Below are 71,874 nucleotides of genomic sequence, written 5' to 3'. Positions count from 1 at the left end.
CCCAAGATCTTAAACTCGTCTTAGAATCTTAAACCCCATAACAAACACTCCATTAACCTTTGGCGATGTCTAGGGAATGTTTGGTTGGTCCCTTTGTGGTGCCCATCATACACAACAACACATTTTGCAGGAATCATCGCTCTTGGAGGACAAATCATAATGTTGAAGTATCCATGTTGATGTGACCATAAGAAGGTGGCAACATGCCAAATATATTGTGTTAGAAAAATAATTACAATACAATAATAAACTAATAACACCTGAGGCGTGCAAACAAGATACTGTCTTTAAGGATTTACAAAGTAAACTCCCAGGATTCAACAGGTCTTCTGATTACAATGAAAGAACCAGGAAAACAGAAATAGCAAAAACAATATAATACCCAGCCAAGAATAATTATATATATATATAATATATAATGTATATATATGTTGTATATATGCAATACTGTATATATATGAAAACTCTTTTACGATGTATCTCTTATTGTTCTCTTAAGTGCCTATATATATATATATGTATAAAGCACTAACGTTCATAAAGAACATTGCTCTCAATTTTGAGATAAAAGTGGATCAAGTGGCATATTAAAATGAATGATATATATATATATGGCCAAGTCAACAAATAGAATCTGCCATAATATATACTACCAAGTCAATAAAACTAAATAGGCCACGTTTTCCTTTTGAAATATATTTATAATTAGTTATATAATTTACAACAATCCCCCACATATTTCAAAAGGAATTTTAATAAAATAAATAAATTTTGCTGGGTAAATATATATATATATATATGAGTGTAAGATGCTTTGAATCTGGTGTCTTTTGGACTATGAACCAGTTCTAGAAAGATAAGACATAATAAATAGAATATTGGTGAAACTTGTAGCTTCTATGAACCAATACTCTTTGGTATAAATTATAATCTTATCAGTCACATTACACCCTCACAATTTTTGCTGTTTGACGCGGGGTTGCGCAAATAGGCCTTGCGCGTGCCTGGTTATTTATGAGTGCTTTAGAAATTATGCCACAATTTCATAGGAGCGGCCCCACTCCACACTCATATAGGTGATTTCATCAAGTATATACTGCATTTAATACACCACCCATAATGGATATGAAATTCATTAAGAGCACAATAGCTCATCCTCACAATTATGCAGTCTAGCACTTCTCACACATAGGAAGGGACAAAATTAGTGCTAGCAGTATTAGCAAACAACTTGTTGTTACCCATATGAACCTTATTCATGGGATCTCCAATAGAAAAGGTTGGGTTACTATCACTGCTAATATCTTAAATAGGCTTAAGTCCCATTTCCTTCGATGTTTCATTAATTAATTTTCTACCCAATGGTTTAGTCAGAGGATCGGCGAAATTCACTTCTGACTTCACATAATCAATGGATATAGATCCATCTTTTAGCAGCTGCTTGATTACTTCATGACTTAGACGAATATGTCTATTCTTACCATTGAAGGTTTTATTCTTTGCAATAGCAATTGCTGCTTGGCAATCGCAGTGCAAAGACACAGAAGGTGTTGGTTTTATATCCAATGGAATATTGGCTAAGAAGTTTCTCAACCACTCAGCTTCATTTCCAGCCGACTCTAGAGCTACAAATTCAGACTCCATAGTAGATTTTGCAATAATAGTTTGTTTGGTTGATTTCCAAGAAACTGCACCTCCACCTAGAGTGAATATGTAACCACTAGTGGATTTTATCTCATCTGAATCTGAGATCCAGTTAGCATCACTGTAGCCTTCTAATACAGCGGGAAATCCACTATACAGGATACCATAATTCATGGTTCCTCTTAAATATTTCATCAGTCTGACTATTGCAGCCCAATGATCACGATTGGGATTGTGTGTATATCTACTCAATCTGCATACTGCATAAACTATGTCAGGTCGAGAGAAATTCATTAAATGCATCAAACTCCCAATAATTTGTGCATATTCAGATTGAGCAATAGGCTCTCCCAAGTTTTTCTTTAATTGAGTATTAGCATCATAAGGGGTACTCACAGGTGTGACATCAAAATGTCCAAACTTCTTAAGAAGTTTCTCAACGTAATGCTCTTGTGATAGCATTATACTATCACCTTTCCTTATGATTTTGACACCCAATATCACACTTGCTTCACCCATATCTTTCATATCAAATTTGGAAGCAAGAAAAGCTTTGGTATTAAGTATAATGTCAATATTAGTACCAAAAATAAGCATATCATCCACATAAAGGCTAATTATTACACACTCGTTATCAACAACTTTAGTATATATGCATTTATCAACCTCTAAAGAAGAAAATGCATCACATATTAACACATGATCCAACTTCTCATACCATTGTTTAGGAGCTTGTTTTAGGCCATAAAGAGATTTTAACAATTTGCACATTTTATTCTCTTCACCATAAACAACACATCCTTCAGGTTGTACCATATAAATTTCTTCTTCTAAATCACCATTCAAGAAAGCAGTTTTAACATCCATTTGATGAATCAAAAGTTTATGGATAGAAGCTAAAGCAATTAAAACTCGAATTGAAGCAATTCTAGCAACAGGAGCAAAAGTGTCAAAATAATCAACATTTTCTTTTTGAGTAAAACCTTTTGCAACCAATCTAGCTTTAAATTTATCAATAGACCCATCTGGATTATATTTTTTCCTGAAAATCCACTTACAACCAATAGGTTTAACTCCAGGAGGTAAGCCAACCAAAATCCAAGTTTTATTTTTAATAAGGGAATCAATTTCAGTATTAATTGCTGCATTCCAAAATGATGAATCAGATGAAGAAATAGCTTCAAGAAAGGTTAAAGGATCACTTTCAATAAGATATGTATAAAAATCATTTCCAAAAGAAGTTTCTTTCCTTTGCCTTTTACTCTTTCTAAGCTCTTCAGAAGAATTTTCAAAATTATTTCCAGCAGGCACATGAGAAATTGACTCATTTTTCAAAGGAAAAATATTTTCAAAAAATTCAGCATTCTTTGTTTCAATAATAGTATTACAATCAAGCACATCACTTTTCACAACAAGGAATCTATAAGCAACGCTATGATTAGCATAACCAATGAGCATGCAATCAAAAGTTTTAGAGCCTAATTTTCTTTTCTTAGGATTAGGTAACAAGACCTTTGCAAGACACCCCCACACTTTTAAATATTTTAAGTTAGGCTTGTATCCCTTCCATAGCTCATAAGGAGACATACCTGTTTTCTTATAGGGGATTCTATTTTGTAGATGACAAGCAGACAAAATAGCTTCACCCCAAAGATTATTAGGTGCACAAGAACTAATAAGCATTGCATTCATCATTTCTTTTAAGGTTCTATTTTTCCGTTCTGCAACTCCATTGGATTCAGGAGAATACAGAGGAGTTACTTCATGAATTATGCCTTCTTTTTCACACAAATCATTTATTGATAGATATTCACCTCCACGATCAGATCTAACTCTCTTAATCTTTTTATTTAATTGATTTTCTACTTCAGCTTTATAAGATAAAAACATATTAAATGCTTCATCTTTATTTCTAAGTAAATATACCTTAGCATATCTAGAAAAGTCATCTAAAAAAATCACATAATATTTTTTACCACCTCTTGTCATAGTTTGTTTTAAATCTCCCAAGTCAATGTGAATTAAACTTAACAATTCAGATTCTCTTTGAACAGATTTACAAGATTTCTTAGTTAATTTAGCTTCAACACAAATTTCACATTTATTTAGACTAGAATTATTAACTCCAGAAATCAGACCAAGAGATTGCATTTTATTTATATAACTAACACTAACATGTCCTAATCTAGCATGTCATAAATCAATAGAATCAACCAAGTAAGCAGAAGAAGATGCATTCTTATTAATAACATCAGAAACATTCAATACAAAAAGACCCTGATTACAGTAGCCTTTCCCCACAAATATATTATTTTTGGTCATTACAATCTTGTCAGATTCAAATGACACCTTTACTCCAACCTTTCCTAATAGAGCCACAGAAATTAAATTTGCTCTTATATTAGGAACATGAAGTACATCATTTAGAGCCAAAGTCTTGCCAGATGTGAGTTTAAGAACAACTTTTCCTTTACCAAGAACTTGAGCAGTTCGAGAATCACCAAGATAAACATGTTCTTCACCATCCCCTACTAGTTTGTAGGAGGAAAAGACATCTTTGTTAGCACAAATATGTCTGGTAGCACCAGAGTCTACCACCCATCCTTTCACATTGGCCACAAGATAAGCTTGAGAAATGACAGCAGCAATAATATCATCTCCTTCTACCAAATTTGCATTTGGTTTAAGAGGATTGTCATTTCTCACTCTTTTTCTACACTGAGGTGCATGATGACCTGGCTTTCCACAAACAAAACAACTCCCTTTTTTCTTAAAGGTAGTGGTGTTATTAGCTTTAGGCTTGTAAACAGAGTTATTTGAATGATTGGGTTTGTTGACATACCTTTTATTTTTGTTTTGTGTTTGTACGAGATTCGCCTTTGCTGCCATTTCTCTCGCTTTGGTAGCTTGGAGTTCCTTGCGGTTAGTATCTTCAATAATGATGTGGGTAATCATATCTGCAAGGGACAGCTGCTTATGCTTGTGCTTTAGGTGACTCTTATATTCTTTCCACGATTCAGGAAGCCTCTTAACTAATAATCCAGTCAAAAAAATTTCTGGTAGGATAATGCTCTCTGCCTTGAGATCTTCATTGAGTTTGTGATACTCATTAATCTGAGCCTTCATGTCTTTGTTATCCTCCATCCTCCAACGATCAAGATTGCCATCCACGAACTTTTGTTTTCCAGCATCTTCAGCAGTGTACTTTGCAATCATAGAGTTCCATATCTCCTTGGATTCCTTATAAGAGCAGTAGACATCAAACAAATCATTAGAAAGTGTATTCAAAATTGTGTGTCTACATACCTTATTGGCATGAGTCCAAGCATCAGCATTAGTGTTTGTTTTCTCTTCAGAAAGAGCCCATGCAACAGCATGTATATCAAGGAGTGAGAAGACTCTTTCTTGCCATCTTTTGAAAATTGACCATCAAACATTTCTATTTTCGAAATGTCAGGGAATGGCTTGGAGTACGGAACAACAGCAGCAGATGAAGAAGGAGCAGAAAGATTGATTGGTCCAATGCCAATAGATATATCTCCATTAATGGCAGCGGTGACAGAAGGAGTACCACCAATAGGAAGAGAACCTAAGGTGTTATCAACAGCAGCAGCAGTAGTAGCATTGGGATCCATAAATCCTTAAGATTGTTAGAAAAATAATTACAATACAATAATAAACTGATAACACCTGAGGCGTGCAAACAAGACACTGTCCTTAAGGATTTACAAAGTAATCCCCCAGGATTCAACATGTCTTCTGATTACAATGAAAGAACCAGGAAAACAGAAACAGCAAAAACAATATAATACCCAGCCAAGAATAATTATACATATATAATATATAATGTATATATATGTTGTATATATGCGATACTGTATATATATATATATGAAAACTCTTTTACGATGTATCTCTTATTGTTCTCTTAAGTGCCTATATATATGTATAAAGCACTAACGTTCATGAAGAACGTTGCTCTCAATTTTGAGATAAAAGTGGATCAAGTGGCATATTAAAAAGAATGATATATATATATGGCCAAGTCAACAAATGGAATCTGCCATAATATATACTACCAAGTCAATAAAATTAAATAGGCCACGTTTTCCTTTTGATTTTATTTTTTGTTGGACGCGTTGGAGGTTTTCTTTTAGCAAAACTAGAATGGCATCACGAGCTTGGAGTTGCTGATCCCCTTTCAACACTTTGGTATTGGCTGGTTCAAAGCAAATAAGTGGCGGGGGATCTCGATTGTATTTAGCTTTGAATGGTGTCGCTGAAACATGGTAGGATTATTGTACCAATATTTCGCCCATGCCAACCACTTAACCCACTTGGTAGGCTTCACCCCTAGAAAATAGCGGAGATATATTTCCAAGTAACGGTTAACCACTTCTGTTTGACCATCCGATTAGGGATGATAGGCGGTACTATGCTTCAAGTGAGTGCCTTGCAAACGGAACAACTCTTTTCAAAACAAGCTCAAAAGGATTTTGTCACGGTCTGACACGATTGAGTGAGGGAAATCGTGGTGTTTGACCACCTCAGGCACGAACACCTCAGCCACGGTAGTGGGTGAATAAGGATGTCTCGAGGGAATTAAATGGCCATACTTAGTTAAGCAGTCCACAACCACCATAATTGAATCAAATTCGTGGGATATAGGTAGCCCTTCCATGAAGTCCATAGAAATATCTTCCCAAACTTGTTCTGGAATGGGTAGAGGATTTAATAAACTAGCAGGAGACTGAGCCACATACTTATTTTGCTGGCAAAACACACATTCAACAATATACTTTTGAATATCCTTCCTCATACCTGGCCAATACAGATCGGCACCCACCCATTGGAAGGTTTTGAACACTCCGGAATGTCTCCCAACCGAGCTGCTATGGTACTCTTGTAAAAGAAGCAGAATGAAAGGCGGCTTAGATGACAATACCAACTGGCCTCGAAAATGAACCAAGGTATAGCTGCCCCCATCATGTCCCTTTGTCAGCTCACTTAAAACCTTGGACAACATCAGATCCGCTTGCACTTATGATTGTAAGTCCGGAATTGAAATCACATGAGGCATAGATAAAGCAGCCAAAGAATCAAGTTGAACCCAAGAGAGAGAGGGCATCAACTGCCTTGTTCTCCAGCTCAAAAGATATTGAATCTCAAAGTCATAACCCAACAGTTTGGTTAACCATTTTTTATGCTCATCCACCATTAATCTTTGCTCCAAAAAAATATTTAAGGCTACGCTAATCCGTTCAGACTATGAATCGGTGCCCTAAAAGATACGGGCGCCATTTTTGAATAGCAAGCACAATAGCCATCAATTCTCATTCATACACAAACTTGGCGTGAGATCGAGAAGACAAAGCCTGGCTAAAATAAGCAATGGGGCACTTATTTTGCATATTCTTCGGCATCAACTAATTCTGTATAGTTGTATTCATCGTAGTTTTCATATTCTTCTTAGTTTGAATATATTGGATCATTAGTGTCTCCTTCTCCTTCAGCATCCACCCAAGAAGCCACCTGTTCTTCATCTGGATCCTTTGGGTCATCTAGTTGTTCTGGACATGAAGTGTTTCTTGTCTTTAACATTATGCCACGAGGTTATTTATGACTTCCTCTTTTGGTAAGCTTCCTACAGCTCTCAATGAAAGCACTAAAATATTCACCGAGATTATTTTTCCAACTAATAATTAGAGTTGTATGACGTAATTAATGAATGTTACAAGTGAAAATTTTTACGTGGTTGGGGCATTAATGAGCATTAGTCCACGAGTCACTTTATTTATGAGAGTAGTTATTACAGAGAGTTTTTTCGACCCATCCCCCTTACTTTACATCATTTTGGGTATTTATAGGCTCATAATGGTGATAAAATGTCACAATTGTCGTGTTTGTTTGCACTATACTTTGCACAATTTTTAAAATCAGATTTTTAGGGCATAATTGCCTATTATTATGATGAATTTTGGACTGTGTATCGGTATTGGGTGGGATTTTTCTTATTCTTTATTTATGACTTGACGACTCATTTATCTTATCCTTTATTTATGACTTGACGACTCATTTATGCAGTCATCGATTGATGTATGGGATCTCGTGAAATCAAGGAGTGATGGGTGTAAATCCTTAAACACGTCTGTCATCGTAAGGTGTCAAATGTTCTTCTCCATGTCGCATTAAATGCGTATACATCATTTTGATCCTCGAACAACGTGTTATACTTCATCAGTCCTCTCGTACCCTTCTCTGAGAAGACTTCACTCATGAAGAGGAAAAGACAAGAGATACTCGCTGTCCAGCTGGACCCTCCCAGGAATGACTAATCTATCATCTCCTTTGAACTAATAGACTTCAGGAGTGATTAAGGGGGTGTGCCTTGTAACGTGGGTCCCATTGCCACCTGGCTTGCTCCTGATCTGCTACGTGTTTTAGGAGAAATTCTATGCAACACTAAACTAGATACGTTGGCTTAGTCCTAAGGATGATAGGAGACCATCCATAAAAATAAGAAGTTTTACCTCGGGGAGCCTTATATGTGGTCTCGCTGACTTCTCGAATAGCAAGGGTGTTCAAATAATGGGTGCGAGCAACAAAACCGTGATCTTCTTTGTCCTTGGGCACTAGAATTCGTTGTCAAGTTAGATACTTGGGATCCATGATGTACTGGTTAGTCCCGAGAAGGCCACAAATTTTTAAATTTTTTTCATGAAGAAGAAAATCTGCCGCACACAAACCATATGGCGATTTCACAAGAATTTCAAGGCACCTTTGGATGGTAGGAGTAGGATCGGTCTTTTTGAAAGAGCTGAAAGAATATCAAAGGAGGAAAAGTCAATGCAAACTCGAACATATATTCAAGACCGAGACCAAAAATTTGAGATGATAAACACTTACGTATAATCTTGAAGGTAGTTGTGTTTATTGGATGAAGGCCAGTCGTCCAAAAAAATCATTCTTAAGCTCCTTTTTGTTAGGAAGCCAAACAATAATCTTGTTGTTGTTAGAGTGGGTGCCTAAGTAATAAAAGCCTGCCGAGCAGTTCTTTCTCGAGGGGCATGCTTTTAAACTATAAAAACATAAATCTCTAACGATGTCAGGCATTCCCATCCCAGGATGTGGTATAGCATCTTCAAACAGGCCAATCCTATATGTGTTTGGGATGAGCTAAGAAGGCGCAACTCCAAGATAATTATAACAATCCTTGAAATACTGATTTAAGGGAAGGATGGCCCTAGCTCTAATATGTTCGACACTCTAAGTGCCTATCGATGAAGAACCACTTGAGCTACAACAATCCTCTTGTTCCTCCATTAAACGAGTTGGTGAAAAGCACCTGAACTCGCTTGGTTCAACCGAATGACTCTGACACCCCTTCTCGCTCTTAATACCGCGGGACTTTAAAAAAGTATCCATGTAGGAAGCAAGTGACCTAGCCCTAGACTCAATCAGTTGAGCTTCGAATAGAACAGTTGGGTTTTGGGGTAACTTAGACTTACGTTCCTTTGAAGACATGATCTCAAAATTTAATTGACTTGAGGAAAAAGTAACAGTAACTTTGGATAAAAATAATGGGCTCGCTACCGGATACACAGTTAAACAAAGGGGTTCTGACCAAGCCACATCTCGCAGGAAATGTCATTTTCCATCAATAATTTCATCAATGAAATGTCTAGAGTGAATAGAAGTATCCTCTCGATCAAGTTTTTTGTTAAACAACTTAACTTTCTCATCATTAATTTCTAAAATTGTTTTCGAATGTTCAGGTCGTGATCTTAAATTGTTTTGGGTTTTTTCATTCAAAAAACTCTGAAAATAGTTAAGTCCGGGGAAGGGAGTTTCTAAAATTTAAACTACCTAATTACTTCAGAACGAGAACATTTAAAAGAAATAATAGAAAATAAAAATAAAAAAGAATGGAAAACGAAGGCTTACCAGCTTCTGAGTTTCTATGATAGCGTTGATAGTTTCTCACAGGAAATCGCTGGTACCATGGGTAGGGGATATAACGAGAGCTTGGTTGAGAAAAAATAACATTAATTACACGAAGAAAATAGGTCAAAGAAAAACCGAGCATGTAAGAACCTTTTGAATAAAATAGGTTTTTTCTCTCTAGTTTTGTGTTTCGAGTGAAGAAAGGAAGAAGGCAATGGTAAAAACTTTTTTTATATTGAAAGATGAAGAACCATTGATCAGGTTTCAAATTTAGATCAAGCGGCTGGGGTTCAATCTTGATAAAATGAAAGGATAGTTGAAAAGCCCATCAGTTGAAAAGATGCACAATTTTATGATGGAATACACTTTCTCAAGAAGATGAAACCGCCAAAGAAAGTACTCATTGTTGAAAGAGAAAAGATCAAAATGTCCATTTGTAGCTTCTGCAAAAAAACCCTTTTATTTTTAGAAAGAATTTTTTAGGGGCAATTGTTATGCCCATATTTTGAGCCATGAATATGGACATGACACGTGGATAATTAGACACAAAAATTATGAAAAACTCATTGTGTAATAAATGAATTGTCTTGGAGGGATAATAAATAAAGAGCAATACTTGTCTCGCATTATGCATTGGCAAACAGATAGCGAGATAAACAACGTATGGTGAGATGATAAAGATAGAAGTCATTTCGAGTATAACAGACCAAAACTGTATCATTGGAAAGGGTAGATAATGAGTCCTTTAAGAGCTTGCAACTCATCGACCCACATACTCGTGAGTATGTTGAAAGATTAAGGAAAATAAGTCAGAAGCAACCACTCTCGGAGTTCTTAAAGGACTGGTCAGTAATTACCGAAAAAGGAAACAGTGAGGAAAATAATCTTAATCAGTGTCTCACAAAATGCGACTAACTATTCCTGAGCATCGATGAAAAAATGCGAGCCATGGATAGAATAAGTTACCTTGACAACAAAAGACTACTTCCAAATTAGATCAAAAGACGGTTATCAGCAGTTTTCATTTTATCCATATATTGTAAACATGAAACGTGGAAATTGACCACGTTTCATGAACAGTTATCTAGATAAGATCGAAAAAGAGTAACTATCATAGTTAAAACCCTATAAATAGGGACAAAACCTAAGGGGAAAGGAATCGATCATTTTGTGAAGGAAATATCCTATAAGATTGAGTGAATATTCGTAGTTATTCTCCTATAATTCAAGTACTTTCTCAAGAAATACTCATAAATAATAATGACTCGTGGAGTATGTAGATTTTAACTACAAAATCACGTAAAAACTCTTAGTGTTTGATATATATTTATTAATTATAAATAGTTAATTTTTATTTATAAGACTTCATTTATTGTTAACGAAAATCTAAGTTAACTGTATATTTTTAGTTGTGTAATTAATTTTTTTTTTTTTTGATGTTATTCAATAAACAATATAACTTTTTTATTATATAATGTTTAATTTAAGTGCTATCTGAAAAAATAAAATATAATAATATTAAAAAAAAATTAATTATAATTCTAATTTAAGAGTAATATTTCTAATTTTATAATACTATTCATTTTTTTTAGAAATATTATACACTTTTTCTACTTTTTTTAATAAAAAAATAATATAAAGATATTTTTATGGCAACTGCAATAATGGCGTCACAATAGTTATTCTTTAATATAAATATTTTTACTATTTTATTGTTTAAAAGGAAAATAATATAGAAAGACATTTTTTTTAGATATGTGGATTAGGTAAAAAAATTATAATAGAAATATTTTTTTTAGATATTATAATGGGTTTAAATTTGAATTGCAATATTAGAAAAATATTTTATGTTATATAGCCACATTTAATATGATTAAAAGATGAGAGAGATATATAAAATGAGTTTAAATTTAAATTGTAATGTTAAAAAAAAATAACATTTTTTTCTATTATATAGCCACATTTAATATAATATAGATTTCTATTTTTTTAAAATAAAAAATAATATATAAAGATATTTTTTTGGTAACTGCAATAAGTAACGGCGTCACAATAAAAATTATTTAAGAAATATAAATATTTATTTTATTTTATTGTTTAAAAAGAAAATAATAATAGAAGAAAAAAAATTAGATATGTGGATTTGGTAAAAAAAAATTATAATAGAAATATATTTTTTTAGATATGTTTTATGAGTTTAAATTTGAATTGCAATATTGAAAAAAAAAATATTTTACATTATATAGCTACATTTAATATAATTAAAAGTTAAGAGAGAGATATGTAGTGAGTTTAAATTTAAATTATAATGTTTAAAAAGAAAATATTTTTTTGTTATATAGCCACATTTAATATAACATAGATACACTTATTTCACATAATATAAAAATTAAAGACAATTTTATTTTCTTATATGTTATAATCATGATATTTAGGGGTTAAGTATGTTTGACCCAAAAATGACACGTTAATAATTATGTTAAACGTGAACACAATTATGACACGAACATTAAATGTCATCTAAATTTATTTATTCGTGTCATTTTTGAATTATGTCGTCATATCATCATATCGTGTCACGAATTGTAACGCTACTACAAAGTGTACTGCACCGCTACAGTAGCATTAAAATCAGTCCAAAATTAATGTCACTACATTGCACAATAGAGTGTGAATTGGGCAGCTTGTGTAGTTGAGCAAATATTTTGCGCAGATGAGGCCCTGTGTAATTTATATCATGGGGATATAAATATACTCTTCAAACTTTCAACGGTGATAGTAAATTATGGCTACCAATATTATCACTACACATTTTAAACAGAACATATTCAAAACATTTGACTATCAACATAACCTAAACAAGTGAATTTAATGAGAGTTTTTTTATTTTTACACTTCAAAACATTTTTTTTTTTTCTATATAAAAACTCCTATTACAACTAGCACTACAACTTAAATCGCAATAAAAAAATCGTATAGAAATTTCTATTACAACTAACACTGCAACCACTTTGGAAACTCTTACCGTAAATTAAAAAAAAAAAGTTAAAAGAAACAGTATATTGAAATAATTCCTCATTTAATAAATTACAAAACATGTAATTAGAAATTTAGGTTCAAAGTTATACAAACAGAATAATCAAGGGTCATTATTAATATCACCGTGTGATTCAAATAATTTCTGTAACAATCCAAGCGAAACAGAATCACTAAACAGGCTTTAATTGTTTGTCCCCGATCGTACAATTGTGCCAATGGTGGCATTTAATCGTTTTTTTCACACTTTGTAAAATTATTTTTTTAGAAATCATGAAATATATATATATGGTTCTATTGTATAATTTGACCAAAAGAATCAGTGTGAGTGTGAGAATCTTCTGCAGGTTAATTCGTATAGCATCTGTGGAAAGCCTTTGGCTTCCTCCTCTGGGAGCTTCAAGAGGCTTGCAACTTTGGAAAATGCAGCATGTTGTCTAGCATATGAATGGTCTTCTTTTACGTCTTTGTAATTCATTTCTTGTTTAGTGATCTTGGGCTTTGTCAAGGCCCATTGCATGGCCCATATGGCCAATGGACGCATGTAGCAGAGAGATCTGTATCGGTCATCTACGTTCCAACTTTCCGGAGTCTGAAATGAGTATCTGCAACCAAAAATCATTTGATAAAATTGGGGTCAACTGACTTGGACAGCATGAACGTGAGTCATATACACAAAATATGGTAGATGTGAAAAAGGGTTCAAGTCCCGGATTGCTGCTTAAAGAGGAAGAAATAAAGTCTCTAGCTGCTTAGCTAAAGAGAAAACTAATAAGATGCAAGCAAATTTGTAAATTGAGATGTGGACTCCTGTGGACTTTGGTATAAATAAATATATGGTAATTCTCCTCATTTTTAAAGTGTCGCTTTCTTAATTTAACACCTAATGAAATTACTAACCCAAGGCCTTGTTGAGACCAGGCTGCTTGGTGAACACCGGCTGCAGTCTTGAATGCCATTTCAACCATTCCCTCCTGAATCATCGTAGCAGCAACAGAATACGTTACGCCAGCCCATATTTCCTTTGATTGCATAGCCGACTTGTCAACTCTTCCGTCAGGCAGCATTCCGTTCACAGCTCCACGTGAACCTCCTTTCATTTTTAGCACATTGAAACTGTAAACTTTCTCAAGTGCAAGCTTCACTTTGTCTTCATCAACAATTGGCGAAAGACCACACACTTCGGCATACCTATACGAGTATAAAACGAGTATCAGCATGAAAAGTGCATATCCAAAATCCATATATATGACACAAAATCTAAGTAAATTTCTGGTTGAAAATAAAAATTGTGAACAGTAAGTGTTCCACCTAATAGTTTACTGATTCTCTTGTGATCAAAATCAAATCAAGAAGTGAAATCATAACAATGCAAACTTAGGGCCGCCATAGTTTTATAATCTTTCCAGAAATTGATACGTATAATTATAAGGTCTTAGGAGGTGGTAAGCAAACACACTTGTCTTTTTTTAACTGAATACTTACCATTGTCCAGCCAACTGATCAGCCTGAATAGACGAACTTGAACTACCATTGCTATTATCATAATTGAAGTAGGAACCATTCCATAAAGTGTCATAGACACCTCTTGCCTTTTGATATCTAATCCAAAAGTAGTTTGCAGATGCTTCATCTCCAACCTCATGAGCCATGGCCGAAGCAGCCTGGAGAGCGGCCACCCACAGGCCACCACAGTATGCACTAACACCAGTAACAGACCATGCATCATATGTCTGATCAGGAAACCCTTCATTCTCAATCATTCCATCTCCATCCTTGTCAAATTGATCCATGAAAGCCATTGCCATGTAGACCGAGGGCCAAACAGCTTTGGCAAAACTTTTGTCACCAGTAGCAACCACATCCCTGTAAACTTGGAGAACAAACTTTGAGTTTAAGTCTTTCCATCTGTCTGTGTTAAACAAATTGTAAGCATTTAACTCAAACCAAGGATCGTTTAATCCTATATCGTGTGGAACAGCACCAATAGCTTTTCGTGGAACCATTTTCCCATCACTCATGATCTTCATACGGCTAGGATCATGCATCATTACAGCTGCTGCAAAGTCTCTCTGGATGGTTAGTTCAAGTTTTGGAAATAGCATTAGTAGAGAAAAAGATGAATAAAAATGGACATCATAGGTATTCCACATTATGTATTCTTGTCCTTCAAGATAAAGGAATTGTCCTATATTTTCTTCTTCATCATTGAGCAAATATGCTCCGAAAGCAGAATTTTTCATAGCAGGACCATGTATTTGCTCAAGGACAGATGTCATCCTTTCAAGGATTTCAACAGCAGTATCATTGTTACGGGACATGTCTATGGTGTCTTTGGCAATTAGTTTGGGACTTCTAAGGGAGAATTTTGTTTCTCCAACAGTTGATATACGTTGCAATGCATGCGATCCATCTGCAAAGAGAAAAGTGTTAGGCCTTAGGATAAATAAAAAGGGTATATGGGTCACTGTAATAAGGGGTATTGGGAGAGTATATATAGGAGACTCTAAGAAGGGTTTTAGGGGGAATGATTTTAGTTAAGTGAGCTCTTAGCTCTTGGGAGAGAGCTGGGTCTCAAATACCCAGCAACATTGTCATCCTCTTTTTCTATATCAATATACAACTCACTATTTTCCTATAATTGCTATTGTTATACTAAATTGATAGAAAATTCCTATCAAAAAGTTGCCGTTTCATAAATAGAGTGGAACCAGATATTTCTCCTCCTAAGAGGTATTTGAATTCCGTAAATACCTGTCCAAATTGTCCCTCCTGCATTGAGATAATAGAGCTCGTTGAAAAGAGTGATTGGATACCTGCGGAGACACTTCTCACCGTTTAAATTTTTTCCAAAAAGCTGCATCTATTTACTTTACTATAATATAAATCATATATTTGATCAAGTACCATTCAGGAACCCTTTTGTCTTCAAGAATAGGTCTTTGCCATTCTTCTATTTGAGATTCCCAATCAGCATGCTCTGTTTTAGAAGTAGAAAATCAATTGTGTGATTTGTCAGTTCACAAGTTACAAACTGCAAAATCTTCTGTTTAGTTCAATGAAAATTGTCAGAAAATTGTCTATCCTATATAAATATGTTCATGTATTATTTTCTTAAATAATAAAACAAAGTTGCGCAAGTAGTACTACCAAGGATGGCATCGCGGGCAATATTGGCAGCTGCATCACCATGAGAACCATAAAATTTTGTGTACCGCCTACCATTTAAGCTTATGTTAGCAAATTTTATAACTAAACACAAGCAATGAGGTATACTCTTTAGTCAGACTGAAGTGACTAGAGATTGAGATATCTACCTATGATAAGTTTTCTCTATGAATCTCACTTCTGGGCAGTCCCATGCCAATGAAAATGTCACAGAGCGTACAGCACCAGATGGGATAGTCAAAGTTGCTGCTATGGCAGCTCCAATAGTTGACCCTGGTTTTGAAGGCACTGAAGTCTCATTGCAGTCAAGGTGATCAAACGTTCCGTACTAAATTATTTAACACATGTATTAAGTTAATAAAAGTGATTAGACCTTGGATAGATGCTTATGAACCAGAGACTAGGCATAGGATGTGTTTAAAGTTATGAAATATTGAAATGTACACTTTCAAAAAAAAAGAAAAGTTATGAAATATTTCATATAAAATTGTCACTACATAACCAATAAGAAAATTATATGTTTGTTCAGTAACGAAAATTTACATGAACATTAAAATAAAGAAAGGAGGATAGTTCAGCAGCTAACCTTTTTTATTTCATTCCACATTTCTTTTGCTGTGATACCCTTGGAACTACCAGATATTAAGAAGTAGGGGCACTTAGAAACATGGACATCATCCATTTCCTCTGCTGCTATGGCAAAAGTAACAGGAGACTGTCCATCTGCAGTTCTGAAAGTTCACGATTGGATGTGGATTAGAGATTCATCAAGATAATAAGTTGTAAAAATTTAATGAGTTACTGTTTCTTGAACTAAATTAAAGATTACTTGTGGTGTAGAAGTACTCCATGCACTCCATTCTCTGTCCTGATAAGAATTAAGCATTGAGGAATGTTTAAGTTTTAGCTTAATTAACAAAATGGGACTGAGAAACAGCATAGATCAAACGATGATGTTAAAGAAAGGCTAAGATAAAGAATGCCTTCATCTTGAAATCTGAATTATCCTTAACTAATGATACTCTTTAGTTATAATATGCCCTTACTTCATTTCTGAGTTATAATGATCACCAGAAGCTCCAGAGATCCCACCAACTGAATTCTGTATTATCAGAAACATAAATTGTTTAAAATTATAAAAGATTATGTGAATCATGCAAGTGTTTGACTCCACTTTGTCACTAAATTATACCACAATGGAAGGGCATACAGCATGAAAGAAATTTTACTCATGGGAACTGGGTTTATTATTTAGTATTCAAAGCCTATTCACAAAAAAAATTATGATGTAGTTAAGAGCTTAGGATTCATGTTCAGATGGGAAAGGAATAAAAAGTTAATGTCAGAAAAAATTGCCTAACAGAGACGAAAAAAGAATTTGATCTTGGAGTATAGTTTTACAATAACCAAGTAACAAACAAAAGCTCCTTGGTATTTAGTGGAAAGGAAACATCTGAATATGCACCATATAATCTTTCTTTACTCACAGCCCAAGTAAACATCAAGGTTACATCCGCAGAGGTCCGCCCTTTGTTAGTTACCTGAAATCATAGATAAAGAAACTTCTTAGGACTTAATTCAAAGAAAATGCTACTTTTTACAAAATTTAATAAATATATATATATATATATATATATATATATATATATAAAATATATTTCCATCCCTACCGTGAAAGTAAATGCTGATACAGGAAAACTGGTTTCTTTGTAATTGTGGGGAATAAATGGTGAAATTTGACGTGAAACAATTACAAGTTCTGGGTCAGGTTCACCTACATTTGAATATGAAGCAAAACATAAGATATTGCAAGCAATATTATAAGTTCTGCCAAACAGAACACTAAAGTCTAATACCATCATAGACTGTCCAAGCTCTGGGAAATAGAGCATGGTATGTACACTTCTCTGCATCCAAATTCCAATCCCATGATTCAATGCCAGAATTTTTGAATTCTCTGGATAACAATCACTAGTCAATTTAGTTGAGATGTCATTTCAAAAACCTTAAAGAGTATAAATCAAGTCCTGCACACCAAATAACTCACTTGGCCACCTCTAGGCTCTTAGGGCATAATACAGTTGAGTATCTCTCACCACTGGGCCGTTTAACAAAAACCTGCGAAGCAAGGGAATTCTGATGGTCAGTTTGTATTAAAACATTTAGGTAAAGCAAAATTAGCTGCTAAAAAAATATGTTACATGTTGATAGTACTTGATAAATCATTTCTCCAGACATGGTGAATCATAAAATGCTAATCTCAAATCAGTGTCCAACACTTCTATAATCTGATTACTGTCTATGTTTTTGGAAGCTATATTTGAACCAATGAAGAAAAACTCACTGAAAACTGATTTGCTAAAACTGGGACTTCCTCATATTTTGTGGGAAATAGTTGAAAACGCTGAAACTCGCCTCTGTAACTTCTTCCAATGCTTCCTGCACTAAAGTTCATGGTTTCAGCCGTAAGAATAAATCAGAGAATGAACTTCAAATCAAAGTTTCGCTATACTTTGACTACTAAGTGAAAAGTGTTGGTTTTCCTTGTGAGAATCATCTTTAATGTTATGTTTTCATCAACTAAGATTTCTCAGTTTCTTGTGAAAACCATCATCAGCTAAAGTCTCCAACAACTAATGTTACTGGACGTGTACTATTCTTAGAGTTGATTTAACAGGATTACTGGAATTTCAACTACATATATGTCACCTATAACTATTTGTGATTACAAATCGGCAGCAACATTAAGTTGTTTTCTGTGGGGAATGAGTACCTACCCAATACCACCTAAAGGAACACCGTGGTTACTTGTAATATGGCGCTTCTTGAACATGTCAAACATTGATATCTGAAATTTGGTAGGAAAAGGTGAATGTGAAGGAAAATATAGCTGAATACAGAATTCTTATCTTCATACAAACGAAAAAGATACCAAATCATTAGTTTCAAATTTCAACTTGAAGTGAGATGATTACTTTTCCTTCTGCTGCTTCTTGTCTAACAAGTCTCAACATCCGAATACCAAGAGGGGCCTTCAGAGTTCATAAAATTACACAAAGTACAGAAACTAGTTATAAAATTGGAGAATAATCTAATAAGAAAAAGAGATCGCTGATCTCAAGTAATTAAATTATAACAAAATATAAACTTCTTCATCCTTTCCTAGAAAAGTCAAGAAAGTCACATATACATTTTCCCTTTACCATCTGAACTGTCTCACTAAAATTGACAGAGAACTCTGAAGGAACTTTTTCAATACTGTCTAATTTCCGTTGCCAAGTCAGGGCAGCAGGTTTCCCAGGATTAACCTAATATTAATGAACACAAAAAAAAAAAAAAAATAATTAGTAAAAGGTACATTACTACAAATACATAAATTTGACTAAAAAAAAGCACTCTTTATAGGTAATACAACTAGACAATCAGTTAAACAAAATAAGATGAACACAAATTTCAATTTGAATATAGAGATATATTGCAAATATACATAAGCAGAATACATATTAGCTTACCTTGTGTGAAGAAAACTGAGAAGGAAGTTCAATTTCGCACTCTTCTTCATAACCATTTTCCATTTTCCTAAAGAATCATATAGAAAAAAGCAACGATTTACACAAAATCTTTCTAAAAGTAAACTATCTCCACACTAGAAGAAACTTAAGAGTAAAAAAATTGATCTAGTAAATATAGAATATTGCACTGTACATTTTATAGCAGTACAAACAAACATTAATTCAATGATATTTCAGGAAGACCCAACTTCATAACAAGAATATATATTTATATATATATGCTCAAGAGATAATGTACTACTAGTACTTGTCTTTACAGGAAATCAAATTCCCATTTTAAGGATCAAACATGTGGTGGTATTAATGGACCACTAGACAATTTGATTTGCCCTTTTATCACTTTCCATTCTCAAAGCTTTAACCCATCATTTTTTGCCATAAAACAGCCATCATAAATACAAATATCCCATTACAATCTTTCTGATTAATCAATCTTATTCAAAGAAACAACGGATTCCCAGATTATTCACTTTGAAGCCGATTTCTGTCAGAACGAACAGATGCCAAATCTAACATAACTGAACTGATAGAAGCAGAAACTGAATAATTCATCGGAGAGAAAATTAATTAATACCTTTTTTGAAAAAAAAAATAAAAAATTGAGGCTATCAATTTGAGCAGACAACCAAGCGAAATGAGGGCAACTAAGAGAAAAGCAGAGATAACATTTAAAATGTATATACAATAATACAAGTGAATAATGTTTTTTTTTTTTTTATATATATATATATATAAAGACTATTTTATATATAAATATATATTGGGAACTAGGGGACGGCCAATGGGAGCGGTTGGGAAGCTGGAACTTGGAACTGGAAGTGGGTCGTACACGAGCTTCGGTTTGTTAGATATTTTTCTTTTGAGGATGGATTTGTTAGATATTAATATTATAACATTTCTTCAATCTTACTCTTCTTTTCTTTTGTTTTTTCTTTTTCTTTTATAAAAAAAAAGTAAAGAATTGATTATTCAATCATCGAATTTTTGTAGAAGAAGTATTACTAGTTCTAACTTTGGCTTCCCTAGAACTTCAAGTCTTCACGTGACATATTCATTATATATATATATACTAGTAAAAAATTACGTGCGAGACACGTATACTAAATTTTATGCTAGGTATTTTTTATTATATTAAAAGGTAATACACTTAAAAATGTTTATCTCATCTTGGTTCAACTCAATTTTATGTTGTTCCCATAGGATTGTGTGTTAGATATGAGCTTAGAAGAATAGTATTCGTTAGAATGGGTGCCAGCAATGGCGGTGCTGATGTGAGTTTTATCTTCTGGGAAAAATCTAGCTACTCCGACATTACAATTACACCTAACCTTTCAAAATGAGCATCATCAAAAATTCAAGGATTATAAATTGAAAAGGATATCTTGTTACTTTTGGTGTGCCCAACAAACTCTCTAACGGATGACATTATATTTCGCATATCCTAAAGCTGTTTAAAAGTAAAGCCAAGGGAATAGAAGACTTACTCAAATAAATAATTACTTGAGCAACAAAGGATAACTCGCTAATAGAACACTGAATATTACACCCAAATAAACAAAAAGTGAGGAATCGCAGCAGAGAGGCCATGAATCACGGCATAGAAGATGAGGCAATAATTCAATAGCAATATAGGGTTTGAGGGTTTGAGATTTAGAAAAAGAAATTATAAATGATTATCCTAAATAATCACGATTGGTTGCTCATCCTTTTGGGGTTAGTTATTTTATTGAGAATTTTCAGAGATTGTGTTTCCGGTTAGGTTTATACGATTAAAATTTAAAAGTAATATTAATGTATTTAAAAATTAATATTAAAATACATTTTCATAAAAAAAATTATTATTTTTGAATAGAAAATTATTTTAAAAAAAAAGTTACCCATAAATTTCTTATAAACCCGATTAAAATTTAAAAGTAATATTAATTTATTTAAAAATTAATATTAAAATACATCTTAATAAAAAAATATATTATTTTTGAATAGAAAATTATTTTAAAAAAAAATTATTCATGAATTTCTCATAAACGCAAGAATTCAGTTATATAGGCACACTTTATATAGAATAGATATTCTATGTAAAGTGTGTCTATATAACTGAAATTTTTGGTTTATGAAAAATTCGTAACTTTTTATTTTTATTTAATAAAATATTAAAATATTATTTATATATAATAAAATAATAATAAAACAAATCTTATTAATATTTGAACTGATATTTAGCATATTTCAACTCTATATATAATCACAACTATAACTCAAAAAATTAAAAAAATATATATATATAAAATAAATTGAACCTTAAACCGCATATACAATTAGTTTGTTGAGAGAGATCAGGAAAAGAACGAATTATATATGGAATTTTTTTTTACCAAATCATTTAGGTTTCCTCTAGCTATTTATCTTCATTTATATATTTTTTTTCAATCGCAGTCCACTCCCACTATTCAATGAACAGAGCAAGCAAATTCTTATTGTCATCTAGATGGATGAGTGAATCTGCAAAAAATGGAGGATCTGTCGCAAATTCGCTGTGAGAAATTCAAAAAAATCGTCCCCCAATTTCAGGTTCTGATCTAATTGGGTCTTCTTTTTATTCGTAAATTATACCCCAATTTTTAAGATTAATTTTTCATTTTCTAACATTTTGGGATTTTTGTCTCCTTATTAAATCTTTTCAAATCTGCATTGTTTCTATCAAAATTAATGAGCTCACATCGTTGTTGTGTTATACGGAGACTAAACTATGCCATTTGTTATGTTTAACCTTCACATCAAAAAACATGTTGTTATATTCTATATTTGGATTATGTTAAAAATTTGATCTTATGAATACGTTTAATTAGCTTAATGTGTTTTACTATGCAGTATATTCATATACAGTCCTTTTTCTTTTCTATCTTCGAAAGGATTAGTTAATAAATATAATATATAGCTTTTTTTTTTTAAATAATATATAGCTTTTTTTCACTCTCTCTAATATGAAATAACAAAAAAAAAAAAAACTGAATTATCCATGCGCGTTGGGTCCACATGAGTCAAAAAAATCATAAAATTATCCTTTACAAAAATATACACTGATATTTTTAAAAAAAAATTTTGATGATCTTAAAAAATATTATAAAAATAATATCAAAACAAAAAAAAAATTACTTACCCTAATTTCGTTTTATCTTAAGAAAAAAGAAAATTAATTTTCTAATTATTTTTTTTTTCACAGGAAAAAATATTTTCGTGTACTGGTGTCCAATTAATGGATTATACTGCAGAGGTGTAGTTTTAAAGAAATAAAATAACTTTACTTGTCTTTCATAAGTAAATTTTTTTAATTAAATTAATTATGCACACCATGTCTAATTATCTTAAATGAAAATAAATAACTATTTGCAGGAACACCGCCATAATAGAAACTTTTCATTTTTTTTTTCTTTTTTTGATCAATTTTTTTTTTCTTTTTGAGTAAAGATAAATATGAAATTTTAATCGCATAGAGTTTTATTTTAATAAAATATATTATTTAAAATAATTTAATAGTATTTTGTTATAGAATACTATCACTTTTTGTTAAACATGGTTTTCACTTTTTGTCGACACTACCATATTCAATTTATCAACGAAAAAATGGACAATCCAGATATATGCGGACCCGGCTAGAATGAAAAGTGCAAAATACAAAAATTACACTATTGTCTCTATCGAAGCAAATGAAGATTGAAATCCACCAATGACTATCATTAGTTTTTTTATCTACAATTTTTAGACAAATGATATCTTCAATTATCAATAATTTAGAGATTGATTTTTAATTTTCTTTTTATCTTACACCCATTTAAGTAATGTTTCTTTAAGTATTGGAACATTAATTTTTAATTTATTTTTGGATTAACTTAAGAACATATTTAAATCATCAAGCTTTCTTAAACACTAATATATTGCATTCGGTATTCACTTTTAATTGACAACATTATAAAATATAATATTTAGATACACATAATAATAATCTCACCTAATAATATAATTAATAATATTTTTTCTTTAATTTTTAATTGTATCACTTTCAAATAACATAGAAAAAAACTAGCATAAATTTAGTATACGTGTCTCGCACGTAGTTTTTTACTAGTATTCATTATATATATATATATACTAGTAAAAAGCTACGTGCGAGGCACGTATACTAAATTTTATGCTAATTTTTTTCTATGTTATTTGAAAGTTATACAATTAAAAATTAAAGAAAAAATATTATTAGTTATTATGTGAGATTATTATTATGTGTATAGGAAGAAATCACAAATTAATTAATCTTATAATCTTAACTTTAATCAAATAGGGTTTTAAATATATGAACAATAAATAATCACATAAAAATAAAAAAATAATTATTTGAATAAAGAATTCAATATACACAGTTATATATATGAATCCCATTATTCAAAAATAATTATTCAATATATGAACAATAATTTGTCACGCTAACTTCAGTTACCATAATCGAAAAAGGTTTAAGTGAACTAAATAATGACTAAGAAGATCTAAATTACAAAATGAAAATAACATGTCTATATGAGTATGATTTTTTTGCTATATAAGCATGATTGATCTAAGAGAAAATAGATAAACCTATAAACATATAAATATATTTAATATTAATTTTGACAAAGAAACAATTCAATTATAAACAATTCTAAATATCAGCTTGACAATTTTAACACACTAATTACTTATTAAATAACCATAATGTATACATCATGATAATTTTGTATTATTTGATATCAAATGATAGAGATTATTGAGGTTTTCAACTATTGAAAATACACTATGATAAAAAAGTAATGCTCATTAATTGTATATTTCAAAGAAACCCTAATTTCCATGAATGTCCCTAATAAGATATAAACAATAAAGTTGTAAATTAAAAAAAAAAAGTAGCAAAATTTCAGTTAATATAAGAAATAGAACAAATTGAAGATTTATACAATACTGGAATTTGAACTCTTAAAGACCATTAGCGAATGGGCAAAACTCGTTAGATCCCCTAGTAGAACACTACCTTAATGGTCTGAACACAAAAATTGTAGAAATCAAAATATGAATAAATTAGTATCATCAACAAAAGGAAAATTAAAGGGAAAGGACTTAATAATTACGTGACAAATAATTATTAATTGAATTAAAAAATTAAAATTATAAGATTAATTCAAATTATTGTTCATATATTGATTCTAGAAAGCGTAAAATTAAGATTATAATATTAATTGAATTAAACTTTTTGATATTAGCAAAATTGTTGCTTTAATTTTTCATCACACTGGAAACATATTGTTTTAGCTCTATTAGACAATCATATTTTCCCTCCTAAAAAGTCATTTTTTTTTATAATTGAAAGATGTGATGTTTGAGTAATTACATGTATCGTGTAATTGAAGATTTGATGTTGAGTCATTTTTTTGTTTTTATTTAATGATGTTTCTTTTTTTTTTTTTGAATTTAATGAGATTTATTTTATTTTTATTTTATTATATATAAATAAAAAGTGACCCATGAATTTCTCATAAACCATTCTATTTTTAATAATAAACTATTTTATTTTTAATATAAATAAGATGTCACCATGAATTTCTCATAAACCAAGAATTCGGTTATATAGGCACACTTTATATAGAATAGATATATTTAGGGAAGAATTTTCATTGTCAACTATAGAGACGAGGATAGTTTGAGTTGGGCAGAGAATTGATGAAAATTTAACAAACCCGCAAAGTACTGTTAAATAAAAAAAATTAACTGCAAGATTAATTTTATATTTCTTAACCACAAACTACACCTTACTTATCTCTCAAAAAAAAAACTACACCGTACCTATGTCCGGTGCAAAATAATGTGATTAACTATAATTAAATTAATAATTTTATATATTAAATAAAAATGTAAAACAAATTCAATAAACATATTAAAGTTTTTTGGCCATACTGCTAGTAATATAAAGAAAGAATTTTTTTAGCTACTGATATTTTTGTGTGAAATTTAATATATTTTTTGTATTTTTATTGAATTTCACACAAAAATTTCAATAACAACTAACGAACCAATTTAAATCATACTCAAAATTCATATAACAATACACTTAAAAATTACCAGAGAAATCAGGAACAACTCAAATTATAAATTTTAAAAAAATAATATATAAAATAATTCTCTTAAAAAAATAAAAAAAATATTGTAATTTATCATCAAGAAATATATATCTATTTTACATTTTTTTTTTTGAACTCATATCTATTTTACATTAAACAACTATAATAATATATAAAATATTAATATTATATATATGGTGTGGTATAAATATTGAGGTTTTTTAATATTTATTTTACTTAATCTCACCGTACCGTAACCATACTACAAATAAAATTAACATACCACATCGTGCAATGCAATGCAAATAATGTGGGTCTGGTGGTTAAGCGAATATTTTACTCACTCCTAATCATCTATTGAATTTTGTAGAAGGTAGAAACAAGTATTTTTTGAACTTCACGTCTTCTTCACGTGACAATGTCATTCTATTATTTTTTATTGTCAAATATTGAAAATTGTACGCCAAATAGTATTTTTCTTCCCTTTCACAAATGTATACGTTCAACTTTGGTGGGCATTGAATAAAAGATAATGACGAGAAAATGTCATTTTACTTTTCCGCTCCAATAAAAAAAAAAAAAAAATCATCAACACTGACCTTAAAATTGGATAGACCTTAAAGAAAAATTATTACTCTTTATTTTAAAAATAGTATTTTTAAAATACTAAAAACATTCGTATATTTTTAAGGAAAAAACAATTTTTTTAGAGGCTTTAGACGAGTGGGCCTTAAACACGGGCTTAATCTGCCTTAGCTCAGGTCTAAATTTCATACCAAATGTCTCATAGAGTAGCCAGTAAGACTGAATATTTTGAGCGGGTTCGATCCGGTCCCGGGCAATCCGCCCGAACCCAACCCGATCAACCCACAAATTTCAAAAACAAAAAAAAAATATTCAGGCAGGTCAATGCAGGTTAGATTTTAAGGACCACCGGGTTTCGAGTTAAACCCGAACCTGCCCGCCAACCCAGTTATATAATATATTATAGAGGAAATTACACTCTATACCTTTTTTATATTGTCCTCTTTTATTTTTACCCTCTTTTTTAAAGTCTATCATTTTTACCTCTTTTTTTAAACATTATACCAATTTTGCCCCTATCACTTCAAGATACTCTCTAGGTAACTCTCTTATGTCAGGGTATTTTAGGTACAATACATATAAAAAGAGGTATGTTTCAAATAAATATAAAATTAGAGGTAAATTTGATTAATTGATTAATAAAAGAGGTATTTTTCAACTTACCCCTATATTATATATATTCTTATTTTTTTATTACATATATTATATATTAATTAAAAAATAAAAAATATTAAAACACCCTAACTTTTCCTTAACTTTTCAGTGGACGTTTGTGGTGGCCATGCTCTGTATGATTCCGGCAAGGGATTCGTTTGTTTTGGGCGTGCTTATGAACACCAAAGGTTTGGTGAAGCTTATTGTTCTCAACATCGGCAAGGAGAAGAAGATAATTATAACATGTTTATTTATTTTTTAAAGAGTTGATCGAGTTGACCAGGTCAACCCAGTAAACCTTTGACCCGCCAACTTGCTAACCCGTCAACTCGATCCCTATTCAGGTTCAGATTCATTCTTTTGGACTCGAAACCCAGCCAGAAGGTAACTAGTTACCTCATATTTTTTTTTCCATATTTTTTTTTTTAACTTTTTTAATAAATTTCATGGATAATTACATAAGACACTATTTTTTGTAAAAAAATTACATTTTTACGTTTAAAGAATATATATATATATATATTTTACATTTTTACGGTTTTTTATACAAACAACACGAAAACAACAAGAAAACTATATAAAAGTAACATGAAAATAACATCAAAAGAACAACAACAAAAAATAACATACAAATTATAAAAAATAAATAACAAATTAACAAGAGTACAACATAAAAAGATCATATTTTCTATAAATAAAATCAAAAAAATTGTAAAACTATTAAACATTCCGTAAAACCGTATTTGTGTTATTTTTGTGTATTTGTGAATCCCTAAATTTTACCATAAAATAACTTTTTTGATAATAAGCTTTAATTTTACAAACTTATACCTTAAAATCCATAAAAATTGAAAATTTCCCTTAAAAATTAGGAAAATTTATATAGTATACTAACTTTTGCTAATTTTTTACAAAAATACTGTCAGGCGGTATTTTTTACTTTTTTACTGTGTTTTTTTTTACAAGTTTTATACTGCAGCATACTGTGTTAAGTTTTCACTGGTATTCTACTGGTGTTTTGTAGTTGTTCTACTGTTGTTTTGAGTTGTTCTGCTTTGTGTTTTACTGGTGTTTTATAAAAACACAGTATTTTTGAAAACTTTTCCGTGTGATAATATTTTTGTAAAAGTTAATTCAAATTACAGTATTTTTGTAAATTTCCCAAAAAATTGTCTATCGAGCCCTTCAATTGATGGATCATCCACTTGGGCCCGGATTTGTGAGAAACCATGAAAGAAGAGCCCATCTGAACAAAGCAGGAAGGGAAAGCCAGGGGTTAAGGCCCGACTACTAGGGACAGTTGAGAACCGGAGGGAATCATCGTGGCGGCTTGGCCGACCTCACACTACATTCTTCACTTCTTCTTAACTCCTCTCTATTACTTTAATGGTGTATGGTGCTCTTGCTCAATGTCACCCTCTATAGCTTAGCAGTTAGCACCATGGCAATGGGAGTCCCAAGCCTGAAAAATGAGTTCAGATACTTGTCAAGGTCTCGTCTTCTCTTTTCTCTCATTTTTCATATTCCACACCCACTCCCACACCCCGCCTCACCTCTGCCCTTTCCAGCTAGCTTCTTCGCTTCAGATCAGTTTGGATCAAATTCTTTGTGTAATCTGCCAAATTCATTGATTTCTTCATCTGGGTCCTTCTCAGTTTCTGCTCCCAAATTCGCAGTATTTGGTCATGGAATGGACTTGGCGACTCCTCGCCACTGTAAGGGTTTCAGGCCATTCTCAGCTTCGTCTAGCAAAGAGCTCCCCAATTCTGGTACGCTGAAAATGTCGAATTCTTCTGAGAATGCGCGCGTTAGGAATCCCGGTCCTGAAAGAACGGGATCGAAAGCATTTTGGAAGAAAGCTTGGGAAGTTGTTGGTTGGATTAAAAGGGGTGAGAATGATTTGGAGTTCAAATTGAATGGGTTCAGTGTAAGTCTATCAAATGCTTTAATCACTCTGATTTTGCAGTTATTGAATTCAGAGAAAATTTCTGCTTTGCGTTTTTATAAATGGATTAAAGATTCAAGACCTGGTCTTGGTCGTAACTATGATATTTGCAGTTTGATAGTTGATAATTGTGGAAGATTAAAAGATTACGAGACAATGACTTGTACTTTGAATGAGTTTAGTAAAAAAGGAATTTGCTTGACTCAAAATTCATTTTTGTTCATACCGGAGTTGGCCACAGATGAGGATTCTCTTAAGAATTACGTTAGTGATGTTGTAATGATATTGAATGGAGTTGGTGGAACATGTCGATCTTCTGGAGTTGGCTCTTTGATTCAGATGTTTAGCAGCTTAGGCTCATTTAAAATGGCCAAGTTTGTAATGGAGATAACAGAGATGAACACGACTTATTACAATATCATGATTAAAGAAACATGTCGCAGATGTGATATTGAAGGTTCAAGAGCTCTAGTTCATGAAATGAGGCAACTGGGTTGTAAACCAAATGTCACAACTTACAATCTTTTTTTTAGTAACTTGTGTAAGAGCGGTGAACGTGCTGAAGAATTACTCAAGGAAATTAAAGGAATGGATTGTTCTCCCAATGAATTAACCTTTGAGATTATTATTTCTCACTTATGTAAAGTTGGCAAGTTCGATTTTGCCATAGAGCTTTTGGATAACATGATGTTGTGGGGACTCAAACCTCGGCTTACAACACATGCTGTCTTTGTCAAGGGTTTCTTTAAGGTGCGTAGATATGAGGAGGCGCATAAGTATGTGGTTGATGCAAGTTTTAAGCATAGTTACTCGAGCAACGCAGTTTACAGCTTGTTCGCAGATCTTTATCTGAAGGAAAAAGATTTGGTCAGCGCCCAAGCCATTATCTCCGAGATGATTGAAAAGGGTCTTAGGCCAAGCATTCGAGTGTGCATGACTCTGTTGAAAGGTCTCCAGAGTATAGGCAGACATGAAGAAGCTAGAGATTTGGAGAAGAGATTCTCTAGTCTTGATTTTGAGGACAGAATAACAGAAATGGGATAATTCTATGTTCGCGGAGTGATTTATACAGACACAGACAGACTTGTAACCTTTACATCTTCAGAGTATTTATATGGGCGGGAACTAATCATTTATGGGATTAACTTATCAAATTTACTATCTTGGAACTTCCTATGGCTGAAACAACAATGTCGAAAGCTTTTTGGTACAAGTTGTACAGATTAGTTTCCAATTCTATATCCTAAAGCAAACAATTCCTTGTGTTCCAGGTAAGTTAGAGAAGGATTAGCTTTTTCTATTGCTTCTTTTGGCTGCATTTTTTTTGCTTTCTGTTTTGTAAAGAGCAATCCTTATGTATCTTTCAGGGATGCGTTTTTGGCAGTCCTACGCGAGTCACCTATAAGTATAACAAGATAAATACTCAACAAAGTAGGAAAAGACAGGAGAAGCCCTTTTTCTGTACTGATCTACACTTGATATCACAATTCTTTAGCGTAAATAGATCTTCATGTTTTTTATCACTAAGAAGAATTAATATCCTTAGATTTGTAATTTTGACGTGCTTGTATTTTTCTGGGATCACTTTTGAGATACTGTGATCTTCCTGGCAATGAATGCATGGAAATTTGACCAATTTCCTTTTAAATTCAGAAGATTTATGAGTCAAACAGCTGCATATAAAACTGTACAACAATCACACGCATCAATTAGATCTCATATTGATTTATCAAGTTTTCTGTATTTTACAATGTGCACCTCGTAGTGGCTATAGATGCTATAGATGCTGGATGTTTTTAACAAAGTTATTCCTACTTGCTTCTAATTCATCTCCTCGTAGCCAATATCAGTTTACCCTATTGAATTTCATCGTATTATTGGTTTTATGTTCATTGCACGCATTTGCATCTCAAATTCTTGAAAAGCTTTCCATTCATGACAGACGTTTGTGGTCTTTCTTGGTCTCGTCCGGATGAGCTTGCGTTGCATACATTTTAGAAACAACTGCAGTTTGTCACCGCCAGCACGGCAGCATCTTGCATCTGCATGGTAACATGGCGCTATGCGCTATGATCAGTATATAAATCCAAATACACGTTGAAGTCCTGGTTCATATAAAATTCATATTAGGAATAGAGGACATTTCATACCTTTCCTTTTGAGCATGTGTCAGACTTGTGGGCTGTGTTACATTCTGGCAAGTGATGATAACATATTGTTTTAGTAGTTTATGCACAATAATAACAATAACAGTAACAATAATAATAATAATAATAATAATAATAATGTAGTTAGAGGAATTGAACACTTGTGGATATAGCTTAGATTCGATATGATGTTTTATTTTTCCCATTGAATATATGATAAAAAAAGAAATGGAAGGAGAAAGAAAATAATAAAAAGAAAAAACCGACGCTGAATCTTGTAAATGAAGTGGAAAAATATTGTCTTCAAGTTTTTGGCCCTCTTAGAATATTTAAGCAGACTAATGAAAAATTAATTAAAGACACACCTTCTGAACTGATGTTAAAGTGTTGCGACTGCTTGATGGCATGGTTGGGGCAAACTTGGAACTTCTTTCAGTTGTGCTCTTACTTTTGTCCTCTCCCTGTCGATTACATCAAATATTACTAATAAGATGACCCATTAATGAAAACCAAAGCTTGTATTCATGTCTACAATTAAAAATAAGAGCGAAACTACAGCTTGGATAATGTTTCCTGGTGTGGACATACTAGGCTACAGCTGGCATTTAAGTACTGCTTTCTCTCTTTGTCGTAACTCCTCTGTGAAGATTCAACTCTGCTACTTTGCTGTGATTTATTCATGTTATGAAGGTTTCTAGGCCTGCATTTCCCCAAACTTGAACAATTAGATTCATTTGCACAAATCTTACAGCATGAAAAAAATCTGTTTGTAAACGCAGAAATATGGCTGCCAATAAAAATTATGTTATTGTTATGAAATGATAATACCTGTTGTCAGAGCCCCTATGTTTCAAATCACCAGAAACTGTAACAGTATCCAGATTGCACTGCATAAAAAAGTTAAGATCTATATGGTCACTTGAGAAGCATTAGCAACACAGCTTATTAAAACCAACTATGAATTTACCAGTAGATTGTCTACCTGGGAAGATTGTCTATGAGCTGGTAGACTTCTCCGAACTGTGTCTGCCAAAGTTGAGTTTGCTTTTGTTTTACTAGTTTTACCACCAGTAGAAAAAGATGACTCCAACCTGTTCCTCACCAAAGAAGCACGCAGACTGGTAGTAGAACGGGAGGACACTAGAATATGTTTACGAGATGAAACAAGGATATTATTCCCCATTGCAGCTTTTGAAATGCTGCATTTTCCTACGACATTCCTGCTCTCTGCATTTGCAATGAATTTGTCACGTGGAGATAGGATTTTCTTCTCAGTTAACTTTGTATTTCTGCTTCCCAAATTTATCATGTCAGAGCCCTTATGTTCCAAATCACCAGAAACAGTATCCAGAGTATCCAGAGAGCACTGCATAAACAAGATAAGATCTATATGGTCACTGGAGAAGCACTAGCAAAACAGCTAATTAAAACTGAATTTGAATCTTAAAAGTAGATTGTCTACCTGAGCAGATTGTCTATGGCCTGGTAGACTTCTCAGAAGTTTGTCTGCCAAAGGTGAGTTTGCTTTTATTTTACCAGTTTTACCACCAGTAGAAGAAGATGACTCCAATCTGTTGCTCACCAAAGAAGCATGCAGACTTGTAGAACGGGAGGATACTTGAGTAAGTTGTTTACGAGATGAAACAAGGATAGAATTATTCCTAAATGCCGCTTTTGAAGTGCTGCACTTTCCTATGAGTTTATCATGTGGAGGTGGTTTTTTCTTCTCAGTTAACTTGATTTCCTTATTTGTATTTATGCTTCCCAAATTTGCTCTATTTTGTGAACAAGCTACATTTGCCTGGAAGAAAAAGGAGGATAAAAATGGGAAAAATTACAGAAGCAACTTCAAAGTAATTTCTTCATCAAAAACTTCAAACTTGAAGATTTTTTCATGTTCAAGGCACATTGTAAAAGCAACACCCACCAATCTACTATTAATATTATCCCATAAAAGAGTTATCATTCCATTTTACTCAAGCACAGAATGTTGCATAAAAGACAAACCTTAATTGAAATTATACACAAGGAAATACATGCAGATTTGTGTTTGTTTGGTGAAATGATGCGGAATTTCCTATTATGGACCTCAACTTTAGGACAATTTTAACTATCTAGTAAATGGATTATATGTGGGCAGGATTGTAGCAATCAAGAGTTTAAGCTTAGTCATATGTCTTATTTTTAAGTTAGTGAAAGAACTGGTAACATTTAGAACAAAGAACCAAGTTACCTGAGTTTTTGGTTTATTTGCTTTAACCTTGACTGAGTTGGCAACAAGGCTTTCAAGCTGGACGATTTCTGAGTTCTTGGTGGTGGGAGCATGTAAATTGGTAGTATGTTTAATTGGTTGCTCTGCTCCAGAAGCACATAAAGATTCATTAGTCTCATCTGGGATGCTATCATTTTCTTTATTCTTACTCAATAGCTCTCTGGTGGCTGCTGTTTGTTTCAGCACAATGCTCTCCATTGACGAATCAGAGTTGGCACCTACATCATCGTCTAGAATCTGAACTTGTCTAGCATAGCTATATTTTCTATCCTCATTTGACTGACTATCGTTAGTACTAGTTTCTAATAGTGTAACAAGCCCAGTGGTGTTTTCCTCCTGCAATTGTGATGCCTTCATTGCTCTAATTCTTTTATAGTATTCTTCAAAATAGGCCTTCTTTTGAGCAACAAATCCAAGAACCTTAAACTTTTCAAGCTCCTCTTTGCATCTGTCGTGAGAAAAAGCTGACCATTTCTCCCATGCTAGTGAATCAGCAGTAAATCTTCCAAATGATATGGAACCACTATCTCGTAGTAGTATTTCGGAGACAGATACTACAGCCTGCTTACAAACAAGAAAAACACCAAATAGTGATCACAAAAGCAAAAAACCAACTACAAACTTGGCCATTATTTTACGGCTATGTTGAAGTAACTTCTCATTCTTCAATGATTAATAACGGTGAAAACTATGAATTCAATATATATTATTAAAAACTGGGACATGTATAGTTTCAACGACTGCTTAGACATTAGATAAAATCTATTCCCTTCCTTCATTGCCAAGAAAAAAAAAACGTAAAAAAATAAAAATAAAATGAAAAAGGCCGTGCCATGGCCTTAGTTACTATTACAGAAAAGGAAAAGATTGATTTACCAAGTAATAAAAAGTTAAAAACTATACAATGTGTGATATATAAATATCTACACACATATCATCAGTACCTTATATAATCCTATTTTTATAATACCCTTTCTACATGATCACACAGGAACCCATATAAATTTGTTAGTTCTGTTAACTATTCGTGGAAACCCAACTTTTGATCTACGATCTAGTTGGCCTTGTGCAATAATTCAACTTCGTAATCACAATTTTTTTCCTCAAGATATTTTCAACACCGCAATAGGCCTAATTATAAGCTAGAATAGCCCCATATCATGATTCGCACTCAAGCATTAAATCAAGCAACACAAACTAATTTTCATCATGGAAAACTTCGAAAGCGCCAATTCTCAAAATTGATCGTAAGGAATAATAACATGAGCAAGAAAATAATAGTTAATGTAGTGGTGTACCTGTGGATTCTGGCTCTGTGATGAGGGTAGTGACAAGCTATGGCAGTGGGAGTTATGATGAAAATCAGTATCGGTAGCCATTTCCAGTAATTGACTCAAAATTCGTCTAACCCTTTTGTACATGCATTCTCATTGTTTGGATAGGTTTCTCTTGACATCCAATCACAATTTTTACCAGCAATGATACTAATGGAAGGTAGTCAAGAAAAGAGGGAAAATAGTGAGTAACTTGCAAAAGTTGGAAGCAAAGAAGAATCGAGAGAGAGAGAGAGAGATCGAGCGAGAGAGAGAGAGAGTAGTGAAAATCAAGAAGCATCAAAGAAGTAGCCAGACAGTTTTAAGTTAGTTCCTTGCTTGAACAGGAGAGCAACTCTCCGGCGCTCTTCTATATTTTCTTTCTTTCTTTTTTTTTTTTTTTTTTGTTTTCTTCGGACGTCGGTGTGGGTGAGGGTGTGGTACTGATGTGTCTTAAAAACTTTCCATGCATCTAGGTCCTACAACAGCCACGTCACCCAACTTCTTTGCACAAAATCCACTCATTGAAATACTAAACCGAGATTGGGTCATAACTATATATTTCTACTCTAAAGACTCATTGGGTACGTTTTATAACTCTATGTCTCGATAGACTTTGTTGTTTGTTAATTATTACAACTATAAGTTTTAATTAAATATGAAGTGATTGTATTATTTAATATATAATAAATGATTTTTATTAAAATAGTTAAAATCTAAAGTTCAGGGTGAGGACTTGTGGTTTGAGGTCGGGGGCAAGATTGAGATCAGGGTCCGAGTTTAGGTCGAGAGTGTGTTTGAGTTCGAGGTCTAGGTTCGAGTCTAAGGTTCGGAGTGTTGGGATTTTATGTCTTAAATAAAACCCATTTTAATATAATATTGTTTGCTATCAATAGAAGATTAGAAGTTATTTCAGTTTATATATTATTTTCATGATTATGGTTTAATATACAATTTTTGATAAATTTAGAACATATAGTTATTCACAATTACAGTAATGTCATCACAGTAAAAAGTAATTGTAATTAAATGCTTCAAAGTATAAGTCCCATGATTTATCAATGCATTGGATTTACACTGACGTGATAATCAACGATAAAGTTTACTTACACTTGGATAAGTAGTATGTCCTTTCCAGGGCATTGGTAAAATATGCTAGTATCGGATGTATGGAGTATACATCGGACTGGACCGATATTGAACTTGGATAAGATATCATAAACTTACCGTTATATATTTCTAAGTCAATATCACTTAGTTGATCTTAGATCAATAGATCTTAATCCTGAGATGGTTAGGTTTGAGCTTAACTGTGTTATTTGTGTTCTTTGACTTGTTCGTTAAAGTTGACCAATTGGATCGGTCCAATACTTACATCTTGGGAACATGGTAGTACAATTGAGTGGGAGCGCTTATCATAGATACAGAATCTATAGCTTCTATAATGACATAGAAGTGAAATGATTATTTCCTTTGAACTTGGCTTAATAGAGATAAATGGAAGAGCTCTTATTTCAATAATTATATTAGTTTACTGAAATATCTCTTATAGGAAGCTAAGTGTTTTAAGGATAAAATACATTGAAAGGTAGAGCGATAAATTTGTCCCCACTCGATGTAAATCATCTATAGAGAATCTTTGATTATTTGGATTATAACAATGGGTAATTAATAGTGTATCTATATTTGGAACATATAGAGCGTTCTATGTAATCAAGAGTGTGATTCCGAATCTATAATGGAGTCAGGAGGAATTAATAAGTTAGGGAATTTACTCGGTAAATTCTAGATCTACTTATTGGGAGCTTGATTATATAGGCTCATGGTCCCCGCACTAGTTGAGATAATATTGACTTGTAGACTCAGTTAATTGGTTTTAATTAACCAATTAGAATTTTAAATTAGACTATGTCTTGTTTATGAATTTTCACTAAGCAAGGGCTTAATTGAGAAGAAAGAAGATTTTAGCATTTATTTGTTAATTAAGAGACTTTATAATGTCTAATTAATAAATAAGTTAAATGACAATTTTATTTGATAATCTAAATGTAAAGATTGTGATGGTAGAATTAGGTGCCCTTATGTAAGATGTGTGAACAATAGGCTTCAAACTTTACCTGTTGTAAAAGCACACATATTCGATTGGGGTTTTTTTACTGGTTACGAGAAATGGACTTACCATAGTGAAGTAGAATCAAGCCCCACTAATGTAGTCAATGACCATGATGACGCTGATGATGACCCTAAAATTGACGAGATGATTCCAATAGTGGATGACTTCCTTTAGCTGTCATTTGAAATGGATGATAATCCTGATACAAATCAATAACACGACGAGTTATTTGAAGAGATTGAGGTCGAGTTGTATCCTGATTGTGATTGGATATCTTCTCTTAACTTTTTGGCAAAGTTATTGTATTTGAAAGTTAGGGGAAAGATTCCTAACAACATATTTGATGATTACTGAAGTTATTAAAACTAGCTTTTCCAAAGGAAAATAAAATTCTATCAAACTACTATGATGCCAAGAAAAGATTAAAGAAATTAGGGTTAGGGTATGAGTCAATTCATGTGTGCAAGCATAATTGCTGTTTATTTTACAATGAACATGCAAATAAAGATTCATGTCCAATTTGTGGCACTAGTAGATAGATAAATTCAGAAAATTCAGGAGCAAAAAAGGTGCCTCATAAGGTGATGCGTTATTTTCCGTTAATTTTGTGATTGAAGAGACTATATAGTTTAAGGCATACGGCAAAAATACATGGTATGGCACCACACTGATAAATCAAAAGATGACGGGGTGATGCGACACCCTGTGGATGGTGCAGCGTGGAAGGACTTTGATGCCAAACATCCTGATTTTGCTAGTGAACCTCAAAATGTTCATCTAGGTTTAGCTGCTGATGGCTTTAATCCATTTGGCAACATGAGCCAAGCTTACAGTATGTGGCCTGTAGTTTTGGCGAACTACAATCTTCCACCTTGGTTATGTATGAAAGATAATAATTTTATGTTGGCCATTCTTATTCTTGGAAAAAAATCACCGGGTATAGACATAGATGTATTTTTAAGACCCTTAGTAGATGAGTTGAAGGACTTGTGGGTTAACAGAGTAGATACGAGAGATAGTTGAACCAACACTGTGTTCAAGCTACGCGCATCTCTTCTGTGGACAGTTAATGATTTTCCAGCTCGTAGTTATTTGTCTGGTTGGAGTGGTTAGGGATACAAAGCTTGTCCCACTTGTAATGAAGATATCTCTTCAATTCGAGTAATTGGTAAGACATCTTATGTAGGTCATAGAAGATTTTTGCCAAATAACTATCGAATGAGAAGGGATACTCAATTTGACAGAAAAATTGAGAGAAGACCTCCGAGACGTTTCACTTATGAGGAAGTATTAGAACAAGTAAACAAACTCCCACCCCAACTCTCGAGAAATCATGAGCTATTTGGTGGTGTGAAGCATAGGCAAGTGGCGAAAAATCAAAATTGGAGGAAAAAAAAGCATCTTCTACGAGCTTGACTATTGGTGTTCAAACATTTTAAAAACAATATTGATGTCATGCATATTGAGAAGAATATTTGTGACAGTTTATTGGGCACAATTTTGGACAATGATAAATCCAAGGATACCACCAATGCAAGACACGATTTGAAGAAGTTATGAGTCAGAGAATGGTTGTAGATTTATGAAGATGAGAGGGGGAAGTTGTAGAAACCGCATGCTCCTTACGTTCTTAAACCTAATGATAGGCTCCAATTTTGTAAATTTATTAGAGATATGAAATTTCTAGATGGCTTTTGTTCGAATTTGAAAAAGAAAGTAAACAAAAAATTATCAAATGTTATTGGGTTAAAATCACACGACTGCCATGTAATAATGCAACAATTACTTTATGTTGGTGTTTGCAAGTTTCTCCCGAAATCTATATCGACCACCATTTCTGAATTGTACAACTTTTTCAGGCAAATTTGTTCTAGGACTATAAATATTAAAGACATGGACGTTGCTCAACAAGACCTTATTTTAATATTGTGTAAAATGGAGTCGATATTTCCTCCAACATTTTTTGACATAATGATTCATTTGGTCCTTCATTTGCCTAAAGAAGCAATTTTGGGTGGACCTGTTTTTATGAGGTGGATGTATCCATTTGAAAGGTACATGAAAATATTGAAGAACTACGTAGGAAATAAAGCACGTATTTGGTCCTTCATTTGCCTAAAGAAGAAATTTTAGGTGGACCTGTTTTTATGAGGTGGATGTATCCATTTGAAAGGTACATGAAAAAATTGAAGAACTACGTAGGAAATAAAGCACGTTCTGAAGGGTCGATAGCGGAAAGTTACATTGTAGAAGAGGCTTTGACATTTTGTTCAATGTATTTCAAGGGGGTTGAAACAAGATTTAACCGTCTTGATCGCAATGAAGATGAGGTTGTCCCTAGAAAGCTTTCTGTGTTTCAATCTCAATATCGACCCATTACAAAAGCCAATCTTCGAGCTCTTGATCGCGCAACTCGTGAACAAGTAGAGTGGTATATATTTAACAATTCACCTGAAATTCAAGCTTACTTAGAGTAAGTTTATCTTATTTTTGATTTTTTTTCACTTAAATTTTCAATCAATTAATTCAAAACTATTTGATTTTACAGTGAACACTTGGAAGTGATCAGACAAAAATACCCGAATGGGGATCATAATGTTCTACACAAAAAAAAAAAAAAATCGGCTGTGGTTTACAAGAAGGTAAATATGGATGTAGTAAAAGTTTATTATCTTAAGTGGTGTTTGTTATTCTCTAATGAGGTATTTATTTTTATAGATATATGACTTGCACAAGTTTGGAGCACTAGTAGATGGTGAAGAGTTGCTAGCTTTAACATTCGGGTCTGATCACTTAGGTACTTACTATGAAGGTTGTATTGTGAATGGAGTTCGATTTATGGCTATCAAACGAGATGAGAAGAGGAGCACACAAAATAATGGAGTGTTCGTGGCTCGAACAGAAGGTTTTAATTATTACGACACACTTGAAGTAGTACTAAAGTTAACCTTCACTAGTGTTTACTCCGTCACATTATTTAAGTGCAAGTGGTTTAATATAGATCCAAGACGGAAGAAAATAATCGTTGAGAATCATATCACTAGTATTAATGTTAATGGTGAATGGTATAAAGATGACCCATACATACTTGCTAATCAAGCAAAGTAAGTATTTTATCTCGATAATTTATTGAGAGGGAAAAATTGGAAAATAGTTGAGAATGTAAACCATCGACAAATCTGGGACATCGTGGATGGTGACGCTAATGTCAAAGTTGATTTGGTACACGACACAAACTCATCAAATTTTGTATTAACTGTTGATCTTGGAGAGTTAATTTTGCTACCTAATGAACCTCCGATTGACATTGGCACTGAACAAAAGTTTGCATGTTAACTAAGAAGTTCGCAACATGGACGAAGATGAAGCTATTGAAGAATCTGATGATGAAATTTTAGTTAACCTTTGTGAAGATGATGTGAACGATAATTTAATTAATAGTTATATTGTTATGGATGATTAATTTTCAGACACTTTATTTTGTAATACATACAATTATTAATTTCAAGTTAATATTTTCTATTTCAAGTTAACATTATTAATTTTAAATTATTTCTACTATTGCTAATAAACAGTATATATATTTTTTAATAAATAGTTATGTCAGCTGACGTATCAACTTATCATGGTGGAGACGTGGTGTGGTACCAGATCCACCAGACCCTAGTAGGGTACCGTCGACATGTGAGTCAACTCCACCGCCAAGAAGAAAGGGACGTGACCTTGCTACTAACCTTAATGTTGAACAACGAATGTGGGATGCAGGAAAACCATTACCACTAAAACTTGATGAAATGACAGGCAAAGTGGTTGGTACGGAGAACCAAGCTTTTGTACGTCAAATGGGTGTTGAAGTCACATTGACATTGCTAGGACACTACTTGAATCTTAAAGATGTACCTCAACACTTTAAAGACCAGATTGTACAAAAAATGAAGGTAAAACACATTAACAAGTTTAATGTTGTAAATTTTTAATTTCAATGAATACAAAATTCTTTAACAAATACTATTTATTCGTAGTATTTGTACGATATTGATGGTCATCCAAAGCCTGAAAAGGTGATGCAAACTCTTTATCATGAGATGAAGAGAAGGTCTTCTGAGAGAAAGAATATCAGGCACACTCACTCTTAGGAACATTATTCTGGGGATCCAGATGATTTTGAAAGTGTTATCAATGTTGTACCTGATCACTGCTCTACAGAGAGCTGGAAGCAAATTATTGAATTATTTCTAAGCCCAAAGTTTATTGCTCGATCTAATCAAAATAAGAAAAATAGAAAAGAAATGAAGTATTTGTCCACGCAAGGCACAAAATCGATGGCATCGTCTCGTAATGAATTTGTAAGTAAAATTATTAACTTTCTATTTGTAATTTTTTTTACAAATTACACAAACTAACTTTATTTTTGAACAAGACGTCCCTGAAGACTATGCAATTCATACTTGGAAAAAAAGGCCACCTTAAAAAAGAACGGAGGACACTTGGATTAGCGTGACATGCAGAGAAATACATGTAAGTTTCAAATTTTTGTTAAGTTTTATAATATTTTTAAAATTATTGAATGAAGGTAATATTGTGTTTCTAATATTTTATTTGATCAGGAGCAAATGCTTGAAGAGGTTGCCAGCATGACGGGAACAGAAAATGATTCTAGCAATGGATCTTCTACCAAATACAAGCAATTTCAAACTGAGTAAAGTTCTTGGGAATCGGTCGGACTATCAAAGAGGAGTGGGTTATAAATTGAAAGACAAATCGGTAACAAATTCCCGAACTCAAAGTCAGGCTCAATCACAAGGCGTTTCTCCATCTATTAGTCCAGAAGATTTGTGAGTCTTTGCTGAGTTTATGTTAAAAATGCGTGATAAGATTGATCAGTCTGGCACCTTTAGTGACCCTTCTCTACATGACCAATGGTTTGAAATTTTTTTACTATCACAACAGCAAGGTAATGCGTCCATTTCAACCCCACGTCCAATGTCAATGCCAGAACAATAAGTTTTAACAACCACAATTGCCTCAGATGCCTCAATTCTTTCAACAACAACAACAAAATTCTCCCAACTACTGGCTCCTCACAGTCGCCTCATTTACATTACATGTTTGGGCATCCCTCCCAGTCTCCTCCTATATTTTTTTTTTTCAGATGCCACAGGAGGATCTCAGACACAACAACCTATGGTTGGCCATTTTGGAGGCTCATCGCAACAACAACAATACCCTATGTATGGTCAATTTGGGTCATCATAACAACAATCTGTGTACGGTCAATTTGGGTTATTATTGCAGTAATAACCTGTGTATGGTCAAATAGGAGGATCTTCACAACAACCTATGTATGGTTAGATTTTCAGTGCGCAAAGTCAGCAACAACAACCTACTTTGGTTCGTCCGCAGACTCGACAATTTGTGGAGATCTTACCTACACAACAATCTGGACAACCTTATTACCCTACCCTACCGGCTCCTCAATCTCGTGATAATCGTGACAGTTCAAGACTTAGCTCGAATGCAGATTATTTTATGCCATTTATTAATCTAAACAATGATAATTAGATTTTTTAATTAAGTAAATTTTTATGTTTTAAAATCTTTTTAAGACAATTTTATGATTTTATTTAAGATAATAGTATATATTTTTATGGATAAATTAATATTAATGTTTAATTTCGTAAATTTAAATATTAATTAATATTATTTTTTTAAAATAATTATTATATATAATATATAATATTATAATTATTATCATTATAATTATTTTTATTCTAATTATTTTCATTATATAAATATTAAAAATTGAAAAATAGTTTTTTTATATAAAAAATATTAATACCGGCGGAATACTAAAGTTGGTCTGCCGATATTAATGTGTCAGCGTATGTAAGAACAGACATTAATACAGGCAGACCCCATAGCTATTAATCCGCCGGTATTAATATTAGGAAATATATTTTGGTCGCTATTACTAATATTAGCGACTAATTATTACCGGCAAAATCTGTCGATAATATTCAATAAGTATGTCTAATTAGTACCGGCAGAAGTTTCTACCGGTACTACTCTTAATTGTTGTAGTGTCTCTCTCTCTTATCTCTTCTAAATTTTTGGTTGGGCAAAATGACTTAGTGAGCCATGTTCTTCTTGCGGTGTAGATTTTAAATACCAACCTTTCGTCAAATGGTCGCCAAAGTTGGCCGAAATATCAACTTAAAATTTTTACGTGAAACTTTGCACGACCCGTATGAGTGTGTCTAAGCTCCGATTACCACTAAATTTGAGGTATGAAATCTCTACTAGTCGATAGCTTTGGGGTATGAGTGCGGCCTGAAGAATGGTGGATCTAAGCTTGTCCATGGGTGGAAGAGAAAAATAGAAGAAAGAAAAAGTAAGAAAAGTACGTGTAGAGAAGGAATAAAAATCTGCTGTCCCATTTTTGCTGTCACATTACTGTCGCACTAATAAAAAGTGGACATGTGTCCTTTGCTTTTAATCTCTCCGTTAGTATACTATTGCTGTTAGTTTTGGTCTTTATTGCTTTTTCTTGAGTCTGAAATTTTACACATTATAATTAATGTTTCGAGAAATGTAAATAGTAATTATACTAATTAATTAATAATATTTTTATTTACCTAATAAAAAAAGTCATGTCACACAATTTTTTTTATAAGACTTTTTTTTTTCCTATAATTGCTTCTTTTATTCAACAATCTTTTATACTTATATCTTTTTTTGCTAACAAGATGTTTTATTTTAATAGGAATCATTATTTTGTATTAATTAAAAAAAAATAATGTATCAAATTTAAACACACTATTCCTCTTCGTTTAAAAATCGGTTGTTTTTAAGATTAAAAAAAGAGAGTTCTATTTAGACATCATAAAATGATAAATACACTTCATTATTAAATATATATATATAAATTTAAATAATTTTTAAAAATATAAATTTTTTAAAATTTTTTTCTCAAATTATTTTATGTTAATTTCAATACTTATTTTGATTTTATTTTTATAATTTTTTCTAACTCATGTATAAATATTTTTTTAAAAAAATTCATCTAATTTTTTATTTTACTTTTTTTTGTCATAATATTTAAAATATTATTTATTTTTATTTGATAGGTATATTTTTAAGAATATGAATTGGAAAAAAAAAGTTAAAAAAATTTACTACAATTAAAGATATAAATTTTATATAAATAAAAATTATTAAAATGGGGTGTCTTTAAAAAATTTGGGGTGTAAAATAAAATTTCTCTAAAAAAAAAAAAGAAAAACTATTTAAATATATTATTTTATTCTGTAAAAAATATTATTTTATTAAAATTATATTACTCTAATTTTTATTTTTTTTCTTCATTTGAAAAGTGTGTAAAGAATAAAACATATTTTATTTTAAATTTATTTCTTTAGTTTTATTTTTCTTCGAATAAAAATTATGTTCGATTATAGTATTTTGTTTTTTACCTTTTCAAATGTAAGCTTTTTTATTAAAACTAAATAAAATATAAACTCATGCATTCTTTTTGTTATTGGTATAAAAAATGAAAATATACAATATTCTTTTAAAACATACAGTATGTAGATATTATCGAAGAGATATATATATTTAGGGAAATTTACACCCACTACTGATTTTTCTCATTTTATTTCATTTATACTGTGCCACGCTGGAAACAACATTTATACTGTTTTTTTTTTTTGGCAGTTTACTGCCTTGAAACTTTAGCCGTGTAAGGGACTTCTCATTGCCACTTGTCACGATAGGGTTTTGCCACGTTTATTTTTTTTTTTTAAAAAAATATTTTTAATTGTTTAATTTGACGGTTATGTGTTCTGATCAAAAAGGTATTGTATTTATGTATTTTTCTTTTATTTTTTTTTATTATTTTCGAATATAAATTTTGTAATTGTAAATCTCTCTCACCTCAACTGTTCATCTTCTTCCCCATTTTCAGTTTTCTTATACGGTTGTAGTAGTGGGTGGTTTTTTCATTTTAAAAAATTTCAAATCCCATCCCACTATCTTAAACTTCCCTCTCATTTTCCCTCCCATTTTTATTATTTTTGTCTATAAATACCTTCATAGTTCTTGATAATGGCCGTTACTCGTTCATCACCATCTCCGGCTAAAGTTACAAAACTCACAAAACAATCGCAGAAAACCAGACCCAAATCAAAAATGGGTAAAAAAAATCTGAAAGAGAACCCTCCTAGCCCCACTTCCCCTTCTGTTAAAAGAAAAACCATTGCTGGACCTTCGAAGAACACTCGAGGAAAAAGACCTCGAACTGTTGTTGAAAATTCAGACTCAGATTTTGAGTTGGATTCTGAATTTCTTAAGTCGCCTGTTTCTGTTAAGGTATTTTACTATTTATCTGTTGTTGTTTTTGAGGTTTTTTGTTTTTTTTTGTTAAATTCGATTTTTGAAGTTCATATATCTGGGTATTTGTTTGTTTTTGTTTATGTATTTGTAATTGTTTTATATATATTGTTTGATTTATTTATGTGTTTTTGTTAATTTTTTATTTGTTGTTTTGTTGGTGTTGTTTTGTTTTATTTTAGGGCAAGGGTAAATCCCCTGTAAAGGTGTTGCCATCATCAGGTGTTTCTGAAGAAATTCATGTTAATAGGATTGTTGAGGTTTGTCATGTTATGCATTTTGTTCTATGTTTTTTTTATTGTTTTTTTGTTGTTGTTATTTTCGTAGTGTTTTATGGTGTTTTATCAGTGTTTTTATTGTTCTGTTTTTTAGGATTGGGAATGCAAGTACACCCGATCTCAATTCTATCATTCTAGAGTAGTAACATCTGGGTATTACTCTGTACTTGGTGACATTAAGAGAATTTTAACTGAAAGCCAATTGGAAATTTTTTCAAAATCTGTGTTTGGTTATTTTCTTCGAATTCCTGAGTACATAATTCATTACCAATTGCTTCATTGTTTGCTGTTGAGGGAGGTTCAGCAGCCTAATGGGTTGGAGTTTTGGGTTTGTGTCCAAGGGAAATACCTTAGGTTTAGTATCGAAGAGTTTGCGTTGGTCACGGGGTTAGATTGTCATGTTGATTCTGATTTTTATCAGTTTAAGCAAGATGATAATGAATTGGTCAAACATTGTTTTAAGGGGTACAAAAAAATTACCAAAGGTGCTATTCAGACTGCTTTTATTGCTGACAATCTTAAGGATAACGACGATCTTGCAGTCAAGTTGGCTGTATTGTATTTTGTGCAGTGTTATTTGTTAGGTGGTCCCTCGGGTAAAGTTGTTTCGTCTGAGGAAATAGATGTTGTCGATAGTGGTCGATATAATGAATTTGGGTGGGGCAAGCATTGTTTTGATATCACTATGCATTCTTTGAAGGGTAAGATAGATTCTGGTTATAAGAGGGTAGTTCGTAGTGACGAGGATGGTGGGTATTACAGGTTATTGGGTTTTCCTTTGGCTATTCAATTCTGGTTTTTCGAGTGTTGCCCGTATGTTATTGGGAAAGCTTGTCCTTGTACTCAAATGTTGGCATTCCAAGGATTTTGAATTGGCCTAAATTACCCAAGGACAAGGAGGGTATGGTGAAAATGGATGTCATGAACACCCTCATTTTCGATCGGTCTTTGAAAGAGGTAATCCTGTTGTTTTTTACACTATTTCCACTGTTGTTTTAATGTTGTTTTTGTGTACATTATTTATACTTTATGTTTTTATTGTTGTTGTTATTTTATAATTTCAGTTTCATGTGCATATTGTTTTTTGTTGGTTTTTGTTGTTTCAGTTAAAATTAAGAAACATCACTCCAACTTTCGTTGAGAGATTGAGTTTGAGCCTCACTGATTTTTTCTCTGGTGAGACTACTCCCGAGGCTGTAAAATTCAAAATTAAAGGTGGTTCCAAGCCTGCTAGTCAACCTGGCTTGATGGGTTCTTCTTCATCATCTGCTCATGAGAATGTCTCCCGAGTTGAGTTTGAGGAATTTAAAAAGTGTTTATCTGTTGTTGTCAGCCAGCAAGGGATTCTTATGAAATCTGTTCTTTGAGATGAACAAGAAGCTGGACATTCTTATTGAGGTCTTTTTTTTAATTGTCATTACTTTTTCTGTTATTTTTTTAGTAGTGTTTTTATGTTGTTTTATACAGTTAATTAATTTTTTAATTTTTTTTTTGTTCTCAGTCATCCCAAGGTGGTCTTACTCACAATGGATCTCAGTCTGAAGATGCTCTTCGTACTTCAGAAAATGAGGATGATGAAGATTCCACTTCGGAGGAAGACGAGGATGATAAATTCGACGATGACAAAGGAGATGATCATCATGACGATGAAACTGATGATGATGATGATGATCTGGGTGGAGATGGTGTTGGTGCTGGTCAGGATGAGGCTCACACGGGCGATGTTCGTAACGATGAGGGTGTTGTTGTCCCCGAGGTTGTTTCGAGGGATGATGATACCGGCAAGGTGGATGATGCCAAGAATTCTGACCCTGTGGAACCTATTGCAGAGATCAAACAGGTGTATTTCTTGTTTGGACATCATTTTTTTGTGCTTTTTTGTGTGGATTTCTGTGTTTTGTGTTTGTTTTAATAGTTTTTTACTGTTTTTTTTGTTGTCAGCCTGAACAGTCTCAAGGTGGGGAGGAGAACATTGATGTTGATGCAACAATTGCATCTGCTGTTAAAGCTGTGGAGAATTTGGTTTGTGTTTCTGTTTTTGTTTTTTGTAATTTGTATTTATATGGTATTCTATTGTTGTTTTTATGGTGTTTTTATTGTACTATTTGAAATTTAAAAAAAATCTCTTTTTTTTTATCCTTTCTCTTTTTTAGATTGGTTCCTCAACTCATGCCCCTGCTCCTGTTGAGACTTATGAGAAGACTGATCTTGAAATGGTTGTTTTTCAAGAGACTCCTATTTTACGTCCTCAAAAGAGGGATCGGAAGAAAGGAGCTGTTTTGAAATCCCCATTCATTGAGCTTGCTTCTGGTGCATCTAAATCAGGTTCATCCTCAGTTTCTCCTGATGATTCTGTGTATAAGGTCGTTAAATATGTGCGTGGTTTGTGCCCGTTGGACAACAAGATTGGTGAACCTGTCGATCCGCAATTGGAAGCTGAGTTTGTCAAGTGGGTTGATACAGGTCTTAGAAAGCATAAATCTAAGTAAGTATTTTTGTAGGTGTTTTCAGTTATATATCTGTTATCGTTTTCCATTTATTTTTTATTTTTTATTTGTGTTTTGATATTTTTTTATTTGTTTTTTTTAGCACAACAACTAATGTGTATTGTAAGGGTAAGGACACAATATTTCCGCCATTTCGTTTTGGTGTTGAGGACATCAGCAACAAGATGTGGTTTCACAACCTTGCCTACCCTAATTGTTTCCTTACCAATTCTGTAAGTTTTTATTTTATTATTATTATTATTTTACATATTGTTTTTTTATTTATTTTTTTAATGTTTTTAAGTGTTGTTCTGTTAGTTTTTTATAAGTTTGTATGTTTTTTTACTTACTTTTTTTTTTCTTTTTGTTCAGCACATTGACATCATTTTCTATTATCTTCGTAAGAAAATAATGTACTCAGCCGAGCCGAAAATCAAAGTCACCACAACTGATTGCCTCTTTTGTTCTAGCATAACAACTTTGTATGAGAAGTTTGTTGAGAAAAACAACGATATATCGGTGTTGTCTCTTTCTCACAATGTGGCCCAGTACATTCAAGGTGGTAAGATATTATGTGCCACTCCTTGGCATTTGGTTGATCATGTTGTTATGCCTATCAATGTAAAATTACAGGATCATTGGATTTGTGGTCGTCTTAACATAGTTGACAGGCGCATATATCTGTATAATTCATTGCGTTCTGGGAGGTATATGACAGCTGCCAAAGAGGCTTGCAAGCCTTTCTCTGTTATTTTACCATATTACTTCTCTATGTTAGACTTCAAAGGCCTTCGCAACGAAGCTAAGTTTAGCACTATGGAACCGTTCCCTATTGTTGCTGTTGATGGTTTACCCGAGTAGGTCACAGCGTAAGTTTTATGTTTAGTGTTCAATGTTTTTCACTGGTTGTTTGTATTTTTATTTTTTTGTTATGTGACTTTGTTTTTTATCAGTGTTCTCATAGTGTCTTTTTTGTGTTTTCTTGTGTTTTTTTTCCAGTGATTGTGGTGTTTTTGTTGCATCATTTGCTGAGTATTTCATTGATGGCAAACCCATCCCATCCTCTGATTTTGATGTGGAAATTCACCGCGATCGTTTGGCTGTGTTATTTTATCAATATGGGATGAAGAAGCAAACTGAGAACATTGAAAGTGAATCAGAGGCCCCTCCCAGCCTTCCCAAGAAGTGATTTGTTTTTTCAATCAGACTGTCATTGTTCTTATAGTTTTTTAATGTTGTTTTAATGTTTTTTATGTTGTTTTTCGTAAACAAACATTGGTGTTCTGTTGTGTTTCCTTACGTTTTGTGTGGACAATATGTAATCTTTTATTTTTGTATGTTTTTTCTTATTATTTTTATGTACAAACAAGTTGGTATGTTAAAGTTGTTAGTTTTTTCATTTCACATCCCTTCTTTTTTTGTTTTTTTTTCTTATAGTTTCTCTGTTTTTTTGAATACAAATATTCATTTCAGTATTAAAAACACAAACTGTTTCAATAACAAACTTCATATATATATATATTCAATTTAGTATCCAACATCTTTTAATATCCAATCTAAAGTATCAACAATTCCCAATGTAATCAATGTTTTTCAAATAAAAACTGTATTCCCTTTGTATTTCAGAAATTTAAATTTCTCAATATCTCATTCTCAAAACGTATGTGTAGTTTTCTTTTGTTTTTCCACTGTTGTTCTGTTGTTGTTTTTATTCCCTTCTACGTCTTCTGCTGCATGTTCTTTTGTTATGCCCCAGTTCACCACATTTGCTGCACTTGTTGTGTTGATCCTTTTCCCATCCAGCCTTCCTTCTTAATGTTTTTGGTCTTCCTGATTTTACTCTTTCATGTGGAGGCAAGACTATAATATTCTTCACTTCTTCCGGTACCTCCCACTCACTTTGGTGTCCTATTGAGTAAACTGTCCCTGAATAAGTTGCCAGCCAATTTTTTTTTGTGTAATGCGAACGGTAGGTGTACGGGTCCATGTTCATCTCCCTCATCACGGCCCTTTGCGTGCCCGCATGGCATTTCATCTATTTGGAACCTGTTGCACGTGCATGTTCTTTTTTCTAGGTCTACTTCCCACGATTCTTTCATTCTTGTTACCTCAAACAAGTAATCTGTTGTTGCTTTAACCTGTTTTAAATTTTATTAAAAAAAAAAACAAACATAGCTGTAATTCCTACAACAACAATACAAAACTATTAAAACAACACTACAACAACACCTTTTACTTACTGTTTGTTTTTTTTTTTTCAAAAAAAAAAAGCATAATTAATATTTTACCTCCAGATTCAATGAGTATGTGTAATTTTTCAACAGTATGTCTTCTCCAGTTGGTGATAGCTTAGTGAAGGTGTTTTGTGCTTTTGTCCTATTAGTATGCGTCCATTTTTGCACCAATGCTCTCAAGCATTCTAGCAGTGTTGTAATTGGTAGCTCCCTTGCTGCCAAATTTGCAGCGTTCAGTGATTCTGATATGTTTGAGGTCATTGTGGAATACCTCTTGTTTTGGCTATGAATTCTTGACCACTTTTCATAACCGATTTTTTTTAGGTAAGGTCTTATGCGTTTGTCCAATCCATCCAATTCAGCCATGTGGAACTCGAATTGCTTTTCTGTGTAGGCTTTGACTGCTCCAAAGAATGGTAGATTGTATTTGGCAGCATGTTGTTTGAAGCTTGTTTTAAGGTTGCTCAAAATGTGGTAACCGCAGAATCGTGTGCAATTTACGGATAGATTTCTCTTGCTGCTTTGATGAGGCTTTCATTCCTGTCTGAAATTAGGCATTGGTGTTCCCGTACCCCATACGCTTCTTTAAATTTTTTGAAGAACCATTTCCAAGATTGGTCATTCTCAGAATCTGCAACACAAAACGCTAGAGGAAAAATATGACCTGCTGCATCTTGTGTGCATGCGCACAACAAAGTTCCCCCATAAGCTGCTTTGAGGAACGTTCCGTCCACAACAACTATCGGTCTGCATGCTCCCCACCCTTTTATGGATGCATCCAACGCCATGAAAACAAAGAGCAAGCTGTTGTCTTCTGCCGTTTTCAGATCGACAAATGATCCAGGGTTTGTTTTTTCCACCATGTGTAAGAAACTCGGTATTAAACTGTACGCAGTCACTAGCATTACCTCTCAAGTCGTTCTTGCATGTTCCTTACTTCTCCAAGCTTTCATATAGTTCATTTTGATGCCAAATCTGTATTTCAACTCCCCTTTTATGTCCATCGCTGTTGCCTTGGTCTTTATGTTCAAGAACTTCGGTTTTATGCATTCCCCTATCAGTTTCGATGTTGCTTGCCTTTGGTCTTCATGCCTAATATTTATGGGGCATGTGTGCATATTTGAGAACCTATTGAAACAAAAAAACAACAAAAACAACATTAAAAAAACTATTAAAACAAACCTGTTGCAGATACCAAACATGTGTATTTCAGTACAAATTGTGGAAAAAGGACATTTGTTCAGGCTGACAACTAAAACAACATTAAAAAACTATTAAAAACAAACCTCCTGATTATGAATGTGTTTGTTGGGCCATTTCTCGATGCTCTTAGTGACCAATTGCAGCTTTCGTAAACACATTTCGCATTTGTACTCTTGAGAGCACGACTTCCACACTTTGTCTTGAAAGTTGTTTTTGATTGCGTAGTAGTGAGGACATTTTTTAGAGTTTCTTTGTCTTTGTATGCTGTCCTTTTTCCACTTCGGGGTGTTGCTTGTCTGTTATTAACTTTGCATTGTTGATGTCGATTTACGGATCCGGTTTTTCTTGGTGTTTTCAAGTTGTTCTACCATTTCTTCAGCAACCAGATTTGCATAGTCAATTATGTCGAATTTGTCCTCCTCATCTTCTATTGTTTCTGACTTTTCCCCTTCTTCTGTTTGCTGTCTCGTTGAGTATGATTCTGTTGTTGTTATGTTGTTTTCAAGCGTTGTTGTGTTGTTTTCGATCATTGCCACATTATATTCATACGGTGTTGTCGTGGATATCGAAGTTGGTGTTGCAGCTGGTGTTGTGTTGTTGTTTTGCTGGTTGACACATAGTGGATATGTCGTGAAATCTGTTTCCTTCATTTTCAATTCCAAGTAAAAGTAGAGGCTTCGATCGTTGCATATTTTGATCGGTGGTATTCCTTCTTTAGCTTGGTACTGTATTTGTAGTGTTGTGCTGGTGTTTTCGCAACCCAATGAAGTAAGCAGTATTTGCAGTAGCTCTTCGTACTTGCATTTTGTTGGTATGAATTCTCCACTAGCCACATAGTTCACATAATTGTGATCTTCATTCCATTGTCCATTGCTCTTGATGAGTACTGGTAGACGTTCCATTACCTGTCATTCCAGGGTCTTATTTAATGTTAAAACAATAGTACAACAACAATAAAACAATAGCAAAACCACAAAAAAAAAATTAACAAAAAAAATAAAACAACAACGATAAAACAACACAAAAACAACCAAACAGAAATACCCATTATATTTTTTGTTAGTTTTTATTATTATATTTGTCTGATACATATATGTAGGAATGTTTTTGTATTACTAACCGCAAAACAACATTAGAACAACCCTAATTTTGTGTTTGAATAATTGTACTAATTTATCAATTTTTTTTTTCGAAATCATTTTGTGTTACAAACGTCAAATTAACAATAGAACAACCCTCATTTATGCTTTTGCATCATAAATTAAAGAATATCACATTTGTTTTTTCGTTTTTTTTTTAAAAACTTCAGATCTAAATCTTGTTTTTTTTTATTTTTTATTTTTTTTTGGTTTCTTAAGAATTAAATTATTTTTTGGGTTTTGTTGTGTTTACCTCTGTTATTTTGGGGGGACAGTTTTCTGTACGTCTTGTTCTTCAATTCTGATTCCTTTACAAAAAACTCTTCGCCGGATTTAATGGTTTTTTCTTGGTGATTTCCGTCACCGGCGACTCCCCACACACGAAGAAGGTTGTTTCCCGTGTGTTTTACTGTTCACAGTATAAATGAAATGATGTTGGGCTTGGGCAGTACAAAAGTAATGAAATTGGGCTGGGGCAGTAAAAATGTTGTTTTTGCCGTGTCCCAGTATAATTGTAAAGTTTTGGTCCAAAAGCAGTATTTTTGTAAAATTCCCTATATTTATTAAAAAAATATAAAAATATATTATCACATATAACCAGACGCCAGGCCCGTCTTAAGGTGATGAAAGGCCTAGGGCAAAATTTAAATTGAGACCTTTTTTATATAAAAATTTTAAATAAATTTTAATGAAATTTTGACAAAATATCAATTTTAATTTTTTTATTTAACGTAAGCTAACTCAATCAAGTAATATTTCTTTTTTTTTTAAAAAAAATAAAATTAAGTAATATTTAATTATTAAGAGCATATTTATTAAAGTGCTATGTATTTTAACACATTTGAAAGAAAAAAAAATGTGTTTAAATTATATATATTTAAAAAAATAGATAATAAATATACATTTTAAAAGATGACTGAAGAAGTGATCGAACCCTCAACCTCAAAGCCAATAAAAGCCCCGATTCCAATTATGCCATACGTCTTTCATGTAAATTGTTAAGTTAAATATTTATATATTATATTTTTTTTATTTTTTATATGTATATATATCAATTTTAATTTTTTCGGGGCCTTTAAAATTGTGGGGCCTGGGGCCGAGGCCCCGACTGCCCTACCCTCTGGCCGACCCTGCCAGACGCACAGTGCAAACAAGTTAACCATGCATTGTTTTTTAATTTTTTAATCACAAAATAAAAGTAAAATCTTTGTTTTTAAAAAAATTATTTTTAAAAAACAAAAATACGTTCTGTAACCACTTTTGTTTTTCAATTTTAAAAATAGAAAACAAAAGTGTGTTCTGTAAAGTTCATTTTCATTTTTATTTTTTGATTTTGTTTAACTCGGGTCAAGATCCGGGGTTGGATTCGGGTTCGGGTCAGAAGCCGGGTTCAGCGGCCTTGGGGATTTGGGTTCGGGTCTGGTTGTAATCCAAAAGATTGATTAAGAAAAAAAACTGTTTAAAAAAATATTGAAAGTGATTTTTTTTTGTTTTTAAAATTTTAATTTCTAATTATAAAATTGAAAATTAAAAGCAGTTTTACAGAACATGTTTTTGAAAAATATTTTCACTTTTTCACTTTTAAAAACAAAAAATTGATTAAAAAAGTGTTACCAAACGCTATCTAATATAATTACAATTTACATTTTCCGAAACATTAATTATACTGTGAAATTTCTGACTCAAAGAAAAATCAATAAAGACCAAAATTAATAGCAATAGTATACTAACAGAGAGATTAAAAGCAAAGGACACATGTCTACTTTTTATTAGTGCGACAATAATGAAACAGCAAAAATAAGACAGTAGATTAATATTCGTAGAGAAGGAGAAGAAACAAATTTTAATTTATTTAAAAAAGTATAACTCTTAGTGGGTCCATGTAAAAATATATAATATATAGTAATTAATTAATTTTTTAAACAGGATCTAACATATATGACCCCTATTATAAAAAAAATTAACAGAAATATATACTAAAAGATATAAAGTTCAATATAATTTAGATATTACTAATCAATGGCAAAAACATACCTCTAATAACAATGTTTGCAATTGAACTAACTAGACCAAAAGACAATATAGTAGTATATTACTACAGTGACGGAATTTTTGTTACAATAGAGAATATAATTTTTTTGTTTCAGCATTGATACAAGTGTAAATTGGCTGGAGTATTATACACCTTACTATTACTGCTCTAGAGCAATTCGACAGAAGTGTAATATCACAATTCACACACAATATGTTACATGCATTTTCAAACATTCATATATACACCATCTCCATTTCCTACAAAAATAATAATACGAATATTTCATATTTGCTAAGCATGGAGATCCTCCCTTTGAAAAAAAAAAGCATATGGAGATCCAAAAATGTCCCACTGAATATTATTATATTAATTAACTGAAGGTATAATATTAGATCTATGATCGAATAGCATAAATCTTTTAATTCTATTTGCTGCGATCTTCGTGAATAGTTTAGAATAGAAAAATGTTAAACGACACTAGTGGCGCCTAAATCTTCTTATGTGTCAATATTACTATTAGTCTAACTAAGTATAAGGTGCCATATAGTTTAATATAATAATTTTTAGAAAGTATCACTAACTAATCGTAATGCAACATATCGAGAAAGTGCTAACTACGTACGGAATAACATTACAAAATTTTTAATCTTTTGATGGACGTGAGCATTAATCTTTTTTATTATTACAGCCCATTTTCCAAAAAAAAAAAAAAATATTGTATTGAATAAAATATACTGACTTTTCCTGTGTGAAAACCTTGGCTGGTAAATATAAAAGTACATACACAACCTTTTAAAAGATTAGGTTGAGAATTGTTGGAGAAAAAGAAGAGGTTCTCTGGTTGATTTAGAAAAAATAATTATACATATATTTGTGTATTGTGTAATTAAAGTGAATAATTATTTAGAGTGACTAATATATATATTCGTGTAAAAATTAATATCATATGTCCCAAATTGAATCATGTAGTATTTCGTCAAAATCAGAAAAATCAACGTCTTCGTTTAAACGCACATGATGAGACGAGGAGTAGAAGTAGTACTGATCACTCCCCGTCAACGGCGCCGGCGCCGCCATTTGCATCCACGTCATCTTTGGGGAATCCAACGGCGACTCATTAATCGCCTGAATCTGACTCGGCGAAAGCCCCACCGTCACCGGCACTGAGTAGGACTCACCACTCTTAATATCAGCATTACCAGACGACCTAACGTTTAATTCGTTCGCTCGATCCATCATCGGCTCCTCCTCGGCGTGCTCCTGCTCCCTCCTGAACCGCATTGCGGCTTGCTGGGCCGCCAACTGGACATCCTCGGGCCTAGATGTGGCGGGCCTTGGGAGGGCTTCGGCCAGCTCGGGGAAGTTAAGCCGAGCCGCACGTCCTCGGAGGTGGAGCGCTGCCACGTCGTATGCGGCTGCAGCCATCTCGGGAGTTTCGTAGCTTCCCAGCCATATCCGGGATTTCTTGCCGGGCTCTCTAATCTCGGATACCCATTTCCCCCACTTTCGCTTCCGGACTCCTCTGTACGACGGTGCCACGTGTCCGTACTCGGATTCTAGTACTACTTGTTGTTCCATTTTTAACAATCGCGTTCTCAGTTTTTGTTATGAAGAGACCACTTTAAAAAATTTCTCAACTCTCAACCATATATATATATGTATGTATAAACACACGAGATGTGATCGATTAAAATTTAATAAATTGAAAGATAAATATTATTATAATTCAGATGATGAGGACTGGATGAGTGAGCTTCGCAGCAGTTACACGTATATTGAAAGTTGAAAGCTGTCAATGAATGAACACGTGCATATAACTATGCATTATATTATATAATGCAGTCACATCATAATCTTTGTAACTATGTATATTTTAAATTTTTCTTCATATGACGCAATTGTTTTTTTTTTTAAAAAAACTTTTTCTCTTGTGTAGTAGCCATCAATTTTTAAGTTTCATAAAATTTAAAGAGTAATTTCCATAAATATTTAAGTTTTATGCCGAGTACCAGATAAATACTTAAGTCGTATTTTTGGCGGTAAAAATACTTTTTGTCACACTTCTGGAACTTCCGTAGGTACCTGGTCGTTAAGTGCCAAATCAGTATCTACGTGGCAACATCATATTAGTCCAGATCATTTATTAATTATATTTTATTTAAAAAATTATTTGAATATTTCAAAATTAAATAAAAAATTGTTTGAAAATTTAAAAAAATTACAAAATTATTAAACAGAAAAAATTAAACTCAAAATAATAAAAATAATTCTTTTTACAAAATTATTAAAAAAAGAAAAGTCTTTCCAAATCCATATCAGAGAAGAATCATATCATGGCTTCTTCATTCAAAAAAAAAAAATAAAAAATATCATGGCTTCTCTCAATAACAGATCAACAAAGCATATCAAGTTTTCAATTCCACCACAGAGTGGTTTTTGGAGTGGGACAACGTAAATGGCATTCCTCTTCTTCTTTGTACATAATTCTTCTGGGTTCTTTTTGGGTCTCAAACCCAGAAATAAGAATCTAAACCCAAAAGCCAGATCTAAAGCCCCAAAAGCCAGATCTAAAGCGAGAGAACCATTGAGAGCGTTGAGTCAAAGAGAGATCACCTGTCGGAATCCCCATTCATCATCTTGTTCTTCTTCCTCTCATCATTTTTTTTCCTTCTCACCATTAGATTAGACCTGTTACACCACAATCCAACCTCCCTCTTTTCCCCTTTTCCTATTTTCCTCTCTTCTTCTTCCTTTTTCTCTCAGTATCCAAATCCTAGACAATTAAAAAAAATCCCAAATCTATCATCACTCAAGAGATCTACCAGCGAGTAACCACAGGATCGAAGTCAGAAGCATGCGGGGTTGAAAGGGTTAGTGAGTTTCGTACTGGGAATGAGGATCGACAAGCCGAAGAGGAGCACTATACTGGAATGCAGATCGACAAGGTTATCTAAATGTGATTTGTTTTTACATTTACATTGAGAAATATGTAACCTTTGTTAAAAAAAAATCCCTCTGTTTGCAGGTGAGCTTGAATTTTTGGGCATTTGGGTTTATGGTTTGTGTTCTATTTCTGGGTTTGAGTTTTTAATTCTGGGTTTGTGGGTTTGGCTCGGTCATGGTCTTAATTGATATTTTTTCTTTACCTTTTTCATTCAAGGCTATAGTTTCGGGGTTTTACTTTAGATTTGGTTGTTGCCTTTGTATTTTGTTTGTAATATATTTTGATTTAGGATCTGTATAAAGTTTTTGTTCTTGGCAAGTTCTGGGTTTTAGGTTTAAGGGATGTGTTAAACAATCTTTTTAATGTTTATGGACATTGTCAATTGCATATTTGGGTTTCTTTATTTGTTTTTGTTTTGTTTGTTTAAAATTTGAGTTTGATTCAGGTGTGATGATGTATCACTATTGATCTTAAATTTGTTTCAAAATCTGAGAAAAGAATAGAAAAAGAAATAAATGAAAAATCCATTTAAAAAATAAAATACTTATTTAAGAAAAAAAGTAAGAATAAATTTTTTAGGTTTCAAAATATATTTTTATTTTTTTTTATATATTCTAAATAATTTTTTTTATTTTAAAATGATTTTTAAATAAGTTTAAATGAATTTTAAAATGAAAAATAAAAAATTAATGATGTGGACCAATGCGAAGATGACATGTGGACACTTACATGTAACTTAACGGAGAGGTACCTACAGAAGTTCTAGAAGTGTGACAGAAGGTATTTTTACCGCCAAAAATTCGACTTAGGTATTTATCTGTTACTCGGCATAAAACTTAGGTATTTATGCCGCAAATTACTCAAATTTAAATTATTGATTTTGTGATTAATTTTATGTTAAATAAGCAAATGACCAGAATGCCCTCTTACACTCCGTACCGGATATGATTTTGAAATCGCTAGTACGTTCCTCCTAGTCTCTAAGTGAGGCTGTGACGCCTTTGCTCCGCTTAATCGACTTCGATTTTTAGTTGTTTTTGTTGGGTTTTATGCCCTAAATAAAACTCATTTCATTATAATCAGATTTACTTATTCATATAGATCAGAAATAACATTTAATGTTGCATGGTTCACATGATTTATTTCATGATTATATGTACATAATGTATAAATTCATCTGAAACCTTTTTCACATACTTGATCCTGTTTATTGTGCCGTCAACACATTGGAAAGTAAACATGACTATGTGAATAAAGTTTCCTAGATTTATCAGACATAGGGTTTTACTGATATGATAATCTACAATAGAGTTTACTTGCATTTGGAGAAGTGCTATGTTCTTTCCAGAGCATTGGTTAAAGTAAAGCTCAGGTTGGATGCATGGAGTATGCATCGGAAGGGACCGATATTGAACTTTGACTTAGATTTATTAAACTTACCGTAATATCTATTCAAGTCAATATCGCCTAGTTGATCCTAGATCATATGTTCTTAATCCTGTTATGATTAGGCTCAATCTTGAAAGGCTATTCGTGTTCTTTGATTTGTTAGTTAAGCCTACTTTTAGGTCAGGGTGATAAGTACATTTTGGGAACACGGTAGTGCAATTGAGTGGGAGCGCTAAGATAAACATGGAATCTATAGCTTCTATCTGGCGAATAGTAAGCAAAGGATGATCTCCTTCGAGCTTGACCAAACGAACATAAATGGTGGAGTACTCATTTCACATAAGCTGAAATATCATTTATACGGGGTCAAGTGTTTTAAGGATAAAATACATTGTAGGGTGTAACGGTAATCTAATCCCTTTACAGTGTAGATCATTCATATAGAGGATCATTGATCAAATTAGGATTATAATAATGGATAATTAATGATGCATCTATATGGTGGAACATATAGAGCATTCTATATAGCTGAGAGTGCAATTCTAAGTTCTATGCGTGGATTCAACGAAGAATTAATAAGTTAGTGAATTTTAGTAATAAATTCTTGATCTACTTATTGGAAGCTCGGTTATATAGTGTTAGGTTTTATGCCCTAAATAAAACTCCATTTCAATGTAATCTATTTTATTCAACATCAATAAAGAAACAGAAGTATTTTTCATTCATTTGTGTATGTTTTGGTTCACTTTATCAATTGCTTGTCTATTTGATTTATAAATTCATCTTAAACCCTTTTCACATACCTGATCATGTTTATTGTGCTGTCATCACATTGGAAAGTAAACATGACTATGTGAATAAAGTTTCCTAGATTTATCAGACACAAGATTTTACTGATATGATAATCTACAACAAGAGTGTACTTGTATTTGGAGAAATACTATGTTCTTTCCAGAACATTGGTTAAAGTAAAGCTCAGGTTGGATGCATGGAGTATGCATCGGAAGGGACCGATATTGAACTTTGACTTAGATTTAATTAAACTTACCGTAAAATCTATTCAAGTCAATATCGCCAAGTTGATCCTAGATCAAATGATCTTAATCCTGTTATGTTTAGGCTCAATCTTGAAAGGCTATTCGTGTTCTTTGATTTGTTAGTTAAGCCTACTTTTAGGTCAGGGTGATACGTACATTTTGGGAACACGGTAGTGCAATTGAGTGGGAGCGCTAGCATAAACATGGAATCTATAGCTTCTATCTGGCGAATAGTAAGCAAAGGATGATCTCCTTCGAGCTTGACCAAACGAAAATAAATGGTGGAGATCTCATTTCACATAAGCTGAAATATCATTTATACGGGGTCAAGTGTTTTAAGGATAAAATACATAGTAGGGTGTTACGGTAATCTAATCCCTTTACAGTGTAGATCATTCATATAGAGGATCATTGATCAAATTAGGATTATAACAATGGATAACTAATGATGTGTCTATATGGTGGAACATATAGAGAATTCTATATACTGAGAGTGCAATTCTAAGTTCTATGCGTGGATTCAACGAAGAATTAATAAGTTAGTGAATTTTAATGCTAAATTCTTGATCTACTTATTGGAAGCTCGGTTATATAGACCCATGGTCCCCCCACTAGTTGAGATAATATTGTTTGTAAGACTAATGTAATTGGTTTTGATTAATCAATTATAATTCACAAATTAGACAATGTCTATTTGTGAAATTTTCACTAAGTAAGGGCAAAATTGTAAAGAAAGAGTTAATAGGGGCATATTTGTTAATTATGATACTTTGTATGGTTCAATTAATAAATATGATAAATGATAATATTATTTAATAATTATTTATAGTTATTAAATAGTTAGAATTGGCATTTAAATGGTTGAATTAGGAAATTGGCATTTTTGAGAAAATCAGATACAAAAGGTGTTAAAATTGCAAAATTGCAAAAAGCAAGGCCCAGTCCACTAAGCCATGGCCGGCCACCTTTGTAGGCTTTTTAAGTTGATATTTTCATTATTTTAATGCCAAATAATTCAAACCTAACCCTAGTGGAATGCTATAAATAGATAGTGAAGGCTTCAGGAAAATTACACTTCTGATTCAGAAAACCTGAGCCTCCTCTCTCTTTTCTAGCCGCCACTCTCTCTCTCTCTTCTTCCTTCATATTTCGGACCTACCTTAGTGATTAGAGTAGTGCCCACACACATCAAGCAATACCTCAATCATAGTGAGGAAGATCGTGAAGAAAGATCATCAGCAAAGGAGATTCAGCATCAAGGATTCAGAGAAAGAGATCCAGGTTCAGATCTTGATAATACTCTGCTACAGAAAGGATTCAAGGGTTAGAGATCTGAACGGAAGGAGTCATTTAATTCCGCTGCACCCAATGTAAGGTTTCTTAAACTTTATATGTGTTTAATTTATCGTTTTAGAAAGTTCTTATTTAGGATGTTAATAAACATACTTGTGAGTAGATCTAAGATCCTGGTAAAATAATTTCCAACATATAGACTCATGGTCCCCGCACTAGTTGAGATAATATTGCTTGTAAGACTCATATAATTGGTTTTGATTAATCAATTATAATTCTCAAATTAGATTATGTCTATTTGTGAATTTTTTCACTAAGTAAGGGCGAAATTGTAAAGAAAGAGTTTTAGGGGCATATTTGTTAATTATGATACTTTGTATGGTTCAATTAATAAATATGATAAATGACAATATTATTTAATAATTATTTATAGTTATTAAATAGTTAGAATTGACATTTAAATGGTTGAATTTGAAAATTGGCGTTTTTGAGAAAATCAGATGCAGAATTGAGAAAACTGCAAAATCCAAGTAAGGCCCATTACTCTACATGGCCGGCCACTTGGTTTGAATTTTTAAACTGATATTTTCATTATTTTAATGCCAAATAATTCAAACCTAACCCTAGTGGAATGCTATAAATAGATAGTGAAGGCTTCAGGAAATTTACACTTAAATTTTCTATTTTTCCTTCAGAGAAAAACCTGAGCCTTCTCTCTCCCTATCTTTGGCCGAACCCACTCTCTCTCTCTCTCTCTCTCTCTCTCTCTCTCTCTCTCTCTTCTTCCTTAAATTTCAAAATTCTTAGTGTATGAGTAGTGCCCACACACAACAAGTGATACCTCAATTATAGTGAGGAAGATCGTGAAGAAAGACATTCAGCAAAAGGAGTTTCAACATCAAAGATTCAGAGAAAGAGATCCAGGTTCAGATATTGATAATGCTCTGCTACAGAAAGGAATCAAGGGCTAGATATCTGAACGGAAGGAGTCATTATATTCTGCTGCACCCAATGTAAAGTTTCTTAAACTTTATATGTGTTTATTTTATCGTTTTAGAAAGTTCATATTTAGGGTGTTAATAAACATACTTGTGAGTAGATCTAAGATCCTGGTAAAATAATTTCCAACAGTTTTTGGGGTCCCCGTTTGCTTAGGCTCAATTACTCTCCCGTTCTTGAGGGATCCATTTCTTTGAATGGTGGTTCCAAAGCTTCTTTCTCCCTGTATGAAAAAGATTTTTTGTTTCTTTGAACAGTGAATCGCTTGCCTTCCTCCCAGGTTCCGTCGTCTAAGATCATCTTCGTGCTGACTTTCGTCAAGCAACCAGGTTTATCGTCTATCTCTACAAGTTCTCTTCGTTCAGAAGGCGAATAGAAGCTTCCTGATCTTAGACACGTCCACTGTTGGTTGTTGTTGTTTTGAGGTGTCGAGGATTGAAGTGTGGTTCTGTAGCTGGGAGTGTCTAGTTCATTTCGAACCGTTGTTGGGGTTTTTATTGGGGATCTTACGAATTTCAGACCTGGTTCTGTCGCTATAAGCTTCCTAATCCTTGTTGTTGGTCCTGTGCTTTGTTGTGTTCTTGGATTCTTGATCTCTGATTGAGTTCGGGCAGACTCTTTGTCTATGGCCTGTGAGTATGATTAGTTCTCTTAGACCACTAATTAGAAGCTTTATGGGTATTGTAATGCCCTACTAGCCAAAGCATGTTGCGATGTTTTCTTAATTATTATGCTAACCTTAGCTAATCAAAGGATTTTTACATAAAGCGTGTTTAGTAAAATTTTTATTATAATTCGAACTTTAATAAACATAAACACATGTACTTCTAAGATTCATCCCATTTCAAGAAGTCTCATTCTCGGGCCCTAATGAGTGGGTCAGCCCACTAAGGGAGTCGATCTGTAACTCAGTGTTTAGTAACATATTAAACTCATCCATTATAAGGTCAGACTGTAATGCCCTAACAATTAAGCATGCTACCCAAGGTGATTAAGAAATCCTAATCTCCTAAACGGGAATACTAGAAAGATAAGGACGGGTAATTTAAACTTTAATCGAAAAAAAATGAAAATAAAACTTGTAATAAGCTTAACAATCAAAAATTACATGTTTCGGGATTCCAAAAATATTACAAGCCTTTTCACTAGCTGACCTAGGCAGCAAAATCAGAGTTTTAAAAGTACATCACTGGTAGACTCCGACCCGCTTGCTCTAGTGTGGCTCGAACATGTACATACATCGCCCAACTCTCAGACTCATGGCTGATCAGAGACAGATTTACCCTTTCCTGCACAGTAGAGCACCCGTGAGCCAAGCTCAGCAAGACAATATAAAATATCAATAGTTATAATAACACATCACATAAATATTAATGCCACTTCACATTTGTCTGCATGACACAAACCCGCATGTTACGCTCACACGCCTATTTATGTCTATGTGGCATAGACCTACGTGTTATGCTCACACGTCTAAATACAATAAGGCCTTAGAACGGTTCATCTCAGTTCTAATTACCCAGTCCAACCCGATTATGCCTTGAACGCATAACCCTTAATCTCAATATGCATATACATCATGGCATAACAATTACGCATTTACAATTCACTAGGGTAATAATCCTAGGCCAATAAATTGCTCACTTTAAGGTAATAACCCTAAGTCAATACACCGCTCGCTTTAGGGTAATAACCCTAATCCCGATTTTTAATTGCTCACGTATATCACACCCAATATAAGCACCACTGCGCATAACTCTACGTGCTAATTACTGTCTTACCTGATGTCCCGCAAACGTGGAGATTCCAAATCCCTGAGTGCTCCTGACCAAGTGCCGGTAATCCTAGTCACAATTTTGGGATTCGCAAGTATAGGGTTAATCCCTAAATCTACTTTCACATAATATAAAATTGGCATTCAAAGTACAGATAATCACATAGCTCGGAACGAGCTTTCCAACGATATAAAGAACGTCCAAAATAGAGTCCCAAGTCAAAAGTTATGACCAAAACAAAATCGAGAAAAGGGCTGACTCTCTGTTGGGTTTTTGGCTGCGGCCACTGGGTTCAAAAAACCAACAAAACCAGATTTTAAGGTCTAAAAATGCCACTTCTCCTAAATTTCGAACCTCAACCAAAATAGAGGGCAAAAACACATATTAAAGCTCAAAAGTCACAGCTCAAATGCATCTAAACTCAGATTTAAACAACAAACAACATAGGCTCCAAACTTAAGCACAATATCAACAAATTCAAGCTCACCACCATGAATCTTCAAATCCTAAAACATAAACTCAAGCACAACACTAAATGAGGGATGTGTATCAGATTAAAAATATCATTAGAATCCTTACAAATCATCTCAAAAATACCACACAAGCATCTTACTTTAAATTTCTAGCTCAATCAAGCATAAGGTGTAAAGATTACACCAATATCATCAAACATGCATACCAAGAACATCATACCCTATTTTCATGTTTGAAAAATAAATTTCAGCAAGAATTCCAAATAAAAAACTAATATAAAGGGCTACCTCAATTCCTTCCAATCTCTAGCACCAAAGGCCACCAACACCAAGCTTGAATCTAAGCAATTCACAATCAAAATTCAAGGATTAGAAATGAGTTTAGAGAGAAGGAGAGGGTCGGCTAATAGGGCTGAGGAAACAATGCAGAAAATAAGACTTTGTTTTACTTAAAATTTCCTTTTGTTGCAAATAACAAATTAGTAGAAAATTCCAACAATACCCTTAGGGCCATACACACACATAAGTACAAATTCAAGGAAAAATAGTCATTCCCATCACAAATATACTCAAATAAATTCAGATTATCCACACATAAATAAAATTCCAATAATTCATCCCAAAATTGTATTTCAGCCCCGAACCCGGTTTGGCCCGAAATACCCGGTTGTGACTATACCGCGCTGACTTGTCAGAACATACCTGAAAAAGACAAAATAGGTATACTATATAATAATATAGTCCACAAGCACATAATTAAATTAACTTTACAGTTTTACCCTTCTCGGGTCAAAATTACTAAAATACTCGTGGCTCACCAACGGGGTCTTAACATGTCATAAATCATAATAATTTGCATATAATAGATTATATAATAATATAATTCCACAATAATACACATTTAACTAGTTAGGGTTTGCTAATCCATTTTCTAACTCTTAGGGTATTACACAGACCATCTAGGTCCGGGAAAGGTTCTCAGCCATAAGAAAGAAGGCGCCCAACATGGCATATTCGGATGCCCTCATGGGGTATTCCCAAAAGAACTGTCTACAAGATATGTGGAGATACCTCCAATATGGGATCTCACTAAATAAGGGATTCACCTTAGGCCATATCCTCTAACATTTATTTTATGAATCTGACAGCGTATAACAACTGTCAACATTAAATGGACCCCACGATTATGGCTGATCGTGATCTTGTAAATCAGGTCTTTCCTAACTTATCCAAAGTCCATATTAAATGAATATTTACCCCATCAGTGGATCTAGCTTCATAAAAAAATCCTAACAGTCTAAACCCTAGCCTATAAATATATAAAAGATTATATCTCCATGCAAAGTGTTAGAAAATTATTATTCAAACACTAATACTAAAATTAGGATTTTTAAGCTCGACCAAGAACATTATCCTTGTGTAATACATCAAAGTTTTTCAGCTAATAATATTGACTCATGGACTAAGGCTCCTGAACGCCCCAACCACATAAAATCTTGGTCTTCTTCTTTATTTTATTAATTTCTTAAGTTCTAATAATTTTAAAATGAAATGGTAATCAAAAATCTCAGTACTTTCATTAGGAGTTTGAAGATTTTTTTACCAAAGTTGTCACTTACAATGATGGTGGATACTTGAGAAACCATTGCAAAATCTATTGTTCGTGAGGGTAAAGAAGATATTGCTATGGATGATGTTAACGAGCCTCCTCCAGTACACACTCATGCAGATACAATAGGAGACAGAGAAACTGTTGGGATTTTATGCCCTAAATAAAATCCAATTTTATTGTAATTTTATTTACTTTCAATAAAGATTAGAAATCATATCTTGACCTTGTCATATGCTTTGTTCACATATTTTATACATGATTATATGTTTAATATATAAGTTCTATTAAATTCTGAATATATATTTATTCACAGTTACGTGATATCATTACAGTAAAAAAAAATTATGATTATATACATCAAATTATTTAGTCCCACGATTTATCAGTGCACTGGATTTATACTGAGGTGATAATTAGCGATGGGTTTGCTTACACTTAGATAAGTGAAATGTATTTTCCATGGCATTAGTAAATTAAACTAGCATCGGATGTATTGGCTGTACATTAGACTGGATTGATATTCTGTAACACCCTAACTAGCATAGGCGTATTACGTGATTTTTAAACATACTGTGCAGCTCGTTGCTAATCAACGAGGTTTATGGAAAACGTGATTAATTAAAATTTTTGCTTTTTAATTAAACATGTAAAATATTTATACAAAATACTCGGGATCCCGATTACAAAACCATTAACAAAAGTTTACTGTCTATATAAAATACTTGTCGCCTAGCGACTAATTACAAAAAATAACCTTGCTGTCCCGATGATCGTACGCTCCAGGCCTAACCGCCCCGACATGTACAATCTTCATAGGCTCGTCCTCACGGTTCCACAGCTTTAATCTTGCCATAACCTACACATGAACATAGCACTGTGAGTCGACAGACTCAGTAAGAAAAACATAATAATACTCATACATAAATCCCGGTCATGATCAGACGCCCATACCCCTGATCATAACCCTAACTGCCGTGTCCAACACGATACTGAGTCCCCCTAACTGCCGTGTCCAACACGGTACTGAGTTCTGAACGTTCATAGGGACGGTACTATTGACAAGTAACAGCCTAATCGATCGAACCGGTCATACTCGGCCGTTGGTCATACTCCAGTACTCGTACCGACGTGTTACAGTATCAGCCTGATCGGTCAAACCGGTCATACTCCGGTTGCTGGTCATACTCCAGCCTGTACCGACGTGATACGTCAAATAGTACGGAACCACCAACCTAAGTATCAGCCTGATCAATCGAACCGGTCATACTCCGGCTGCTGGTCATACTCCAGCCTGTACCGACATGATACAGTGTCAGCCTAATCGGTCGAACCGGTCATACTCCGGCTGCTGGTCATACTCCAGCTTGTACTGACGTGACACAGTTGGATGGTTCGAAGCCAACATACATATCTAATGTAATCTAACAGGCTTCCTACATGCACGCTAAACATGTAATCTACACATGCATACTGTTATACTAATCTTACCTGGATTCCGAATTCAGGTGTGCCGGTCAACCTGACTGGAACTATCTGCGCGGCGGATTACAGGCTCCTAAACTATAAAAATCACAACACTATAAGTGATACGCTAAATCACTTCTCGGGGACTTAAACTAGGAACTAAAAGTTTCCCTATCGATAAAAAGCATGGCAATACCCCAAATAACATAAAATCGAGGAAACTAGGGTTTCTGAAATTTCCCCAACCGGTAGACCGGTTGTCCAACCGGAATTCCGGTTCTGGGAATTTTCGAAACCCATCCGGAATTCCGGATGCACAACCGGAATTCCGGTTCCTCGCAGGCAGAACTTCAAAAATTCACAACTCAGCCAAATCAAATCCAATTAACCTCAAACCTTCCAGACCTGTTCTATACAACCCCTAGAACATTTCTAAAGCAACAAAACCGAGCTTCACACACAGAAACTCATTTCACCATCAAAGGTCAAAGATTGAGTTCTAAACTCAAAACTTGACTAAACAACCTATCATGCATTAAACCTAGATTAAAATCACATATCCAAGCATTTAAAAACTGCAGAAATAAAACCCTAACTCATGCAACAACTACAGCCACTAAAAGTCCAAATTTCTCTTTGAAAACCTAAGCTTTTACACTAAAAACTCCACAACTCTAACAACCTAACCATCAAGCATTACAAGCAGCTTAATAACATCAATTAGTCATGCTTAAACCTCTGCTAACAACTACAAAATCACAACAACAATAACAACTTAAACTAGGCATGAAAACATCATCAATTCATCAAAATTCTTCAAGAAACTAAAAGGGAGAGCTACAAGGATCTTACCAACAACTTGAGGTCAAAATCTATGCTAAAATCAGCTTGAACTCCAAGAGAAATCCCCCCCAAACCCAGCTGCTCAAAACCGAAAAGGAGAGAAAGAAAGAGAGCCTTTGAATATCCAATTTTCTAACTTTTGAAATTTTTGACTAAATGAAATAAATGCAACCTAGCTCTTTTTATTTCAGCCAACATAAAACATACTAAAACACATAATATTCCACTTACTAAGTCCACTAAAGGACAAACTAATAATGGGGCAAAATGACTATTTTGCCCCCTTCACACCAAAATCACATAAATAACACTAAAGGGGTATTTTGGGAAATTCCAAATTCCCGGCCATTCCCGACATTCCCAATGTCTAATAAACCGTCCCAATCTACTAACATACTAAGTTGTGATTTTACTGAGCCAAACACCGAGTTCCATGATACCGGGCACCGGAAATGCAAAATTAGGAAAACTACTAAATGACATAAAAATGTATCTCTGAATTCAATATTAACAGTATAAATAATTATTTAAATAGCTATAAATAATTTCATAATTAAACGTGATTAACTGCTAATTTCCAAATTAAACTAAGCGGTCTTTACAACTATTCCCCCCTTAAAAGGATTTCGTCCCCGAAATCTAACCTGAATAACTCTGGATATTGAGCTCTCATATCTGACTCTAGCTCCCAGGTGGCTTCCTCCACCTTGCTGTTTCTCCAGAGGACTTTGACCAATGCTATGGTCTTATTCCGAAGGACTTTATCCTTTCTATCCAGGATCTGCACTGGCTGTTCTTCGTAAGACATATCTGGCTGCAATTCTAGGCTCTCATAACTGAGTAAGTGAGAGGGATCTGAAACGTATTTTCTCAACATCGAGACATGGAATACGTTGTGAACTACTGATAAAGCTGGAGGCAATGCTAACCGGTATGCCACTTGACCTATCTTCTCGAGAATCTCGAAAGGTCCTGTAAATCTAGGGCATAACTTGCCTCTTTTCCCGAAACGTTTGATCCCCTTCATTGGAGACACTCGTAAAAACACATGGTCCCCTACTTGGAACTCAACATCTCTGCGTTTTGGATCTACGTAACTCTTTTGTCTACTCTGTGAGGCAAGCATTCTAGCTTTTATCTTCTCTATTGCCTCATTGGTCCGCTGCACTGACTCCGGACCTAAGTACTTCCTCTCCCCTGTCTCATCCCAGTGGATGGGAGATCTACACTTCCTACCGTATAACAGTTCATAGGGAGCCATCCCTATCGTACTCTGATAACTATTGTTGTAAGAAAATTCTATCAACGGTAGATATTTATTCCAAGAGCCTTCAAAATCCATAACACAGGCTCGCAACATGTCCTCCAATATCTGAATTGTCCTTTCGGACTGACCATCTGTCTGAGGATGGAATGCTGTACTGAATTTCAACTTTGTACCCATTGCTCGTTGCAAACTCTGCCAAAACTTGGAGGTGAATTTCGGATCCTTATCCGAAACTATAGACTTCGGTACCCCGTGAAGTCTTACAATCTCTCTGACATACAATTCTGCCAACTGATCCACTGTAAAAGTTGTTCTAACAGGCAGAAAATGAGCAGGTTTTGTGAATCGATCCACCACTACCCAGATGGAATCAAACAAACCCGTAGTCCTAGGTAACCCGACCACAAAATCCATCATGATATCTTTCCACTTCCATTCTGGTAGGGTTAGAGGCTGCAACAACCCTGCTGGTTTCTGATGTTCAGCCTTAATCTGCTGACAAGTGAGGCACCTCGATACGAATTCTACCAAATTCTTCTTCATACCGCTCCACGAGAAGTATGGTTTAAGATCTTGGTACATCTTAGTGGTGCCGGGATGCAGAGAATAAGGGGTAGAATGAGCCTCCTCAAAGATCTCATTCCTGAGCTCCATACTATTCGGAACACAAACCCTAGCTTTATACAAAAGCATCCCATTGTCTGACAATGACCTCATCTCTGATCTTCACTAACTCTGGATCAGTCATCTGAGCGGCTTTAATTCTTTCCAACAGATCAGATTGTAGCGTTAAGTTGTGAAGCTGACCTACCACAAACTCAATGCTGGATCTAACCATATCCTCTGCTAGCTGAGGAGAAATCTGAACCATGCTAGCTACCTGCCCGGGACCCTTTCTGCTCAGGGCATCGGCCACTACATTGGCCTTCCCAGGGTGATAGAGAATTTCACAGTCGTAATCTTTGACTAATTCCAACCAACGTCTCAGTCTCATGTTCAAATCTTTCTGAGTAAAGAAATACTTGAGACTTTTATGGTCGGTATAGATTTCACATCTTTTTCCGTGAAGGTAATCCCGCCAAATCTTCAATGCAAACACCACCGCGGCCAATTCTAGATCATGAGTCGGGTATCGCTGTTCGTAATCCTTTAACTGACAGGAGGCATAAGCGATGACCCGATTGGCTTGCATCAACACACACCCCAGACCCTGTCTGGATGCATCAAAATAAACTACAAACTTCTCATTGTCTGAAGGCAAAGCTAGCACTGGAGCGGTAATCAACCTCTGTTTCAGTTCCTGAAAACTAGCTTCGCACTTGTCCGACCAGACAAACCGCTGATTCTTCTTTGTAAGTTCGGTTAAGGGCATTGAAATTTTTGAGAACCCTTCCACGAACCTATGGTAATACCCAGCTAAACCCAAGAAGCTTCTGATCTCTGTCACTGTCTTCGGTCTCGGCCAATCCCTAACGGATTCGATCTTCCCGGGATCCACCTTGATCCCATTTTTGCTCACAATATGCCCTAAGAAGGACACCTGAGATAGCCAAAATTCGCATTTCTTGAACTTGGCATAAAGTTTGTGTTCCCGAAGCCGTTGCAAAACCATCTGAAGATGTAACTCATGCTCCTCTTCTGACTGAGAGTACACAAGGATGTCATCGATAAACACAATGACACAGATATCGAGGAAATCCTTGAATACTCTATTCATCAAATCCATAAACGCTGCAGGAGCATTGGTTAGTCCAAACGACATAACCAGGAATTCATAATGTCCATACCTAGTTCGGAAAGCTGTCTTTGGAATGTCCTCCTCTCGGATTTTCAACTGATGATAACCCGAGCGAAGGTCAATCTTGGAAAAGACCGTCTTTCCTTGAAGCTGATCGAACAAATCGTCGATCCTAGGTAATGGATATTTATTCTTCACTGTCAGCTTGTTCAATTCTCTGTAATCGATGCACATCCTCATAGTTCCATCTTTCTTCTTGACGAATAAAACCGGGGCTCCCCAGGGTGACACACTAGGCCTAATAAACCCTATGTCAAGCAATTCTTGGAGCTGAATCTTTAATTCCTTAAGTTTAGCTGGAGCCATTCTATATGGGGCTTTGGAAACCGGTTCCACCCCTGGTGCCAAATCTATCACGAAGTCAATCTCCCGCTGAGGTGGTAACCCTGGAAGTTCTTCGGGAAAAACATCCAAAAATTCCCGAACCACCTTGATGTCCTCTGGCCGAATGGTATCTGGCCGAGTGGTGTCCACCACCACGGCCAGAAACCCTAAACATCCACCGTGCAATAATTCTCTAGCTGACATGGCCGAAATCACCGGGATCCGAGATCCCCGAACCGAACCAACAAACACAAAATGTTCTTCACTTTCCGGTTGGAAGATCACCATCTTCCTTTTGCAATCAATACTCGCCGAATATTTAGATAGGAAATCCATTCCTAAAATAATATCGAACTCTACTAA

General features: G+C 33.5%; 5 protein-coding genes and 1 long non-coding RNA gene across 12 annotated transcripts; 3 read left to right on the top strand and 3 right to left on the bottom strand.

Moving 5' to 3' along the window:
• Window positions 1-12,650: 12,650 nt before the first annotated feature.
• On the bottom strand, window positions 12,651-20,357 carry LOC115712025 (uncharacterized). Of its 5 annotated transcripts, none has more exons than XM_030640232.2 (20): window positions 19,939-20,357; window positions 19,305-19,371; window positions 18,996-19,100; window positions 18,768-18,824; window positions 18,570-18,640; window positions 18,137-18,236; window positions 17,840-17,910; window positions 17,649-17,749; window positions 17,463-17,566; window positions 17,280-17,333; window positions 16,839-16,894; window positions 16,622-16,660; window positions 16,379-16,523; window positions 15,942-16,120; window positions 15,775-15,842; window positions 15,532-15,604; window positions 15,379-15,440; window positions 14,110-15,037; window positions 13,525-13,815; window positions 12,651-13,229 (listed from the first exon to the last, which is right to left on the bottom strand). In XM_030640232.2, exons 2-20 carry the CDS (start codon window positions 19,365-19,367, stop codon window positions 12,944-12,946), a joined length of 2,853 nt encoding a protein of 950 aa, XP_030496092.2. In that variant the 5' UTR covers window positions 19,368-19,371; window positions 19,939-20,357; the 3' UTR covers window positions 12,651-12,943. The 5 variants fall into 5 exon arrangements, with proteins under 5 accessions (XP_030496092.2, XP_060963325.1, XP_030496101.1 ...); XM_061107342.1 differs by lacking the exon at window positions 19,939-20,357 and adding an exon at window positions 19,498-19,901; XM_030640241.2 differs by lacking the exons at window positions 19,305-19,371; window positions 19,939-20,357 and having other exon boundaries at window positions 18,983-19,100.
• Window positions 20,358-27,763: 7,406 nt separating this feature from the next.
• On the top strand, window positions 27,764-30,340 carry LOC115712015 (pentatricopeptide repeat-containing protein At1g05670, mitochondrial). Of its 2 annotated transcripts, XM_061106943.1 has the most exons (3): window positions 27,764-28,629; window positions 28,707-29,956; window positions 30,053-30,340. In XM_061106943.1, the coding sequence occupies exons 1-2, from the start codon at window positions 28,540-28,542 to the stop codon at window positions 29,727-29,729; spliced, it is 1,113 nt and encodes a 370-aa protein (XP_060962926.1). In that variant the 5' UTR covers window positions 27,764-28,539; the 3' UTR covers window positions 29,730-29,956; window positions 30,053-30,340. The 2 variants fall into 2 exon arrangements, with proteins under 2 accessions (XP_060962926.1, XP_030496081.2); XM_030640221.2 differs by having other exon boundaries at window positions 27,764-29,956.
• Window positions 30,341-30,384: 44 nt separating this feature from the next.
• LOC115712000 (uncharacterized) lies at window positions 30,385-34,856 on the bottom strand. 2 transcript variants are annotated; one of them, XM_030640210.2, is made up of 10 exons: window positions 34,736-34,850; window positions 34,403-34,588; window positions 33,066-33,665; window positions 32,295-32,633; window positions 31,815-32,198; window positions 31,661-31,719; window positions 31,421-31,532; window positions 31,198-31,293; window positions 30,836-30,879; window positions 30,385-30,727 (listed from the first exon to the last, which is right to left on the bottom strand). In XM_030640210.2, exons 2-10 carry the CDS (start codon window positions 34,523-34,525, stop codon window positions 30,700-30,702), a joined length of 1,785 nt encoding a protein of 594 aa, XP_030496070.2. In that variant the 5' UTR covers window positions 34,526-34,588; window positions 34,736-34,850; the 3' UTR covers window positions 30,385-30,699. The 2 variants fall into 2 exon arrangements, with proteins under 2 accessions (XP_030496070.2, XP_030496062.2); XM_030640202.2 differs by having other exon boundaries at window positions 34,403-34,856.
• Window positions 34,857-46,679: 11,823 nt separating this feature from the next.
• LOC133032719 (uncharacterized) lies at window positions 46,680-49,081 on the top strand. Its single transcript, XM_061106942.1, has 5 exons — window positions 46,680-47,036; window positions 47,138-47,218; window positions 47,350-47,681; window positions 47,786-47,915; window positions 48,055-49,081. The coding sequence occupies exons 3-5, from the start codon at window positions 47,410-47,412 to the stop codon at window positions 48,541-48,543; spliced, it is 891 nt and encodes a 296-aa protein (XP_060962925.1). The 5' UTR covers window positions 46,680-47,036; window positions 47,138-47,218; window positions 47,350-47,409; the 3' UTR covers window positions 48,544-49,081.
• A 5,831-nt stretch (window positions 49,082-54,912) lies between these two features.
• Window positions 54,913-55,969, bottom strand: LOC115702483 (ethylene-responsive transcription factor ERF022-like). Its single transcript, XM_030629927.2, has one exon. It carries the CDS (start codon window positions 55,869-55,871, stop codon window positions 55,236-55,238), a length of 636 nt encoding a protein of 211 aa, XP_030485787.1. The 5' UTR covers window positions 55,872-55,969; the 3' UTR covers window positions 54,913-55,235.
• Window positions 55,970-56,654: 685 nt separating this feature from the next.
• LOC133032555 (uncharacterized) lies at window positions 56,655-57,555 on the top strand. Its single transcript, XR_009685172.1, has 2 exons — window positions 56,655-57,238; window positions 57,319-57,555. It is a non-coding gene; the product is annotated as an uncharacterized LOC133032555 (long non-coding RNA).
• The last annotated feature ends 14,319 nt before the right edge of the window (window positions 57,556-71,874 follow it).

The sequence above is a fragment of the Cannabis sativa genome, chromosome X (genome assembly GCF_029168945.1).
Source record: "Cannabis sativa cultivar Pink pepper isolate KNU-18-1 chromosome X, ASM2916894v1, whole genome shotgun sequence".
Taxonomy (NCBI): Eukaryota; Viridiplantae; Streptophyta; class Magnoliopsida; order Rosales; family Cannabaceae; genus Cannabis; species Cannabis sativa.
This window is presented reverse-complemented; position numbering and strand designations above follow the sequence as displayed.

What these genes read in the sequence shown, in the direction of transcription:
- LOC133032719 (XM_061106942.1), top strand. Translation starts at nt 47,410, where the DNA reads ATGGTTGTTTTTCAAGAGACTCCTATTTTACGTCCTCAAAAGAGGGAT. An exon ending in CTTAGAAAGCATAAATCTAA is followed by an intron (nt 47,682 to 47,785) that starts GTAAGTATTTTT and finishes TGTTTTTTTTAG; the next exon opens with CACAACAACTAATGTGTATT. An exon ending in ATTGTTTCCTTACCAATTCT is followed by an intron (nt 47,916 to 48,054) that starts GTAAGTTTTTAT and finishes CTTTTTGTTCAG; the next exon opens with CACATTGACATCATTTTCTA.
- LOC115702483 (XM_030629927.2), bottom strand. Translation starts at nt 55,871, where the DNA reads ATGGAACAACAAGTAGTACTAGAATCCGAGTACGGACACGTGGCACCG.
- LOC115712000 (XM_030640202.2), bottom strand. Translation starts at nt 34,525, where the DNA reads ATGTACAAAAGGGTTAGACGAATTTTGAGTCAATTACTGGAAATGGCT. An exon ending in CACAGAGCCAGAATCCACAG is followed by an intron (nt 33,666 to 34,402) that starts GTACACCACTAC and finishes GTTTGTAAGCAG; the next exon opens with GCTGTAGTATCTGTCTCCGA. An exon ending in CTCATAGACAATCTTCCCAG is followed by an intron (nt 31,720 to 31,814) that starts GTAGACAATCTA and finishes TTTTTTATGCAG; the next exon opens with TGCAATCTGGATACTGTTAC.
- LOC115712015 (XM_030640221.2), top strand. Translation starts at nt 28,134, where the DNA reads ATGGTGCTCTTGCTCAATGTCACCCTCTATAGCTTAGCAGTTAGCACC.
- LOC115712025 (XM_061107342.1), bottom strand. An exon ending in AGCTTGGACAGTCTATGATG is followed by an intron (nt 17,567 to 17,648) that starts GTATTAGACTTT and finishes ATTCAAATGTAG; the next exon opens with GTGAACCTGACCCAGAACTT. An exon ending in TGCCCGCGATGCCATCCTTG is followed by an intron (nt 15,605 to 15,774) that starts GTAGTACTACTT and finishes CTTCTAAAACAG; the next exon opens with AGCATGCTGATTGGGAATCT.